The 72,089-nt window shown below is 43.4% G+C and overlaps 1 protein-coding gene, 1 long non-coding RNA gene and 1 pseudogene across 2 annotated transcripts; 2 read left to right on the top strand and 1 right to left on the bottom strand.

The window, feature by feature from the left end:
* Positions 1-4,500: 4,500 nt before the first annotated feature.
* On the bottom strand, positions 4,501-5,212 carry LOC129029981 (E3 ubiquitin-protein ligase XIAP-like; annotated as a pseudogene).
* A 16,876-nt stretch (positions 5,213-22,088) lies between these two features.
* IL1B (interleukin 1 beta) lies at positions 22,089-29,212 on the top strand. The gene is made up of 7 exons (XM_054475577.2): positions 22,089-22,242; positions 22,703-22,764; positions 23,331-23,382; positions 25,370-25,571; positions 26,118-26,279; positions 27,531-27,661; positions 28,384-29,212. Exons 2-7 carry the CDS (start codon positions 22,718-22,720, stop codon positions 28,594-28,596), a joined length of 807 nt encoding a protein of 268 aa, XP_054331552.1. The 5' UTR covers positions 22,089-22,242; positions 22,703-22,717; the 3' UTR covers positions 28,597-29,212.
* Positions 29,213-34,631: 5,419 nt separating this feature from the next.
* On the top strand, positions 34,632-47,356 carry LOC129030334 (uncharacterized). The gene is made up of 3 exons (XR_008500621.1): positions 34,632-34,697; positions 39,215-39,302; positions 47,155-47,356. It is a non-coding gene; the product is annotated as an uncharacterized LOC129030334 (long non-coding RNA).
* The last annotated feature ends 24,733 nt before the right edge of the window (positions 47,357-72,089 follow it).

The raw sequence follows: 72,089 nt of genomic DNA, 5'->3' as shown, positions 1-72,089 counted from the left end.
AATTTTTTTGTATTTTTTAGTAGAGACAGGGTTTCACCATGTTAGCCAGGATGGTCTCCATCTCCTGACCTCATGATCCACCAATCTCGGCCTCCCAAAGTGCTGGGATTACAGGCGTGAGCCACCATGCCCAGCCATGTTTAAATCTTTAATCCATCTTGAGTTAATTTTTGTATAAGTTGTAAGGAAGGGGTCCAGTTTCAGTTTTCAGCATATAGCTAACCAGTTTTCCCAACATCATTTATTAAATAGAGAATTATTTCCCCATTGCTTATTTTTGTTAGGTTTGTCAAAGATCAGATGGGTGTAGATGTGTGGTGTTATATCTGAGGCCTTTGTTCTGTTCTTTTGGTCTATATATCTGTTTTGGTACCAGTACCATGCTGTTTTGGTTACTGCAGCCTTGTAGTATAGTTTGAAGTCAGGTAGCATGATGTCTCCAGCTTTGTTCTTTTTGCTTAGGATTGTCTTGGCTATTAGTTTTTTCTAATTCTGTGAAGAAAGTCAATGGTAGCTTGATAGGGATAGCACTGAATCTATAAATTACTTGGGCAGTATGGCCATTTTCACGATATTGATTCTTCCTATCCATGAGCATGGAATGTTTTTCCATTTGTTTGTTTCCTCTCTTATTTCCTTGAGCAGTGGTTTGCAGTTCTCCCTGAAGAGGTCTTTCACATCCATTGGAAGTTGTATTCCCAGGTATTTTATTCTCTTTGTAGCAATTGTGAATGGGAGTTCACTCATGATTTGGCTCTCTGTTAGTCTATTATTGGTGTATAGGAATGCCTGTGATTTTTGCACATTGATTTTGTATCCTGAGACTTTGCTGAAGTTGCTTATCAGCTTAAGGAGTTTTTGGGCTGAGATGATGGGGTTTTCTAAATACACAATCATGCATCTGCAAACAGAGGCAATTTGACTTCCTCTCTTCCTATTTGAATACCCTTTATTTCTTTCTCTTGCTTGATTGCCCTGGCCAGAACTTCCGATACTATGTTGAATAGGAGTGGTGAGAGAGGACATCCTTGTCTTGTGCCAGTTCTCAAAGGGAATGCTTCCAGCTTTTGCCCATTCAGTATGATATTGGCTGTGGGTTTGTCATAAACAGCTTTAAACATCCCATTCTTAGCCAGTCACTTTATTCTAGCAAAAAATTTATCATACAAGATTCTTTCTTACCTAAAATTATTTCGCCTTAAGCTTTCTTACCAAAAAATACCACTCTATTTCTATAACTTTCCTTACATTTCCCTTATTTCCTTGTTCCTTTTACCTTGTTTTATACATAACTTTTCAATAAACTTTGAAGTAGACAAAAATTATTCATCTTTTTAAAAGGACACTTTCTTTTTTAGAAAGAATGGTTTCCTACAATATGTTTTGCTTGGAAAATACCCAAATAATGAAATACTTATTATTTAATTTAACTTTAGATTCTAAATTATGACGAGTTTGTCTACGAATATTTATCCCATTACATTTACCTAATTATTTTATTTTAACTGTTTATCTAGATTATTTATGAAAACTGTGATAGCCATCACTTAAAGTTAGGAAACTGCCATCACTGAGACAGTGAAAAAGATCTGACCTAGCTGACTCCATTTTGCTTCTAACCTCCAAGCTGTCCTTGTTCATTCCTGGGCATAGGCTGAACTAACTTTGGGAGGAACTTAGTTTATAGTTTAGCTTTGAAACAAAGATGATAACAGTCCTTTTCCAAAACAAACCTCCTTCTTGCCTGGGGACTAGACTGCCTAAAGCCACAAAGCTAGAAGTTATGGTAATTTTACTAAATAATGCAAGATGTAGCTATTTTCATTAAACCAATATTAATGTCTTATTTATCAAAGATTAAACAAGCAAAGATCATTCTGTTTTGGGCTGGGTTTATAGTTTTGTAACCCCTATGCCAAATTTTGACACCTTATAGTATTTGACAGGGATAAGTATAAAATTGCTTGATTAATAAATCCAAACAAAAATGTATGCTGGGAATGATTTTGTTTCAGGGCAGTCATTACTTAATTTTTAAAACTCTTATTTAAATTTGCAATGTTTTAAATGAACATCACTTAAAGTAGTAATCAACAGAGGTTAGGAGAACATAACAATACTCTTTCTCTTAGAAAATACAGCAAAAATATAATTTTTTACAGTTTTGCTCCCAAACTTTTCTCTGTAATAACATGCCTCACTCGCCTTTACAATAGGTTTGTTGTGAGAATCTTGTAATGTAAACCCTGGGCATTCTGTGAAGCATTTTTAAACTTCTAGTTTACACTGACTCTTATTCAAGTGTTTTTAAAAATATGTTTAAAAAACTGGCCAGGTGCGGTGGCTCACACCTGTAATCCTAGCACTTCGGGAGGCCGAGGCAGGCAGATCACAAGGTCAGGAGTTTGAGACCAGCCTAGCCAACATAGTGAAACCTCGTCTCGACTAAAAATACAAAAATTAGCTGGGTGTGGTGGCGTGCACCTATAGTCCCAGCTACTCAGGAGGCTGAGGCAGAAGAATCGCTTGAACCCAGGAGGCAGAGGTTGTGGTGAACTGAGTTTGCACCACTGCACTCCAGCCTGGATGACAGAGCAAGACTCTATCTCAAAAAATATATATATATATTTTAAAAACTATCCTTCTTCTCTTTCCAATATTTTTACAATTTCCAAGAGATTTTAAGGATCTTGAGAGAACATTTATTACAGAAATATCTACTACTATTACTAGTCAAGAAAGCAAACTTAGGTAAAGGAAAGACTTAATATTTTGTCCTATATACATCTTAATCATCCTAATGGTAAAAACTCACATGAAACTTTAAGATACAAGGTGATATGAGAACCTCAACATGGAAAGCTGTCACTATAACTACAAGCAGTATACAAACATGCTTCTACTTTTACCTACATAAGCTGACAGATGTTTAAAATACTAGGTTAACAAAGATCTTTTAGTAAAGTGACTTATGCAAGCTTAAACTAGCAAGGATTAAGGATAAACCCTTACTAATTAATTGGAAGATCTGTGACATATTGTATATTTCATTTTACAAAATCAGAAATAGTTGTTTTGAAACAAGACAAGACATGGTCTACCTGTCAAAAAACCACCACTCAGAAATATTTTTCATCCACAACACAGGAAAAACATAAAACCATTTAAATTTCATATTGGCACCAAAAAGATTAACTGCCCAGCCTTCTTGGATTAGAAAAACTAAAGCTGAGTGTTAAGTAGTTTTGCAGGCATTTGAACATGTCTAAGCTTTTAAATCAGTAAAATGCTTTCTAATAATTTTGATTACAAAAGTAATACATACTTATAAAAATTTAAACAGGGCTGGGCGTGGTGGCTCACACCTGAAATCCCAGCACTTTGGGAGGCCAAGGTGGGTGGATCACTTGAGGTCAGGAATTACAGACCAGCCTGGCCAACATGGTGAAACCCCATCTCTACTGAAAATACAAAAATTAGCCAGGCATGGTGATGGGTGCCTGTAATCCCAGCTACACAGGAGGCATGGGAGGCTGAGGCAGGAGAATCACTTGAACCTGGGAGGCGGAGGTTGCAGTGAGCTGAGTTCACACCACTACACTGTAGCCTAGGCGACAAGAGTGAAACTCCATTTAAAAAGAAAAAACAAAATTTCAAACAGAACAAAATGAAAAAAATACAAAGTGAAAGGCCCCTATAAAAACCCCTCTGGGGCCCATCCCCCCACCCCCTCAAGTGAAACCACATTTAACAATTTGGTGTATATCTTTCCAAACCTTTTGTTCTACACGTATAAAAAATATACATGCTTTGATTTGGCTCAGACTGTACATAGTGTTTTCCCTCTTGCATTTTACACTTAATGTATCTTTGACATCTTTCTATGTCAGTGCATGTTGGCTCGATGATATTCTATCATTAAATACCCTTCCAAAAATGGTAAAATCACTTTAAAAAATCATTCACACAAGTACATATTTACAATTTTAAAAGAAAACAGACAGAATCCCAAAACACAACAACAAACCTCTAAAAATAATCTCTATCTTTCCATCAGCATGGAACAGTTCATTCCTTTTTCACACAAAACGAATTAGGTGATTGGAAAGATTAACTCTAATCTCCACATTTATATACAGAATGTTCTATTTGTTAAGCCTATCTGAAAAGAATAAAAAATTCAGATGATTAATTCACTTACACTTAGAAATTAAGTCAATATACTATGAATACACATTGTGATCAGTTATAATATGATGCTTCTTAGTCTAGGGTTTCAATTAAATAACAGTAAAAAAAAATTGGATAAATAAGACAGCTAATAACTGAAAAATCCAGAAATTCAAAGATTATAGTGCCAACTAAAACACTGCCATTTACATTTTTTTTCCTACTTGGTAGCAAATGCTAATGGAATTCAATCCTGATTACTTAAAGTCAGTTCACATCACACATGCAATCAGGGTAATAAGAACATAACATGCCTACTATAGTGTTAGATTAAGACATAAAATTTTTTTGCTTGAAAGTAGTGACTGCATACCACTTGAGGCATTTGTCAACCACTTCAGCACATTGTTTATGAGTGACTGGATGTCCATAAGGAATAAAAACGACAGCAATATTTCTACCCATACAGATTTTGCAAAGCTTCTCCTCTTGCAGGTGTCTTAACTGCTCTTCAGTACTAATCTCTTTCTGCAACGAAGTCTGACTTGATTCGTCTTGTGTACTGTCTTTCTGAGCCTTCACTGGATCTGCAATCAGAACCTCAAGTGATTTATAGTTGCTCCCAGATGTCTGAATTTTTTCCTCCATTATTTTCTTAATGTCCTTGAAACTGAACCCCATTCATATAGCTTCTTGTACCATAGGATTATGGAAGATGGTATCAATTTTTCTAGTTAGTGATGGTGTTTTTTCAGCAGTTCTTACCAGACACTCCTCAAGTGAATGGGATAAATGAATATTGTTTATATATTTTCGTGTCTTCTGTTCTAAAAGATATTTACACCCTGGATGCCATTTATCATGTTGTTCCCAAGGGTCTTCGTTGGGCTTCCAATCAGTTAGCCCCCCCCCCACAGTGAAAGCACTTTACTTTATCACCTTCACCTAAAGCATAAAATCCAGCTCTTGCAAGCTGCTCCTTGTTAACTGAATATATCCACATCCCAAAAGTAATGATCCATGCTTCATAATCTGCCACAGATGGATGGATGGATTGATGGATGGATGGATTTCTTGGAGGATTTGTTGAATTTGGGAAATTCCACGCCAGGACAGCTGGCCCAAACTGCCCGCGACAATCTGCTCGGTACAAGGGGAGGGTCCTGGAGAGGGTGCAGCCTGAGCCCCAATCTGGAAATGCCAACTTGACTCTGCAGCCGGGCCTTAGCCACTTGGGTCTGGCATCCCTACATTAGTGCCATCCCTCCATTAGTGCCATGCCAGCTCGGGGTGCTGCCAAGGTCCTGCCACTTCCCCAAGCCAGAAGGGGGCGGCAGCAAGAAAAAACGAAGCCCTCGTACCACCCCCCACCCCACCAACCCTCACCCCACTGCACCCCCACTGGTTCTGTAACCCAGAACCTGTTGGCAATTCTTAAGACATTCCAAATAATTTTAAAGCTAGCTTATTTATTAAAGATTTTACCTAAGTTATATAAACCTGAAAAAGCATTTGACTTCTCTTTTCCTTTTTCCTGATAAGGTATTTGATTCAAGTGCTTTTATTGTCTTAAGCCAATTAATTCGCGCTCCTCTATATATTTTCAGTAGTGATAAACTGTGTACACAACACATAAATACAGAGATGTATTAGGCATGCCAATAGAAGTACATCTTATAGATTCATAAAGACTTTTATTTTTTTCCTACCTTAGACTTTCAAGTTCTTGATAACTTGTTTCACTACTTTGGCAGTTGTCAGCTAAATAGCCCTAAATCTGCGTATTAAAGGAAACAACTCTTAGACGAAAATTCAGATAGCAAAATTTACATCTCAATGTACAGAGAGAAAAAGTCTGGTGGTGCTAGAGGGAGATTAGGGATGGATGCCAAATCAACCATAAAATTATAGAAATCTACCATAGGGGCCAGGCGCCGTGGCTCACGCCTGTAATCCCAGCACTTTGGATGGCCGAGGCGGGCGGATCACAAGGTCAGGAGATCGAGACCATCCTGGCTAACACGGTGAAACCCCGTCTCTACTGAAAATAGAAAAAAAAAAAAAAATTAGCCGGGTGTGGTAGCGGGCGCCTGTAGTCCCAGCTACTAGGGAGGCTGAGGCAGGAGAATGGTGTGAACCCAGGAGGCGGAGGTTGCAGTGAGCCTAGATCGTGCCACTGCACTCCAGCCTGGGCGAGCGAGACTCCCTTTCAAAAAAAAATTTAAAAAAAGAAAGAAATCTACCATAGGACTGTATAAGGAGACCAATTTTATTTACATTGTAATACCTAACCTTGTTTTTAGACTCTCCCTTTCTCCCTTAATCACCTAGCCTTGTTTCCACACGAATAATCTCTCCCTTAGCTGAGAAAGCCAGAGGAACTCCATTTCGCTCCTTCATTTACAAGACATCAAGGACTCCTTATCCACCCCCTTCCTCAAGGAGTTAACTTGTGTACGCTGACTCTCAACATATCAAAGAGTCCAATTAACTGATAAGGTACTGAAGCAAGCAATGTACAAAGTACCCAGGATTTCGCTCAAGAGATAACACCATAAAGCCTTGAGTTTGTGTCCGGCAGAGCCCCCATACCTAACATCTTATGATAGATTTAGAGCCCCTGCACCTGAAACTGTTTCCCTGTAACCATTTGTCTTTTTAATTTTTTTGCATGTTTTTACTTCTGTAGAATTGTTGCAGCTGAGCTCCCCTCCCCTTCCTAAACCAAAGCATAAAGGAAAATCAAGCCCCTTCCAAGGGGCCGAGAGAATTTCGAGCGTTAGCCGTCTCTCGGTCGCCGGCTAATAAAGGACTCTTAAATTCGTCTGAAAGTGTGGCGTTTCTCTAACTTGCTCAGGTACAACAACACCGAGACTACCTATCTGTTTTTTTTTTTTTTTGAGACGGAGTCTCACTCTGTCACCAGGCTGTAGTGCAGTGGCGCCATCTCGGCTCACTGCAACCTCCGCCTCCCGGGTTCAAACGATTCTCCTCTTTCCTCAGCCTCCCAAGTGTCTGGGACTACAGGCGCGTGCCACCACACCCAGCTAATTTTTGTATTTTTAGTAGAGACAGGGTTTCACCATGTTGGCCAGGATGGTCTCCATCTCTTGACCTCGTGATCCGCCCACCTCGGCTTCCCAAAGTGCTGGGATTACAGGCGTGAGCCTCTACGACCAGCCAAGACTACCTCTCTTTTAACTGGATCTCTGAGCTCTGGGCAGAGCCCACCCTGAATCCTGGTCTCCAAAAAGGGAAAATTATTAGGAGGCTAGACCATATGATGCTTTTACAGTGCACTTAAAAAAAAGTTTTTTTTTTTAAAGACATTTCTACATGTCTAAACTACAGTCTTCCTTGAAAACCCCTTCTGTTGCAATAGCTAGTCAAAAATACAATAGTCAAAAAAATCAGGTAACACAATACAAATGCAAGCAGTTTAAGAGCTGAAATGAACTTGTCTGTTTACACTTAGGGATTCCATAAGGAAAAATAGAAGTTTCTCCCCAAAAGGGAGCCTGGCACCTTCTCCATTTTCTTTAAGGAACCCCAGGCTATTATAAACTATTTTAGGTCTCTCATGCAGCAGACGGTGCAAGAGAAAGGAGAGACAGCAGAAGTAAATGAAGAAAACAGAATCCAGTCAATAGAGAAGAAAAAAACTTTTGCTCAAAAAAAAGACAAGCTCCTAGGAAAGAAAAAAAAAAAATGAGGGCCATTTAAATACAAACACACATACATACACACGAACACATCTTGGATGTTAGCTTTTAATTAAGCTGACTTTTAACCACTGAGGTCCTTTAAAATAAATCTTTTAAAATCTTGTTACGACATTTCAGCTAGGACAAATTGCTGCTATTTCAGCATCACCAAGTATCAAACCAGAAAAGGCTTGATTTAGGAACCAAACCCAGGCTGTCGTGGTGGGATAAAAGGCAGAACCTTAGCTATGGAACTACAGCATGGGGCGACAGCCACTGCTCTTTCAGTTTGGCCTGGCTAGCAAAAAGGTGGCCTTGTTACGCAAATAAAGCCTGTTTGGTGGTCAAAATCAAACATCTTTTCCTTTTTTTTTTTTTTCTTTTGCTGGCCCTTTTTTCCCCCACCATACCACGTTTGTGTGTGTGGGAGGGTGGGAATTTAGCCACTTCAGAGGCCTCATTCCCCATAATTTGGAACTTTCCTTTGGATTTGATCAAGTCAGATAGAGTAGGTCAAACCCAATGGGAAAAAGACTGAAACAGCAATAAAAACAGAAACAAACAAACAGTTAAGCAAAATAAATGATCACACAACTTATATGATTACTGAGTGCTCTAATGGTAAGGAGAAATTAAGACCAGCTGGTTGTTAAACTTTAGCCAAGACAAAACCCCAATTCAGCTACTTACCTAGGGATGGGTCTCAGGCTGAAGACTGCTCACTACCATTCTAGAAGCAAGAAATAAAACTTGAACTCGTCTTACCTGTGTAGCAGGACAAGCCGCAGACAAAATCCCTCAGACACCAAGTTAAAGAAGGAAGGGCTTTATTGGGTCTGGAGCTTCGGCAAGACTCATGTCTCCAACAACCGAGCTCCCCGAGTGAGCAATTCCTGTCCCTTTTAAGGGCTCACAACTCTAAGACGGTCCACGTGAGAGAGTTGTGATAGATTGAGCAAGCAGTCGGTACGTGACTGGGGGCTGCATGGACCTGTAATTAGAATGGAACAGAACATGACAGGGATCTTCACAGTGCTTTTCTTATGCAAATAACCGATTAGGTCAGGGGTCGATCTTTAACTACCAGGCCCAGGGTGTGTCACTGGGCTGTCTGCTTGTGGATTTCATTTCTGCCTTTTAGTTTTTACTTCTTTCTTTGGAGGCAGAAATTGGGCATAAGACAATATGAGGGGTGGTCTCCTCTCTTACCTGCGGGGAGTGAGCTCAAACTCCTTAAAGGAGTTACCTGCCTTCCATCATCATGGAAGCAGGAAATCTTGCCTTCCTTGTTGGAAGCAAGTAAAACTCAAAACAAACAAACAAAAAAACAGGGAGTTTTACAGCAAAATAAACTTTTGATTTTGACCAAATTTTGGGAGATCAGGAATTCTCTGAAGGAGAAGCTTTCAGACCTCAGCAAATTGTCCTATTGGTTTGAGCCATAAAGTTAGCTCATGCTGGTACCAAACACCAATAGGAGATTTGTTGAAGGTAAGAGGCATCTCCACTTAGAATCCCTTCGTGGTTACCAACATGTGAACCTCGAAAATCTGAGACAGGTCTCAGTTAATTTAGAAAGTTTATTTTGCCATGGTTGAGGACACCCACCCATGACAGAGCATCAGGAGGTCCAGACCACATGTGCTCAAGGTGGTCAGAGCACAGCTTGGTTTTATACATTTTAGGGAGACATGAGATATCAGTGAATACATGTAAGATGTACATTGGTTCCATCCAGAAAGGCAGAACAACTTGAAGCAGGGAGGGAGCTTCCAGGTCACGGGTAGGTGAGAGACAAACAATTGCATTCTTTTGAGTGTCTGATCAGCCTTTCCAAAGGAGGCAATCAGATATGTATTTATCACAGTGAGCAGAGGGGTGACTTTGAATAGAATGGAAGGCAGGTTTGCCCTAAGCAGTTCCCAGCCTGACTTTTCCCTTTAGCTTAGTGATTTGGAGGCCCCAAGATTTATTTTCCTTCTACATCACTGTGGGCAGCAGACTAGGAAAGCTTTGTAGGACTGGTGGGCAGTATGAGAGCCCAGTGGGTGGTGGTGGTCCTGTGCCCATGGTGGCAACCACCTGTGAGGCTGAGTAAACTCATTTCCCAACCTCCTCTAGCAGCCCCAGTGGAGATACAGGGGAAGCAGACTAGCGATACAACACAGCCTGAAGTTTTGTCTGGTGAGTGTAATGGAATAAAAATGGGAAGGGTGCTGAAGAGACCAGAAAGAAAATGGTTGAAGAGATGGGGCACAGATATTAAGCTGGATCAAAAAGGACGGAAAAGCAGAAAGGGCCGATAGAGAGAGGGGATATCTATGGGTTCGCGATCCTGAAAAGGACAAATCGCTGGTGTTTTGAGAAGAGAGAGGGTGAGAAAGCAGGAAGGCTGGAGGCTGTCATCCAAGAGGTGGACATCTGTGAACATGATTCCAAGAGTCACCAGACCATGGGGGTGGCCTAAGGGAGTGCCTCTTCTCACCTCCTACTCTTAATTCCTTGTACTCAAGACAATAAGTTCCCAGAAAAGAAGTACCCATATTTAATTCATCTATGTCTTTCTAGCAGTACTAAAAATATTATATGAAAGGTATCAGACTTTGAGAATGTGTGCTGCTAAATTGTTAAGGATGCTGGAAAACTCAGGACGTCCCTGATCCTGAGCCTGAGTATGAGCCTGTGGTGAGCCCAACGCAGGTCTCCATTTGGACAAAGGCCTCAGGGAACGGATGAGACCTAGGGACAGGGATGCATGCTGGAGCAGCATTCCCCATCCCTACTGCAGCTCAGGCCAGCTGACTGCTTTATGAGTAAACGTTACCAGGGAACACTTTGCAGTCTTAACACACATGCCCACCTGTGACCACTGATCCCTGTTGAGTGACCACTGACATCAGAGATTCGATGGCAGCAATAAAGACAAGGCTATCCTCATTAGGAAGGAAAGGAAGGAGGAGGGAGGAGGGCAAACGAATCTTTCCTGCTTGTCAACCATGTCCATCTTTGTTAGGTGATTTCCCATGTGTGACTTCGTTTATCTTTATAATAACTCTGAGAGTTAGGTCTTGATGTCCACATTTTGAACATGAGGACATCCAGCCAGGAAGTTGAGTAACTTCTGGGGACATAGCTGAGAGGGCAAAGCTACATATAAACCCCTCTTTGTTTTTTCTGGCTTATCCACTGAGTGCCCCCTGCAATCCACCAGCCCATTTGTGAAGTACATACTATAGGTAAGATGACACAGGAGGAGTGGATGTGGGTGATTTTGTCACAGCTCTCCAGGAACTTACACACTGGTGAGGAGGGCCAGGTATGTTCCTGACCAGTCACAGTCAAAGCAACCTCCTACTAATCAAGGAGGCTTGGTACCTAGGGAATGCTATGTTGAAAGGTTCTTTTCTGGGTTTTAAAATGACGCGTCTATTTCCTTATTCCTAAGATTGCTTTTTTTCTGGCTAGAACTTAAAAGAAATTTTCAGTAAAATTTCCCTTCCCTGGCACAAAGTGAGCTTGAAATGAATTCCCGGTGGCCTTGATACTTTAAAATATTGCCTCCTATAAAATCAACCTTTAGAAGAAGGAAGTCAAAGAACATGCTAGATTTCACAGAGGTTAATTCCTTGCTATCCAGTTATCTACAGGACAATGTTGTCAAAGAAAAAATTATTTGGCCAGGCACGGTGGCTCATGCCTGTAATCCCAGCACTTTGGGAGGCTGAGGCGGGTGGATCACCTGAGGTCAGGAGTTCGAGACCATCCTGGCCAACATGGTGAAACCCCATCTCTACTAAAAATACAAAAAAAAATAGCCGGGTATGGTGGTGGGCACCTGTAATCCCAGCTACACGGGAGGCTGAGGCAGGAGAATCACTTGAACCCGGGAGGAGGAAGTTGCAGTGAGCCAGGTTCAAGCCACTGCACCCCAGCTTGGGCAACAGAGCAAGACTTCGTCTCAAAAAAAAAAAAAAAAAAAAAATTCAATATTTTTAAATTCATGGTAAAGAAGATTTTATTCAGAACCAGCACAGAAGATACAGGAAACACTGCAATGGGACTTTGTAGGGGGGGAGAGAGATTGAATACAACTACATATACAGCACGGGCAAGGACATATTCATAGCCAGGAAGCAGAGCAAAGATCAGTGGATGCAAAATTACTAAGAGGAAACATGAAAAATAAGGGAGCTTCTGCCTAAACCCATCTAACAGGATCCTTGCTGAAGACAGGACAGGGTGATTGGACACCGCTTTGGGGATGGTGGAGGATGGGGAATCCAGTGAGATTTCAAGGGTGATCAGATATTGAACATAGAAGGTTCTTGCTGAAAAAGGATTTTACAAGAAAGTGTACAAATATGCCTGGGAGAAGGTTCAGGAGGCCGACTAAAATTTGGTCAAGCAGAGAATATTTGCCAAGGTAAGAGCTAAGTCTTCTGACAAACAATAGATGCTAAGCCAGCAAGGGTGACATGTGCTCAGAGAAAGCACTGAGGGCTTATTTCCTTTTCCCCCAATCTCCACTCAGTCAAGTCTAGTCCCCTTGTCAATGTAGCCATTTGTAAGAATGCAATCAGGCAGGGTCCCATCTCCTAGTGACAGGACTGACTGAAGTTCTGCTGAAGAGAATGGCCTGGGGCTGACACCGAGATTTCAGAGTCCTTGGTTTCGCCAAGAGCACAGTGTAGTGCCATGCCCTCTCTCCATCTGAATGCCCAGTGTGGGCAGGAACAACTGCAGCCAGAAGTCTGGCACTTACGCTGGGGTCTGAGACCTGCCTGATCTGCTAACTAGTCTTGTCCCTTGGCTATAAACTGACGTTGGCAGCTGGCCAGAGAGATGAGCAAGAGATCTCTGACACCTTTAAGTCCCTGTGGAGTAGGATTACGTTGGGGAAGGTCATTCTCTTGACTGAGCAGCAATTTCAGAAGGAAGTCCCATGCAGAAGTGAGAGAAGGCAGGGAATCCTTAGTCAGAGCAAAACAATCTGCAGGATGGGACCCAGGGATGTGATCCTCCCATCCAAAGGCACTGAACTAAATGACTCTAAAATACTTTCCAGGGCTCACATTCTTTGAAGAACGGGGAATAAAACTAAGACAGGAGCCAGCAAGTGAGGACTTAGAAGGAGATGGCTCATTTGATCAGCCTCCACTCAACAATTTTAATCATCCACACTGGCATAGGGACACAATATGAATAAGTTGACAGGGGCGTACTCTGATTAAGGAATGGGCTAGTGCAGAGACCTGTCAGTCAAGAGTGGACAGGAGATAATTTCAAACAGTGAGAACAAAATTAACAGAGTCATGTGCTAAAGGGTGGCTGGAACTACAGAGGAGTTTAAGACTCAAGAGGTCTGGCTGGGCGCGGTGGCTCATGCCTGTAATCCCAGCACTTCGGGAGGCCGAGGCGGGCGGATCACGAGGTGAGGAGATCAAGACCATCCTGGCTAACATGGTGAAACCCCATCTCTACTAAAAATACAAAATATTAGCTGGGCGTGGTGGCGGGCACCTGTAGTCCCAGATACTCAGGAGGCTGAGGCGGGAGAATGGCGTGAACCCGGGAGGCGGAGCTTGCAGTGAGCCAAGATCGCACCACTGCCCTCCAGCCTGGGCGACAGAGCGAGACTCCGTCTCAAAAAAAAAGACTTGAGGGAGTTGTTTATTTTTGTTTTGTTTTTAAGACAGGGTCTTGGTTGGGCGCGGTAGCTCATGCCTGTAGTCCCAGCACTTTGGAAGGCTGAGGTGGAAAGATCTCTTGAGCCCCGGAGTTTGAGGCCACTCTGGGCAACATAGCAAGACACCGTCTCTACAAAAAATGTGCAGGTTGAGGCTGCAGTGAGCAGAGAAACACTGCTGCACTCTAGCCTGGGTGACAGAGCAAGACCCCGTTTCAAAAAAAAAAAAAAAAAAAGACAGGGTCTTGCTGTGTCACACAGGCTGGAGTGCAATGGTGTAATCATGGCTCACTGCAGCCTGGAACTCCTGAGCTCAAGCGATTCTCCTACCTTGGCCTACCAAAGTGCTAGGACTACAGGTGTGAGCCACCACACCTGGCCTCAGGAGAGATCTTAATAATAAAAGGACAAATTGCCTTGCATCCCTTAGGGGCAGGATTGACACATCCAAGGATCAGGCAGAAAGCCTGTGCGGAGTGGGGTGAGCAAAGAGAAAGGCTGAGAGCTGGGAAGAGGGAGATGCAGTGCCAGCTAGGACAGGGCCTTTTGGGCTATGGGAGGCTCTCAGAGGAGACCCCACCTAAACTAACCCATAACATTGAAGTGGGGACCTGTTGAAGTCATGGACTTCTACCTGAAAGCCAGAGAAATGGGAGGAGCCTTTCCTCTGAGGAGGGACTCTAGTCCATAGGCATCTTGCCACCAAAGACCTGGACAGGCCCTGGGAGAAGATGGTGGTAGCCCAGCTGGAGAAAAACCATTTGCCACCGGAACTAGCCCAGGGTGAGCCACCCAGGCACTCAGGGTGCACACCCATGCATGCACACACAGAATCACACTCCTTCCTATTATTCCTCAATTCAGGGGTCTCAACACCCATTTTTTTTGTTTTTGGTGTTTTTTTTTACTTGTTTACATTTTTTTTATTTATTATTTTGTGACAGGGTCCCACTCTGTTGCCCAGGCTGGAGCACAGTGCAGTGGTGCAATCATATTGGATTGCTGCAAAAGTAATTACAGTTTTTGTCACTAAAGGTTTTGCCATTACTTTTAATGACAAAAACCACGATTACTTTTGCACCAACTTAATAGCTCACCACAGCCTCAAAATTCCTGGTCTCAGGGAATCCTCCTGCCTCAGCTTCCTGAATAGCTGGGACTACAGGCACGTGCAATCCTACCTGGCTAATTTTTTTTTAATTTTTTTTGTAAAGATAGAAATTCATTTTGTTGTCCAGGCTGGTTTCAAACTCTTGTCTTTGTGCCTCCCTCTGCCCTGTGCAAGACCTTCTGGATGCCCACTAATGAAGACTTCCAGGGAGAGGAAAGGTAAACATAGGTCCCTGATCAAGGGACCAGGGTTTATCAACCACAAACAGCATGCCCAGATTCCACTGGCAGTCCTAGAGGTCGCACTTGCCCCAAGTGTGTGTGGAAGGCCTCTCCCTAGCAGTTGGTTTATACACCAGCCACAGCACAGCATATTCTGTTAAATTGTGAACATTTGCAAAAACTCCTTGAGGACAACTATCATGTCTTGTGTACTTTTGTTTTGTTTCCCTTCCCCTATGTACACGGGCGCACACGCTCTCATGCGCGCGCACACACACACACACACACCCCTCAAACTGAATGCCTGGTGTGCTGAATGGATGAATGGCTAATGTAAGTCATTCTAAAAGCTACTTTCTTTGGCATACCATCACCTTTGATTTCATCTTTCTGGAACTCCTATGTTCCCAGATGAATTTGGAAAGCCCTCAGGAAACATTTCAAAATTGCTATATGGGAGAAATGGGAGTGTCTCTCTAGAAATTTACCTGCCACAGGTATTTCTGGTAACACACAGCAAAGGTGGCACCACACATTCCTCATTACAGTGTCAATGCCAGTCACCTTCCTGTCCCATAAAACTTTATTAAAGGTGCAGAATTCCCATGGAAGCAGGTGGACACCATTCTGCTTCCAGCCAGCCAGGGGAGCAAGGTGTCCACTGTGCCTTCGTGGCAGGAACTGCGCTTCTCTACTCTCCCACTTTGAGGCCTCTGGGGCTGGCCTGCTGCCTCCTCATTGACAAGGCTGCTTACTGAGCAGTTCATTCTGAGCTGGACATAGTGCTTCTGGTGAGTCTCTACTTCTATTTAACCCAAAGATATTCTTTCCTAAGGAAACGCTTTCCTGTTGGGGGAGGTTAGCTCCAGATGGAAGTCACAAGTGATGGCATGATAGCTCTCATCCGTTTGGTTGGATGATATTCATGGAGCACCACCATGAGCCAGTCATGGAGGTGAGCAGTATATGCCAGCCCTGAATCAGGTGCATTAACAGCAAGGGAGACAAGCAAACAAAGCTGAGGTTTGCTGAGGATGTTCAAGACTCACACAGCACAGAGGAGCATCTACCACCCAGCTTGGGAAAGGACTTGTTATAGAGGGGGTGAAGCATAAGCTGAGTCTTGAAAGACTAGAAATTAGCCAAACTACAAGGAGGAGAAGGAGTTTCCAGTCAGGAAGAACAGGTTATGCAAAAGCACAGAGACTAGAAAGAATATCACATTCAAGGAACTGCAAATAGTCTGGAAAGGTTGATACGTGGTATAGGAGAGGAGGGCAGGGGATTCCAGGTGGGCCCTGCTTGCCACACTCAGGAGCTTGAACTTATCCACAAAGGAGGTGGGGAACCAGTAATGAATGGGTTTTGTGCAAGGGCTTCATGTCACCAGATTTGCTTTTTGGAGACACTTCTGTGGCTGATGTGTGAGGAAGGGATGGATGAAGTTTCCGTGGCAATCAGGAAACCAATTAGCAGATGATTCAAATGGCCTAGGGGAAAACGGAGGAGGACTTGAACTACTATGCAGCAGTAGAAATGGAGAGAAATAACAGATCCCAGGCACTCAGGAAGCACTCAAAATGAGCCCTTCAAAGAACCTATGGTAGGTGATGGATGGATGGAGTGTGAGTCCTGGGGTAGCATTGCCTGGGAAAATACTTTCTGGTTGAGACAGGGAAGTGGGCCAGTAGAAATGGAGGGCTTCTTCTTTTTGCTTTAAATACTTTTATAATATTTGGAACTTTGAAAATGAGCAGATATATTAGCAAAAAGCCTAAAAGGGATATTTTTGAAATCACTGCTAGTTCTAACATATAACTTTCAGCTTGCACACATCATCAATTAACTTTGATAGCACCTTTCTGGAACTATCATCCCAAATAGCAATCCTTGTAAAAACCTATTTTGAAAAACGGGCCTTGTAGGATAGCCTCATAGATGTTTCGTGGTAGATTTTCTAACATTCTAATGTCAGGGAGTGAAAGGAATCCCGGTAGAAGTTGGCAAATTCTGGAATCTCTATTCATGGTATTAAAGTTTTGCCTTCACACAAAAGTTTAACACCTTTACACAATCAGACTTCCTCATTTTATATTGCTCAGTAATTAGAGGAAATCAGGCACCCAGAGCCTGGGTCCTAGACTTGACAAAATGCACCTAACAAATCCTGAGTGGCCTTGCTGAGAACTTCTTCTCCCAGAAGATAGAAAACTCAGTTCCAGCCAACAAGAGGGAAGCAGCTGAAGAAGTGAAATTAACAAAGTCCTGGAAGGAAATGACCAAATCATCTTTGATTGTGTAATAACCAGAGAGTAGAATACAGCAACGACAGACATTTTGGGAGAGAAGCATTTTATCATAGCTTTTAGAAGAGAAGTATTTTTCAGCATCATAAGCACACAATTCCAAGGATAGATACCTTCAAGGGATTGCTTTTGACAGTTATGACAAAGTCTTAAAGAAGAATAAAAGGACAAAGGAAATCCTCCAGCAACAAAGCTGCCACTTGTAGATGAGAAAGTGAACGGGAATAGGGAAGAAACTCAGAAAAGGGAAGAGAGATCACTAAAAACCCTGATTTGGAAAGTCCCAGTACTACCCTGAGAGGAGAAAGAAACAAATTCACACAGCACGTCACCGCCAGAAGAAGAAAGGAGGGAAGACAAGGGAACAGAGAGGATCCCAATCCTAAAAGGACAATGTGGAAACATTTAGGGGACAGAGGTGAATCTGCCAGGCCAATGTAGTTTAGAATGTCACTCAATCACTGAGAATGAGAAAGGAGTCTGCTGATGGGCACCGTGTGGACAGGAGGAGACAGGGGCAATAAACATATGTAACAATTAAAAGTGAGAAATAAAGATCTGGTTTCGGTTCAGTTAACCCATATTTGCGTCGTAGTTCCAGCATTTACTGTTTGTGCGGTCTTAAATAAGTTATTGTCTGAACCTCAGTTTCTGCATAGGTCAAATGTTTCAATATTATCTACTTTAAAGGTTATTATGAAGAGTTAATAAGATAATGAGGGAAAAAAGGTACCTGGCACTTAGTAGGTGCTCAATAAAGGATGGCTTTTTTTTTTTTTTTAAGTATTGCTTCTAAATTTGTATGTAAGAAAAAATGATATAATACAATGGTACAAGACAGGGGCCCGCAGGACAAGTCCAGCCACACCCATTCGTGTATTATCTGACTGCTTTTCTGAAATGATGCAAGGTTGAGTAGTTGTACCTGAAACATTTATTATCTGGCCCTTTACAGAAAATGTTTCCAGACCCCGGATAAGTGGTACCAGAGCCCCCTCTGTTTGTGGTCCCCTCTCTTATACACACTAGGTGTGAGAAAAGACATAGAGTAGGAGAGCCCTGCCATCCATCTTACCCACCCAGGGGCTTTTTCTGATGGATCCAAAGGAAGGACAAGGTCTTATTGGCCTCCCAGAACTGACATAACAACTCCGACATCAGGGAAAAGCCACTGGAGACTACATAGCTCGCCAGCCCCAGCCACCTGCTCATATATCTAAGCCCTCCTTATTCTAGACCAGGGAGGAGAATGGAATGTCCCTTGGACTCTGCATGTCCCCATTCTGAGAACCCGGATCCAAGAGGGAGAAGAAGCCCATTGGAGATGATGCCATAAAGGAAGTGGAAGCGATATGATAAAAATCATAGTGCCCATTCCCAAATAATTCCAGAAGCAGAAGGGAAAGGAGAGAAATATCCACAGAGACAGGTGTGGGTACACACAACATTTTTCATACTTTAAGATCCCAGAGGGACTCATGGAAATGATACAAGAAAATGAGACTCATAAGAATAAATGTTAGGAAGCCAGTGCCAATAATGAGATGGGAAATTGGGGAAAATGGTGGGGGCAGATTGCTTAGTTCTGTTCTAAGCAAAAGGGTGAACAAGGAAGGAACAGCTCACTGCAAAGAACAGATATCACTACATGTACACGATAATATAAGAACTAACCCATGATTATTTTGCTTGTCTTCTTGTTCAAAATGATTGAAGACCAATGAGATGAGAGCAACCTTGATAACTGGCTGGGAAGCCCATGATCAGACACAAGATGGTATCAGGGCACTTGCTGCTTTGAATAAATGTCAGTCTCCTGTCTTGGAAGAATGACCTGCCAGGGTAAAGAGGAACTTGCAGCTGAGAAAGGCCTTAGTGACTCAAGAACTGAATAATTCTCCAAAAGCTGGAGCATCCTGGCATTTCCAGCTTCCCATCTCTGCTTGTTCCACTTCCTTGGGGCTACATCACCATCTACATCATCATCACTCTTCCACTCCCTCCCTTAGTGCCAACTATGTCTATAGCAAGATATTTTCTGCCTATTGGGGATCGGAAGGAAGTGCTGTGGCCTGAGCAGTCTCCTTGGGAAGACAGGATCTGATACATACATTGCACAACCTGTCTATTTGACATAAGAGGTTTCACTTCCTCAGATGGATGGGATGGTAGCAGGTTTGGGTCCAGGTTACAGGGCCAGGATGAGACATGGCAGAACTGTGGAGACTGTTACGTCAGGGGGCATTGCCCCATGGCTCCAAAATTTCCCTCGAGCGAAAGCATCAGGGGCTCATGCAACCTGGATACTAGTGCTGCTTCAACCACACTGTACTATTGGATGAGTCACTTCATCCCTCCTAGCCTTGATTTCTTCGTCTGATGTTCACATTCAAATAGCTATTCATGTCTTCATCTCTGTGGTCCTACCATATCCCACCAGACAATCATTAGGGCTCCTCTCAGCTGGCAGATTCTGAGGTCCTGGATGCTACAATTGGAAGATGGAGAAGTAGAAGCTCAAGGTTTGTGACCTGTATCCCAAGTCCCAGAAGCAGAATGCACTAACTCAGAGCTGATGCTCGGGTCCCTTGCATATCTCCCTTCCTGTCACTGGCTTTGATCCTCCTTTGCTCAGTTTATAATCACATCAACAGACCAAAGACATCTCTGTGTTCTGTCAGGAGAGTTCACAGAGCCACCAACCCTCCAGACCCTGCTGGTTGCCGCATAAAGACTCTGGGGAAGGGTTTGAGGCTGCTGTGATCATGCAATGAATGCATGATTGTACCACTGCACTCCAGCCTGGGGATAAAGCTAGATCCTGTTTAGGAGATAGAAAGAGAGAGAGAGAGAGAGAAGGGAGGGAGAGAGAGAGAAAAAGAGAGAGAGGGAGGGAGAAAGAAAGAGAGAAAGAAAAGAAGAGAAAAGAAAGAAAGAAATAGAGAGAGAGGGAGGGAGGGAGGGAAAGAAAGAGAAAGAAAGAAACAGAAAGAAAGAGAGAGAGAAAGAAGAAAGAAAGAGAAAAAAGAAAGAGAAAAAGAAAGAAAGAGGAAGGAAGGAAGGGAGGAAGGAAGGAGGAAAGAAAGAAAGACAGGCTCTGAGGAAGGTGGCAGTTCCTACAACCGGAGAACCAGTGGTTAATTTGCAAAGTGGATCCTGTGGAGGCAAAACAGAGGAGTCCCCTAGGCCACCCAGACAGGGCCTTTAGCTATCTGCAGGACCAGACACCAAATTTCATGAGGGCTCAGTGTTAGGAATAGATTATTGCTTATCAAATTCACAGGAAACTAACACGTTGAACAGCTTTTAGATTTCCTGTGGAAAATATAACTTACTAAAGATGGAGTTCTTGTGACTGACTCCTGATATCAAGATACCAGGAGCCAAATTAAAAATCAGAAGGCTGCTTGGAGAGCAAGTCCATGAAATGCTCTTTTTCCCCCAGTAGAGCCTATTTCCCTCGTGTCTCAAATACTTGCACGGAGGCTTACTCCCCTGGATAATGCAGAGCGAGCATGATACCTGGCACATACTAATTTGAATAAAAATGCTGTCAAATTCCCATTCACCCATTCAAGTAGCAAACTCTACCACCTGAATGTACATGCCAGGCACTGTGCTAGACTTGGCTCAAAAGATTTCATAGTTTCCTGGAGGAACCAGGAGGAGCAAGGTTTCAACTCAGCGCTATAAGAAGTGTTACAGGCTGGGCACGGTGGCTCACGCCTGTAATCCCAACAATTTGGGAGGTCGAGGCGGGCGGATCACAAGGTCAGGAGATCGAGACCATCCTGGCTAACATGGTGAAACCCTGTCTCTACTAAAAATACAAAAAATTAGCCAGGCATGGCGGCAGGTGCCTGTAGTCCCAGCTGCTGGGGAGGCTGAGGCAGGAGAATGGTGTGAACCCGGGAGGTGGAACTTGCAGGGGGCCGAGATCGTGTCACTGTACTCCAGCCTGGGCAACAGAATGAGACTCCGTCTCAAAAAAAAAAAAAAAGTGTTATGATGCAGACCTGTCAAAGAGGCAAAGGAGGGTGTTCCTAGACTCCAGGCACTGTTCATAACCTGGACTCTCATTCATTCTACAAATGGAGGGCTCCCCTGGGCAGTACCCTGGAGCAGGCACTTTGCTGGTGTCTCGGTTAAAGAGAAACTGATAACTCTTGGTATTACCAAGAGATAGAGTCTCAGATGGATATTCTTACAGAAACAATATTCCACTTTTCAGAGTTCACCAAAAAATCATTTTAGGCAGAGATCATCTGGCATTGATCTGGTTTATCCATGAGATTGGCTAGGGTAACAGCACCTGGTCTTGCAGGGTTGTGTGAGCTTATCTCCAGGGTTGCCCCAACTCCATGAGGAGCCTGAACCCTGTGTACCGTATGTTCTCTGCCCCATCCAAGAAAGGTCAGTTTTCTCTCCAGAGGCTCCTGCAATTGACGGAGAGCTCCTGAGGCAGAGAACAGCACCCAAGGTAGAGACCCACACCCTCAATCCAGACAGGGAGGGCTATTGCCCCTTCATTGTACCCATTTATCCATCTCTAAGTGGGAAGATTCCTAAACTTAAGTACAAAGAAGTGAATGAAGAAAAGTATTTGCATGTATAAATCTGTGTGTCTTCCACTTTGTCCCAGATATCCTAAATTCAAACATTCTTCTAACGTAGGAAAATCCAGTATTTTAATGTGGACATCAACTGCACAACGATTGTCAGAAAAACAATGCGTATTTGCATGGTGATACATTTGCAAAATGTGTCATAGTTTGCTACTCCTTACCCTTCCATGAACCAGAGAATTATTTCAGTTTATTAGTCCCCTCCCCTAGGAAGCTTCCACCAATACTCTTTTCTTTTCCCCTTTCCTTTAACTTGATTGTGAAATCAGGTATTCAACAGAGAAATTTCTCAGCCTCCTACTTCTGCTTTTGAAAGCCATAAAACAGCGAGGGAGAAACTGGCAGACAGCAAACCTCTTCGAGGCACAAGGCACAACAGGCTGCTCTGGGATTCTCTTCAGCCAGTCTTCATTGCTCAAGTATGACTTTAATCTTCCTTACAACTAGATGCTAAGGGAGTCTCTCTGTCTCTCTCCCTCTTTGTGTGTATGCATATGTCTCTCTCTCTTTCTTTCTCTCTCTCTCTCCCCCTCCTTCCCTCTCTGCCTCCCTCTCTCAGCTTTTTGCAAAAATGTCAGGTGTAATATAATGCTTATGACTCGGGAAATATTCTGGGAATGAATACTGCTTATCTAGCAGCTGACACCCTAAAGGTTAGTGTCAAAGCCTCTGCTCCAGCTCTCCTAGCCAATACATTGCTAGTTGGGGTTTGGTTTAGCAAATGCTTTTCTCTAGACCCAAAGGACTTCTCTTTCACACATTCATTCATTCACTCAGAGATCACTTCTTTGCATGACTGCCATGCACTGGATGCTGAGAGAAATCACACATGAATGTAGCCATCATGGGGAAGTCACTCATTTTCTCCTTTTTACACAGGTGTCTGAAGCAGCCATGGCAGAAGTACCTGAACTCGCCAGTGAAATGATGGCTTACTACAGGTCAGTGGGGACACTGAGATCAGTAACATGAGCAGGTCTTCTCTTTCAAGAGTAGAGTGTTATCTGTGCTTGGAGACCAGATTTTTCCCCTAAATTGCCTCTTTCAGTGGCAAACAGGGTGCCAAGTAAATCTGGTTTAAAGACTACTTTCCCATTACAAGTCCCTCCAGTCTTGGGGCCTGGAGGCTATCCAGATGTATTGTTGCAAGGGCTTCCTGCAGAGGCAAATGGGGAAAAAAGATTCCAAGCCCACAATACAAGGAATCCCTTTGCAAAGTGCGGCTTGGAGGGAGAGGGAGAGCTCAGATTTTAGCTGACTCTGCTGGGCTAGAGGTTAGGCCTCAAAATCCAACAGGGAGCACCCAAGGTGCCCACCTGCCAGGCCTAGAATCTGCCTTCTAGACTGTTCTGCACATATCACTGTGAAACTTGCCAGGTGTTTTCAGGCAGCTATGAAAGACAGGCTGTTTGCCATTTCTTATGAACAGTCAAGTCTTGCACACAGGGAAGGAAAAATAAACCTGTTTAGAAGACATAATTGAGACATGTCCCCGTTTTTATTACAGTGGCAACGAGGATGACTTGTTCTTTGAAGTCGATGGCCCTAAACAGATGAAGGTAAGACTATGGGTTTAACTCCCAACCCAAGGAAGGGCTCTAACACAGGGAAAGCTCAAAGAAGAGAGTTCTGGGCCACTTTGATGCCATGGTATTTTGTTTTAGAACAACTTTAACCTCTTCCAATGAGACACAGGCTGCACCACTTGCTGACCTGGCCACTTGGTCATCTTATCACCATAGTCACTCACTAACGTTGGTGGTGGTGGCCACACTTGGTGGTGACAGGGGAGGAGTAGTGATAATGTTTCCTGTTTCATAGTAGGAAGACAACCAAGTCTTCAACACAAATTTGATTCTCCTTTTAGGAGATGGGTTCAGCCTATGCCAATCACTTGAGTTAAACTCTGAAACCAAGAGATGATCTTGAGAACTAACATATGTCTACCCCTTTTGAGTAGAATAGTTTTTTGCTCCCTGGGGTGAAGCTTATAACAACAAGACATAGATGATGTAAACAAAAAGATGAATTGAGACTTGAAAGAAAACCATTCACTTGCTGTTTGACCTTGACAAGTCATTTTACCTGCTTTGGACCTCATCTGAAAAATAAAGGGCTGAGCTGGATGATATCTGAGATGCCAGCATCCTGCAACCTCCAGTTCTGAAATATTTTCAGTTGTAGCTAAGGGCATTTGGGCAGCAAATGGGCATTTTTCAGACTCATCCTTACAGAGAGCCATGTTATATTCCTGCTGTCCCTTCTGTTTTATATGATGCTCAGTAGCCTTCCTAGGTGGCCCAGCCATCAGCCTAGCTAGGTCAGTTGTGCAGGTTGGGAGGCAGCCACTTTTCTCTGGCTTTATTTTATTCCAGTTTGTGACAGCCTCCCCTAGCCTCATAATCCAGTCCTCAGTCTTGTTAAAAACACATTTCTTTAAAAGTTTTAAGACTGGCATAACTCATTGGCTCCAGCTGTGGGAGGAGCCCATTGGCTTGTCTGCCTGGCTTTTGCCCCCATTGCCTCTTCCAGCAGCTTGGCTCTGCTCCAGGCAGGAAATTCTCTCCTGCTCAACTTTCTTTTGTGCACTTAGAGGTCTCTTTAACTGTCTTTCAAGCCTTTGAACCATTATCATGACTTAAGGCAACCTCAGTGAAGCCTTAATACGGAGCTTCTCTGAATAAGAGGAAAGTGGTAACATTTCACAAAAAATACTCTCACAGGATTTGCAGAACGCCTATGAGACAGTGTTATGAAAAAGGAAAAAAAAAAGAACAGTGTAGAAAAACTGAATACTTGCTGAGTGAGCATAGGTGAATGGAAAATGTTATGGTCACCTGCATGAAAAAGCAAATCATAGTGTGACAGCATTAGGGATACAAAACGATATAGAGAAGGTATACATGTATGGTGTAGGTGGGGCATGTACAAAAAAGATGAACAAAGTAGAAATGGGATTTATTCTAAAAGAATAGCCTGTAAGGTGTCAGAAAGCCCACATTCTAGTCTTGAGTCTGCCTCTAACCTGCTGTGTGCCATTAAGTACACCCTTAACCTCCTTGAGCTTCAGAGACGGATAATCTTTTTATTTTATTTTATTTTGTTTTGTTTTGTTTTGTTTTGTTTTGTGAGATGGAGTCTCACTCTGTTGCCCAGGCTGGAGTGCAGTGGTACAATCTTGGCTTACTGCAACCTCCGCCTCCTGAGTTCAAGCGATTCTCCTTCCTCAGTCTCCTGAATAGCTGGGATTACAGGCGTGCCCCATCACACCCAGCTAATTTTTGTATTTTTAGTAGAGAAGGGGTTTCGCCATGTTGGCCAGGCTGGTTTTGAAGTCCTGACCTAAATGATTCATCCACCTCGGCTTCCCAAAGTGCTGGGATTACAAGCATGAGCCACCACGCCTGGCCCAGAGAGGGGTGATCTTTAGAAGCTTGGGATTCTTTCAAGCCCTTTCCTCCTCTCTGAGCTTTCTCCTCTCTAATGTCAAAGCACGGTTCCTGGCAGGACCACCTCACCAGGCTCCCTCCCTTGCTCTCTCCGCAGTGCTCCTTCCAGGACCTGGACCTTTGCCCTCTGGATGGCGGCATCCAGCTACGAATCTCCCACCAGCACTACAGCAAGGGCTTCAAGCAGGCCGTTTCAGTTGTTGTGGCCATGGACAAGCTGAGGAAGATGCTGGTTCCCTGCCCACAGAACTTCCAGGACAATGACCTGAGCACCTTCTTTCCCTTCATCTTTGAAGAAGGTACTTAGCCAAGAGCAGGCAGTAGATCTCCACTTGTGTCTTCTTGGAAGTCATCAAGCCCCAGCCAACTCAATTCCCCCAGAGCCAAAGCCCTTTAAAGGTAGAAGGCCCAGTGGGGAGACAAAACAAAGAAGGCTGGAAACCAAAGCAATCATCTCTTTAGTGGAAACTATTCTTAAAGAAGATCGTGATGGCTACTGACATTTGCAACTCCCTCACTCTTTCTCAGGGGCTTACACTTACATTGTCACCAGAGGTTCGTAACCTCCCTGTGGGCTAGTGTTAGGACCATCACCATTTTACCTAAGCAGCTCTGTTGCTCATCCACAGTAAGCAGTAATAGACCTGAAGCTGGAACCCATGTCTAATAGTGTCAGGTCCAGTGTTCTTAGCCACCCCACTCCCAGCTTCGTCCCTACCGGTGTTGTCATCAGACTTTGACCATATATGCTCAGGTGTCCTCCAAGAAATCAAATTCTGCTGCCTCACCTCACGAGGCCTACCCTTCTGATTTTATACCTAAACAACATGTGCTCCACATTTCAGAACCTATCTTCGACACATGGGATAACGAGGCTTATGTGCACGATGCACCTGTACGATCACTGAACTGCACACTCCGGGACGCACAGCAAAAAAGCTTGGTGATGTCTGGTCCATATGAACTGAAAGCTCTCCACCTCCAGGGACAGGATATGGAGCAACAAGGTAAATGGAAACATCCTGGTTTCCCTGCCTGGCCTCCTGGCAGCTTGCTAATTCTCCATGTTTTAAACAAAGCAGAAAGTTAATTTAAGGCAAATGATCAACACAAGTGAAAAAAAAAAAAAAAACATTAAAAAGGAATATACAAACTTTGGTCCTAGAAATGGCACATTTGATTGTACCGGCCAGTGCATTTGTTAACAGGAGTGTTACCCTGAGAAATTAGACAGCTCAAGCACTCCCAGGACCGTGTCCACCCAAGTCTCTTGGGCATAGTGCAATGTCAATTCTTCCACAATATGGGGTCATTTGATGGACATGGCCTAACTGCCTGTGGGTTCTCTCTTCCTGTTGTTGAGGCTGAAACAAGAGTGCTGGAGCGATAATGTGTCCATCCCCCTCCCCAGTCTTGCCCCCTTGCCCCAACATCCGTCTCACCCAATGCCAGGTGGTTCCTTGTAGGGAAATTTTACTGCCCAGCAGGAACTTTTATCTCTCCGCTGTAACTGGCAAATGTTTCAAGTGCGGTGAGCCCATCATTAGCTGTGGTGATCTACCTGGCATCGTGCCACAGTAGCCAAAGCCTGTGCACAGGAGTGTGGGCAACTAAGGCTGCTGACTTTGAAGGACAGCCTCACTCAGGGAGAAGCTATTTGCTCTCAGCCAGGCCAAGAAAATCCTGTTTCTTTGGAATCGGGTAGTAAGAGTGATCCCAGGGCCTCCAATTGACACTGCTGTGACTGGGGAAGATCAAAATGAGTGTCTCTCTTTGGAGCCACTTTCCCAGCTCAGCCTCTCCTCTCGTAGTTTCTTCCCATGGGCTATTCTCTGTTCCTGAAACAGTTCTGGTGCCTGATTTCTGGCAGAAGTACAGCTTCACCTCTTTCCTTTCCTTCCACATTGATCAAATTGTTCCGCTCCTGTGGATGGGCACATTGCCAGCCAGTGACACAATGGCTTGCTTCCTTCCTTCCTTCCTTCCACATTTAAAATGTAGACCGTCTTTCATTCTCCATTCCTACTGCTATGAGGCTCTGAGAAACCCTCAGGCCTTTGAGGGGAAACCCTAAATCAACGAAATGATCCTGCTATTGTCTGTGAGAAGTCAAGTTATCCTGTCTCTTAGGCCAAGGAACCTCACTGTGGGTTCCCACAGAGGCTACCAAATTACATGTATCCTACTCATGGGGCCCAGGGGTTGGGCTGACCCTGCACTGCTGTGTCCCTAACCACAAGACCCCCTTCTTTCTTCAGTGGTGTTCTCCATGTCCTTTGTACAAGGAGAAGAAAGTAATGACAAAATACCTGTGGCCTTGGGCCTCAAGGAAAAGAATCTGTACCTGTCCTGCGTGTTGAAAGATGATAAGCCCACTCTACAGCTGGAGGTAAGTGAATGCTATGGAATGAAGCCCTTCTCAGCCTCCTGCTACCACTTATTCCCAGACAACCACCTTCTCCCCGCCCCCATCCCCAGGAAAAGCTGGGAACAGGTCTATTTGACAATTTTGCATTAATGTAAATAAATTTAACATAATTTTTAAATGCGTGCAACCTTCAATCCTGCTGCAGAAAATTAAATCATTTTGCTGATGTTATTATGTCCTACCATAGTTACAACCCCAACAGATTATATATTGTTAGGGCTGCTCTCATTTGATAGACACCTTGGGATATAAATGACTTAAAGGGTCCCATTATCACGTCCACTCCACTCCCAAAATCACCACCACTATCACCTCCAGCTTTCTCAGCAAAAGCTTCATTTCCAAGTTGATGTCATTCTAGGACCATAAGGAAAAATACAATAAAAAGCCCCTGGAAACTAGGTACTTCAAGAAGCTCTAGCTTAATTTTCACCCCCCCCAAAAAAAAAAAAAAATTCTCACCTACATTATGCTCCTCAGCATTTGGCACTAAGTTTTAGAAAAGAAGAAGGGCTCTTTTAATAATCACACGGAAAGTTGGGGGCCCAGTTATAACTCAGGAGTCTGGCTCCTGATCATGTGACCTGCTCATCAGTTTCCTCTCTGACCAACTCAAGGAACATCTTTCCCATAGCATCTTTGTCCCTTGCCTCACAAAAATTCTTCTTTCTCTTTTGCTGCAGAGTGTAGATCCCAAAAATTACCCAAAGAAGAAGATGGAAAAGCGATTTGTCTTCAACAAGATAGAAATAAATAACAAGCTGGAATTTGAGTCTGCCCAGTTCCCCAACTGGTACATCAGCACCTCTCAAGCAGAAAACATGCCCGTCTTCCTGGGAGGGACCAAAGGCGGCCAGGATATAACTGACTTCACCATGCAATTTGTGTCTTCCTAAAGAGAGCTGTACCCAGAGGGTCCTGTGCTGAATGTGGACTCAATCCCTAGGGCTGGCAGAAAGGGAACAGAAAGGTTTTTGAGTATGGCTATAGCCTGGACTTTCCTATTGTCTACACCAATGCCCAACTGCCTGCCTTAGGGTAGTGCTAAGAGGATCTCCTGTCCATCAGCCAGGACAGTCAGCTCTCTCCTTTCGGGGCCAATCCTCAGCCTTTTTGTTGAGCCAGGCCTCTCTCACCTCTCCTACTCACTTAAAGCCCGCCTGACAGAAACCACGGCCACATTTAGTTCTAAGAAACCCTCTGTCGTTCGCTCCCACATTCTGATGAGCAACCGCTTCCCTATTTATTTATTTATTTGTTTGTTTGTTTTATTGATTGGTCTAATTTATTCAAGGGGGGCAAGAAGTAGCAGTGTCTGTAAAAGAGCCTAGTTTTTAATAGCTATGGAATCAATTCAATTTGGACTGGTGTGCTCTCTTTAAATCAAGTCCTTTAATTAAAACTGAAAATATATAAGCTCAGATTATTTAAATGGGAATATTTATAAATGAGCAAATATCATACTGTTCAATGGTTCTGAAATAAACTTCACTGAAAAAAAAAAAAAAAAAAGGTCTTTCCTGATCATTGACTTGTCTTGGATTTGACACCGAACAGTAAAGATAAACAGGGCTGTGAGAGTTCTTGGGGGACTAGAATCCCACTCCTCATTGCTGAGTACTGCAAAGTACCTAGAAACATCCTTGGCCACCAAAGACTATCCTCCTCACCCATCCCCTTTATTTCTGTTGTTCTACAAAATGATATTCAGTGCACATCTGGAACAGGATCAGCTGAAGCACTGCAGGGAGTCAGGACTGGTAGTAACAGCTACCAGTGATTTATCTATCAATGCACCAAACATCTGTTGAGCAAGCGCTATGTACTAGGAGCTGGGAGTACAGAGACAAGAAAGGTAACAAGTTCCTCCTCAGATAGGAGAGGCAGATAGGTACAAGCAAAAACAAGGCAACATGACAAGTAGAGTAAGATAAAATACAAAAGGAGTATCCAGGAAGGAGTGAGGAGAGTGACATAAGAATCAAGCCTAAAGGGATAAATAGAAAATTTCCACACATGGGCTGGGCAAGGTGGCTTACGCCTGTAATCCCAGCACTTTGGGTGGCAGAGGCAGAAAGATCGCTTGAGCCCAGGAGTTCAAGACCAGCCTGGGCAACATAGTGAGACCCCCATCTCTACAAAAAATAAATAAATAAAACAATCAGCCAGGCATGCTGGCATGCACCTGTAGTCCTAGCTAGTTGGGAAGCTGACACTGGAGGATTGCTTGAGCCCAGAAGTTCAAGACTGCAGTGAGCTATGATTGCACCATTGCACTCCAGCCTGGGTGACAGAGTGAGACCCTATCTCTAAAAAATTGTTCCCAGATAGAAAAGAAAGGCCCTCAGGTAGAGGAACCAGCGTGAACAAGGGCATGGGGGTATAAGAATGAATGATGGAAAAAGTACATTTTCAGAACTGCGGGAATCACCAGAAGTAAAGTCAAAGCACAAAACAAGCCAGAGGAAAAGTAGTTGTAACTCACATCCCAGATAAAGAGATAACTTGCTTCACATGTAAAGAACTGCCTCAAAACATTTGAAAAAAAAAACAAAAATCCAGCAAAACAAGAGGCAAGGGATCTTAACAGTCTGTTCACAGAAAAGAAAATACTATTTGATCTTGGGCAGAGTAAAACAATGCTTAACATTGTAATAAGAAAGTCAAATTAAAAGCACTTTGAGATACTAGTATTTTCCCATCAGATTGACAAAAATCAAAAGTTTAACAACAGACCTTATTGGTCAAACTGTCGGGAAATCCCCACTGTTAAATATTACATGTGGGACTATAAATTAATATGACCCTTATAGAACAAAATTTGCTAACTATGAAAATCACAAGTGCACTTCTCCTTTGATCCAGCAATTTCACTCCTGGAGATTTATCCTACAGATGGACATAACCCATGTGAAATGAAAAATGATCAAAATTATTAATTGCACATCATTTGTAATATGAAAAATTGGAAGTAACCCAAGTGTCTATCAACAAGAGACTGGCTAAATGAAGTAAAGGACATAGAATACTAGGCAGCTATAGAAAAGAATGAGAAAGCACTCTGGTATTGTTTGGTTCTGTGTCCCAGCCCAAATCTCACGTCAAATTGTAATCCCCGATGTTGGAGGTGGAGCCTGGTGTGGGGTGATTGGATCATGGGGGTGGAGTTCTTATGAATGGTTTAGCATTATCCCTTTGGTGCTGTTCTCGTGATAGAGTTCTCACAAGATCTGGTTGTTTAAAAGTATGTGGCATCCTTTCTCTCTCTCTCTCTCTCTCAGTCCTGCTCCTGCCATATAAGACACCCACTCCCGCTTTGCCTTCTGCATGAGTAAAAGCTTCCTAAGGCCTCCCCAGAAGCCGATGCTGCCATGCTTCCTGTTGAACAGCCTGCGAAGCTGTGAGCCAATTAAACCTCTTTTCTTTATAAATTACCCAGTCTCAGGTATTTCCTTATAGCAATGCAAGGACTGACTAATACATGCTGTCTGCACAAATATGAAATCCTCTCCAAGACATGCTGATAGCTGAAAAACAAGATACAGACCGTATTTATGATATGCTAACTCTGATGTAACAAAAGGGAGGGGAAGAAGGGCAATACATTCCACTGTGCTTGTATTTGATTTTTTTTAGTTCTGGGAGATACATAAGAAATGAATAAAGTAGTTGTCAGAGGCTGAGGAATAAGATATATAGGGACAGGTGTGGGAGCAAGACACTTTTATGAACACATTTTATACAGTTTGGGTTTTTTGTTTTTTTTGTTTTTTTTGTTTTTGTTTTGGAGACAAGGTCTCGCTGTTACCTAGGCTGGAGAGTAGTGATACAGTCATGGCTCACTGCAGCATTAAACTCCCAGGCTCAAGCAATCCTCCTACCTTAGCCTCCTGGGTAGCTGGGACTACAAGCATATGGCACTATATTTATCCACTCTAACACTGCTATAAAGAATGACCTGAGACTGGGTAATTTATGAAGAAAAGAGGTCTAACTGATTCACAGTTCTACAGGCTGTATAGGAAGCATAGCTGGGAGGCTTCAGGAAACTTACAATCATGGCGGAAGGCAAAGGGGAAACACACACATCTTACTATGTTGGAGCAGGAGAGTGAGAGAGTGAAGAGGGAGGTGCTACACACTTTCAAACAACCAGGTCTTGTGAGAACTCACTCACTATCATGAGAACAGCAAGGGAGAACCCACCCCCATGATCCAATCACCTCCCACCAGGACCCTCCCTCAACATTGAGGATTAAAATTCAACATGAGGTTTGAGTTGGGTCACAGAGCCAAACCATATCAGCCCAGCTAATTTTTGTTTTTAAATTTTTGTAGATACAGGGTCTCACTATGTTACCCAGGCTGGTCTTGAACTCCTGGGCTCAAGTGATCCTCCCGCCTCGGCCTCCTAAATTGCTAGGATTACAGGCATGAGCAGCCATGCCTGGCCTACAGTTTGATTTTTGAATCATGTAAATATATTATTCAGAAATAAAATAATAATTTTTAAATATTTTATCCCAAAAAAAGTATCTGACTTCTTGTGGAAGGACAACTGTTGAGTTGAGGGAGCTGCCAGTCCTCAGCAGCTCACTCTCAATATCCTCCCCTTCTTTGAAGTTCTCCAAGCTAGGGCAGAGGCTGGCAAAGCCCCTCTCCTAGCTCTGTCTGCTTCATAACTGCAGTGCAAAGGATGACACGGCTGTTGGAGCAGACACCCAAGTGGCAACCATTCTGTAAGATGGAACAGAGCTGGTGGCAGGAAAGCAGGTGGTCTGGGAAGAAAGCAGAGGTGCCTGTGAGCTTGAGCTGTCATTTGACCCCCTATCCTTGATTTAGTGATACAATTCTGCCAGCCCTCTCAGATACAAAAGGGAAGACATGCCAGGAAGAATGAAACTGTGAAGGCATCTCACCTTATGAGGAAGCCAGATTCCAAATCATCTTTGTATGGGTAAGTGGGTATGGCCATTTTGGAGAGAAAATTGGTAGTGTCTAGTTTTTTGGGTTTTTTAAACATGTTCTTTGGCTCAGCAATTCCACTATTTGCCACCTTCCCTAAAGAAATTTATGGACATCTACTAATTCGTTGTTTATAAATACTTAATGAAATCAACTAGAAACAACCTACATATCTGTTGATAGAGGCAAGGTTAAATAAACAATGGTAAGTTAAAAAAAAAAGGAGATGGTACTGAAATAGAAAGATAGCCAAGCAAATCATTGAGAGAAAAAGGCAAATTGTGGAACAAGAACAGAGTGATAACATTTATGTAAAACAAAACACTGCACATCCGCAATGCAAAACCATGTGCTTCTAATGGTATGTAGAGGTAGAGAGGTCTGGAAGGGCATTTGCAAGACTGATAATAGTGGTTACTTGGAGTAGAATAGGGCAGAGGAGCGAGTCATCAAGAGGAACTTTAGCTTTATTTATGACATTTGAATTTTTACCAAAAAAAATTTGGTAAATGTGTTTAACAAATTTTGTTTTATTAGATTTTTGTTCTTATTTTTTCTAGTGTTTTGAGGGATCTCTTTAGATGTTAAGCAAATATATTTGTGAATGACTTATATCATTTTTTAAACCCCCTGCATTAAAATGTTCAAAAGCCTTGGTTCCAATTCCTGGATCTGAGCCAAAGATTAAAATTGACCCTCCAGACCAGAATTGACCTTTCTATTACAGGTTTAGAGCCAAGTTCTCTCCCTGGGTAACAACTCCCTATTTCTCTGTACTATGTGCCCTTGGCCTGGACAAGGGAAATGGTCTACCACTAAATGGAAAGGGTTCGATAATTTGAGTGGAGAAAGCTGAGAATCCTCCCCACACCCAACCAAGCACACAAATACAACTGGAAGAAGGCAGTCTTTCTGAAGGGCTGTGAAGTCAACTTGTCTGCACCTGCAGCAGGTAACACACCACACCTCCACAGCTGCTACCAGCTTTCCAGGAGAGCCTGTGTACCTGGAGAGGAGGAGGCAAGTGCTTCTGAACTTGACTTGATGTCTTAGATTCTGCAATGCGTAGTCTGTAGGGACAGGCTGTGGCTTATCCTATAGGCTTGGGTTGGAGTCAGCAAGCATCTGGACTGGCAGAAAATAAAAGATGCAAAGGTGGAGGAAAGCATACGTGGTCTGGAAGACAGACTTGGGGGGTGGGTGGCTGCTACAACACCCTGGTTAGAGGTAGAGGGGTAAGTCAGTGTGTCTTCTGCACAGACCTCTTCCCTACCTCATTCTTCATTTCCCATACAGCCTTGCTGAGTTATTCACAAACATCTGATTCAACTGGAAGCTGGGTTGAGGATGACCTAAAGGACCAGTGTGATGCCTGCCCAGGGGTGTGGGCCCATAGTCAGAGTCCAGAGCCTCCTCTCAGCTTTTAGCACATCTCACTCACATCCTGGGTCCTTAATTAGCAATATGGAAGCAAGCCAAGTGATAAGATGTTGTCCCTGGGAAGTCCAGAAGCACTCCTTTTCTCATTTGTATAAGCATAATGATTTGCTTACATAAATAATCACGAAAATTCAAATCCCTCTCAGAAATCAGGTCATAAAACCATGAAATGCAGCATGTGGGTGAGAATCACAGGGAAAGGTAGGTCTTGCAGGGGAAAGGATGGCAGGGAGGAAGAAAGCAGGGTGCCAGGGGCCCTGGGCTACTGTCCAAGTCAGGTGGCTCACCGTCTCTGAGAACATTTCACTTTCTGGTAAATGGGGCAGTTGGAGATAGAAGGGTTAGATGAATGCCAAGAGTGAGCACAGCTGAGGTCAGTGCTGTACCTGCAGTCCAGGCTGGAGTAGAAATCCTGGGCCCATCTTACCTCTGACCTCATTTCCTCCTCTGTAATAATGTGGGGGTGGGGGAAAGTTCTGGTCATCAGCTCTAGCATTCCATGGTTCATTTCCTCATCAGTGATGGAAAATCACCAAGCAAGAGAACAGGATGGAGAATAACCAGACGGGAGCAATCGGAGGTGCTATTTCAGGTGAGGTGGCCAGGGAAGGCCCTCTGAAAGGGTGGCTTGAGCAGGTGGCTGAATGTACAGAAGCTGCCAATCATGCAAAGATCTGGGGTACAGCATGCCAAGCAGAGGAAATGCGAGTGCAAAGGCCCCGAGATTGGATGTGGGCTTAGTACAAATGTGGCATGGCAAGAAGGCCGGTGTGGCTGAAGCAGCATAAGCAATGGGTGGAGGGGCTGAGAGGACAGAGGGGCAGGAAAGAGCCAGGCCTGGGTAGGAGATGTGTCAACTTGATATATGATGCAAAGCCCTTGGAGGTTCCCAAACACAAAAGGGATGATCTAATATATGGTTTTAAAAATGCCATTCTTGCTGTGAAACATTGACCCTGGGGGAAGGAGGAGTAGAAATGTCAAAAGTGGAAGCAGACCAATCAGGAGGCCAGGGCAATGGTCTGTGCAGGAGAGACTGACATCTTAGACTCGGGCAATAGGAGAGAAGGTGGTGAGGATTATATTCTGGGCATAAAGGCAACAGAACTAGCTGATGGCGTCAACGTAGGAGATGAGGGAAAGAAAGAAATCAAGGGGCATTCATAGGTTTGAGGGTTGAGTAACTGGGGATATTTCACAGAAATGGAGAAGTCTGGGGAAGGGGCAAGTATTGTGGGGGCCGGGGTCAAAAGTTCTGTATTTTGGCCAAGTTAATTAATATTTGAGATACCTCTTAGGTGTCCAAGTGAAGATGTCAAATAGGCAATTGAATACAAAATCTGAATCTTAGCCCAGGCAGGTCTCACACCTGTAATCCCAGCACTTTGGGAGGCTGAGGCGAGAGGATCACTTGAGGCCAGGAGTTTGTGATCAGCCTGGGCAATAGAGCAAGACCCTGTCTCTACAAAAAAAAAAAAAAAGTCATCCAGGCATGGTGGCACATGCCTGTAGTCCCAGCTACTCAGGAAGCTGAGGCAGGAGGATCACTTGAGCCCATGGTTCAAGGCTGCAGTGAGCTATAATCACATCACTCAATACTACACTCCAGCCTGGATGACAGAGAGAGACTTCATTTGTTAAAATAAAATTTAAAAAAATTAATTAAAAATAAATCCAAATCTTTCCTGAGATTCATATTCAGGAGTAACTGTCATGTAGAAGGCATATAATGCCATGGGTCACATGAAACCATCTAATGAATGCCACTGGAAAAGAGAGAATAGCTAAAAACTGAGCACTGGGCACACCAGCACAGTGAGGTTGGAAGGAAGAAATGGAGCTAACAAAGGAGACAAAAGAGGAGTAGCCAGTGAGAAGAGAGAAACATCTGGAGAGAAGAGAGAGCAACAAAAGGTGGGTGAAGGAGAATGTGGTCCACCAGGCCCAACAATGCTGAGCAGTTGAGTAAGTGAGGACCTGGCCATTGAATTTGGCAAGAAAAGGGATGTCAGCGGCCCTAAAACAAAAGTGAAGAAGAGCTTGAGGACGGAAGCCTGACAGGAGTGAACTAAGGAGAGAATGAAAGGCGGAGACATGGAGCCAAGGAGCACTGAGACTCCCTTGAGTAGTTTTGCTGTAAAATAAAAGTGGGTGCAGAGACAGGGCAGGGGGACAGAGAAATGCAGGGGTAGCTGGAGGGAGCCATAGAATCAAAAGAGGGTTTTTATGTTTAAGATAGTAGTTGTCATATAGCACATTAGTAAGTTCATATGAATCACAGTGTAGGTGACAGAGATCACTAATGCAGGAGTCAAATCCTTGCAGAGCCCCCAGAGGAGGTGATGAAGGGAGGTGATGGACATCATTCAGATGCAAGTAGGTTAGCAATTCCTGGGGTAGAAATAGGAGGTAACTCCTTTCTGATTGCTCCTGTTTTCTGAATGAGATAGCACATAAAGTCCACTCAGCCATGTTAGCTGTTGAAGTCCTTGTGGCTGTCACGCCTATACAGACTGGGCTCTCCTCTCCAGCTCTTCCTCTTAGACTAAGCTGAGCTGCACTAGCCGCTGCCACATCCTCTTGGGGCCATCCTCTGCCACACTCCACATATTGCTGTGGTTTGCTTACAACCCCTGGAAGGTCCTACTGGCTGCTCCTAGAAGAGTCTGGGTGGCATCTTTCCCTTACTCGTTATCACATGGTGCTGTAAGCAGTGGCCACACACTTTAGCTGGTGGGATGGGCCATCACAGGCAGTAAATGCGTAAGACTGCTCAGATTTTAAAGCACCCATGAATCAGTAGAATGAGTTTAGAATTGTAGTCATCAACACACATTTAAAAAAAAAAAAAAAACAGGCACTAAAAAAATTAGTTGAGTAGGATAAAGCAATAAAAGATATTAACTACAAACCAGATAGGAGGTGCAAAATTGTACCTACATAAATCAGGTGGAAAAAGTTGAAAGCAGATAAGATAAAATAGGTAAGCATGACATTTAAAAGGTATTCATAGGACTTGGTTACAAAACCAACTCACAACTAAAAAGTCTTAGGGCCTCTCGCTGACTTAGGAGCCTGATCCCAACTCTGAGAATGACTCAGTGTGTTACCCTGTGGCTAGTGTAGACCAATGATCTTGTCTCAGAGTCACTAGCCAACAGCCCAAATCAAGTACTTGAAACTTTGACTCAGAAACCTCAGTGTCAGAATCTTTGACCTAGGAACCACCTGTAGTGGTTAATCTGCAGTTTGCACCCCTTAGTTCAGGGCTTTACAACACCAGGGGCGGGGGCGGGGGAAGGCATAGAGCTGATGACCTAAAGGAAACCCATTGCAGCAACCCTTTTGCGTTAAGTTTTTACAAATAAGTGTTGTTTTAGAATCCTCCAGGTAATGCCTTTGTTATTTAATGTGTCTGAGACAATTCTGCACATTAAAGAATATAAAATATTACCTTGTAATTCCAATTTGAAATGTGTAATTGACATTAGACTTCTATTTTAATTTGAAATGTCTAAAACAATGTGGTTAAGTTTGTAAAAGATGTATGAATTTTGAGTCTGATTTACTACATTTTCTTTAATTTTCTTTTTTTGGAGTTTTAGGGATTGCTTAGATGGCTAGAAAGATTTTATTCATCAGATTTTTAAGTCTGCCTTGGCAGGCACTTGCAGTGTTTGAAAGAATCAGATATATCAAATTTGTAGTTTAAAATATTTAAGGGAACTCAATTAACTATGCTAGAAAAGAGAGTTAAGTATTTAGGAGGATTTAATATGGTGTTAAAGTTGTCAAAATCAAAATGGAGACATTAATGTTAAGAAAACCCTGATAAATGGAGCCAGGGAAGGCCATGAAAAAAGAGTTCTCATGCTTGTATCCCTGATCATGAAAAAGACTCTGCAAAAAACAAAACCCTGCACAAAGGCCATTGCAACCTTACACAGAAAATACTGCTTTAAAAGGAGTGCCCAGCAACTGCCTGTCCAACCTCAGACTGGCAATATCTTTGTTATTGATCTTAGTAGCCCAGCATAACTATTTCAAAACAGTGATGTAATGCTCATTTTTTTTCTTTTGAAAACCTTTGTCTTCCTGTAAAAACCTTTGTCTTCCTGTAAAAACCTTTGTCTTCTTTACTTACCCTGAATATGCACAGAGTTTACTATGGAGTGCATATTCCTATTGCAATGCTCTATTCCCAAACAAACATCATTTTCTTTTAGAGAGCCTCTCTCTGTTTGTGATTTAGGTTGGTGATGTAAAGCAATGGCATAACTGAGCATTAATTCAAATAAAAGTGGCTTTTCTCTTTGTTATATTAAAAAGAGGCCTTACAAATAGAATAGTAAGATTTGTAAGTTGAACTTAAAGCATTAAGAAAATTTAGGGGCTAGGCATGGTGGCTCACACCTGTAATCCCAGCACTTTGGGAGGCCAAGACAGGAGGATCACTTGAGCCCAGGAGTTCAAGACCAGTCTGGTCAACACAGACCTCATCTTTACTAAAAATTAAAAAATTAGGCCAGGTGCAGTGGCTCATGCCTGTAATCCCAGCACTTTAGGAGGCCGAGGCGGGAGGATCACTTGAGGTCAGGAGTTTGTGACCAGCCTGATCAACATGATGAAACCCCATCTCTACTAAAAATACAAAAAAATTAGCTGGGTGTGGTGGTGGGCGCCTGCAATCCCAGCTACTCGGGAGGCTTAAGGCAGGAGAATCACTTGAACCTGGGAGGCAGAGATAGCAGTGAGCTGAGATAGTCTCACTGCACTCCAGCCTGGGCGACTCAGCAAGACTCTACCTCAAAAAAAAAAAAAAAAAATTAGTCAGGTGTGATAGCACACAACTGTGGTCCCAGCTACTCGGGAGGCTGAGGTGGGAGGATCATCTGAGCCCAGGAGGTCAAGGCTGCAGGGAGCCGAGATTGTACTACTGCATTCCAGCAGGGGCTACAAAGTGAGACCCTGTCTCAAAAAAAGAAAAAGAAAAAGAAAATTATGTTTTTAAATTTATAATTATAATAAATTTAATTATATAAATTTAAGCTCAAGTAACTGTAAATATTCTTTCTGTGCATATAAGTTATTCTTGTATTAACCCCACAGGAGCTGGCTATTCTTCAAGTCAGAAGGCCTGAGAGAGGAGCTGCCCAGGTGGTCTTCATGGGGCTGTGCGGCCAGCCAACCCCAACAGGTTGACAATCCTTGTGTACTTCATCTTTGTTGGTTCCGCTGTATCCCTGATGATGAGCAACTGCGATGCCCATTTCAGCACTGAGTTCCAGTCAGGAAAACATCCACCCACCCACCACACGCTCACACTTACACACACACATTCACACACGCACACATGTTCTGGCTCCGAAAAAAGAAAAAAAAGCAATTTAAAATGATTCTGATCCTTTGCTTATTTCCACAAACTCCACGAAAATTGTACATTGTCCAAGCAACATTTCTTAATATTCTCTTTTTCTCTCACATCCATTTTCCCTACTGCTTTCCACCTTTCTCTTCCAAACTCCCTGTTAAAATTCCTGCCCCAGGGAACTTCTATTCAATTTTGTGGAATGGAGGCTGCTCTGATTTAAATTAAAAAATAAAAATAAAAAAATCCCTACTCCATGTCCCAGATCCCTGGTTTTGTTGTTGTTGTTGTTGTTGTTGTTTTTTCCTGAGACAGGGTCTTGTGTCTTCCATGCTGGAGTGCGGTGGCATGATCATGGCTCACTGCAGCCTCAACCTCCTGGGCTCAAGTAATTCTCTTGCCTCAGCCTCCCCAGTAGCTGGGAGTACAGGTATGTGCTACCATGCCTGACTAATTTTTTTCTTTTTATTTTGTAGAGACAGGGTCTTGCCAGGTTGCCCAGGCTGGTCTAGAACCCCTGGGCTTAAGTGATCCTCCTGCCTCGGCTTCCCAAAGTGATGGGATTACAAGTGTGAGGCACTGCACCCAGGCTGTATCCCTGCATTTTTACGGATTTAGCATCACAAAAGTCTAAACAATTAGACTGACTAAGGCAGAACTGCCCTTATGAGAGCAGACATAAGAGGGAAAAGGCTAAAACACTGTGTTAAAAATTATCCAAATGTGAGGAAAACGCAAAAAGAGTAGGTGTGCCTTTTTAGTGTCTAAGCTGCCTGCCCAAGGGGCATCTGATGCTCTCAGGCAGGAGTACACAAATTTTTTTTGTAAAAGATCAGATAGTAAATCTTTTCAGCATGAAGAGCATGAGGTCTCTGTCACAAATACTCAGCCACCATTACAACATGAAAGCAGCCAACAGACAACACATGACAAATGAGTGTGGCTGTGTTCCAGTAAATCTTGATTACAAAAACAGGCAAGAGGCCAGAGCTGACTCATGGGCCATAGTTTGCTGACCCCTTCTGTAAAGGAAAGTATTTTTGTTTGATTTGCTATTTACCATTGATTGAACACAAGGCTCTGTAGAGTTACTTGTTAACTTGCAGAAGATTGATAAGTGGCAAGTAATGTTTATTCACCAGAATATAAAATTATTTCTGTTCAGTAGAAAAGATAAACCCAACTGTTATATTATTGCCCTGTTTTGTATGTAACTTTGCTTCATTTTTTTTAACAAATTAACATTATTGCCCTAATTTGTATATAACTATGCTTCTTTTAAAAATATATATTTTTTAAATAAATTTGAGACAGGGTCTCACTAGGTTTCCCAGACTGGTCTTGAACTCCTGGCCTCAAGTGACCCTCCCACCTTAGCCTACTGCATAGCTGGGATTACAGGCACAAACCACTGCATGCAGCTAACTTTGCTTCTCATTCCACCACTTTTTATTCCACTGATTATATGTATATGTATATCTGCATCATCTCTCTCTCTCTCTCTCTCTCTATATATATATATATATGGAAATATATATCTCAGTCTCTCCTATCCTCCTTTAATCAGTTTTGCTATCCTGTCAATTCCTCCAACGAGTGTGATGTTGTGAAATATATATTTGTTCTTCATTTCCTGTTTCCTGACATACAGCTTTTAAAAACCCTTGGAATCTCTGGAATAATAAGAGTGTCTTTTGCATGCTAATAGATGACTGCTGGCTGGCAGCCCCAATGTAGTAGCTTCATGATGGGGCTTGTCACAGGAAAGACCAAGGCAGGATTGGAGACTTGAGACTGTTAGCCCCACTCCCCAACCAGTGGGGGAGTGAAGGGACTGAAGGTTGTGTCAGTCACTAACGGCCAATGGTTTGGTCAATCATGTGTACGTAATAAAGCCACTCTTAAAAACCCAAAAAGGACAGGGTTTGGAAGGGCTCCCAGATAGCTGGACACATGAAGGTTCCTGGAGGGTGGTGCCCCAGAGGGGCATGGAAGCTCCACGCCCCTTCTCACATGCCTCGCTCTGCGCATCTCTTCATCTGGTGTTCATCTGTATCCTTTGTAATCTCTTAGAATAAACTGGTAAACCTAAGTGTTTCCCTGAGTTCTGTGAGCTGCTCTAACAGATTCACAGAACCCGAGGGAGGTGAACCCAGATTTATAGGCCAACAGTCAGAAGCATAGGTGACAACCTACCACCTGTAACTGGCACCTGAAGTGGGAGGCAGTCCTGTGAGACTGAGCCCTCAACCTGTGGGATCCAACGCTAACTCCAGGTAGATAGTGTTGGAGTGAATTAGGACACCCAGCTGGTGTCGGCTGCTGGAGGACTGGTGGTAGGAGAAATCCCCAAGCATTTTGGTGACTAGAGGTCACAGAAGAACTCAGTGTTGAGGTGTTGTGACAGTATGGTAGGGAAAACTGCATTTGGTTTTTTTCCTTTTACAATCAGTTAAATTTTTAACACAAGTCTACTGTGTATTAGTAAAAGGGTTACATTTTTTAACGTCTTGACAGTTACACTTTGACAACTTCCATATCAATCACTTTTTTTTCCTGTCCCTTTGGAACCAAAATCACTTGGGTTACCCTCAACCAGGCTGCAGCCTATTCCCCAGGCCTTGAAAGCTTTGAGGCCCTTCCATCAGCCCTAATCCCTCTGAATACCAGGCCTCCTGGAGTTAAAAAATAGACTTGAGGCCAGGCCTGGTGGCTCACACCTGTAATCCCAGCACTTTGGGAGGCAGAGGCGGGCAGATCACGAGGTTAGGAGTTCGATACCAGCCTGGCCAACATGGTGAAACCCCGTCTCTACTAAAAATACAAAAAAAAATTAGCCGGGCGTGATGGCACACGCCTGTAGTGCCAGCTACTCAGGAGGCTGAGGCAGCAGAATTACCTAAACCTGGGAGGTGGAGGTTGAAATGAGTCAAGATCGTGCCACTGCACTCCAGCCTGGGCGACAGAGTGAGACTCCATCTCAGGGGAATTAAAAAAAAAAAAAAAAATAGACTTGAACAATGAGGCTCCACTGGATGGATTTAGGGGAATTACAGGATACAGGACCTGCCGGTGCAATGCCACACTCCACCTGTCCAGACTTGGACCTCACTGAGGGAGGTCTGTGGGGACAGGGAGAGGCCCTCTGCCTCCACCCCCTCCTCTACTCCCCAAACCCTGAGTCATGCTGAATGTAGTAAACCTGGAACAGAAGGGTTCAATTTGGCAATTGGTATCTGAAGGACTCCAGGTGCTTCTCCCTTGATTCAAAATTTTACTTATAAAAAATAAGTATAAGAAAATTCTACTTAAAAGAAATAATCAGGGAGGTACAACAAATTGCACTTTTTTTTTTTTTTTTGAGATGGAGTCTCACTGTTGCCCACGCTGGAGTGCAGTAGTGTGATCTCAGCTCACTGCAACCTCTGCCTCCTAGGTTCAAGTGATTTTCCTGCCTCAGCCTCCCGAGTAGCTGCAATTACAGGCACATGCCAACACACCTGGCTAATTTTTGTATTTTTGGTAGAGACGGGGTTTCACCACGTTAGCCAGGATGATCTTGAACTCCTGACCTCTGGTGACCCACCTGCCTCAGCCTCCCAAAGTGTTGAGATTACAGGCATGAGCCACTAAGCCCAGCCATTGTACATATTTTGTGGGTATTTACTAAAACATTATTCAAAATAGTAAAAAAAAAAAAAGTTGAAATAAACTGGGGACTGGTTAAATAATTTTGGGTACAACCACATGATGGAATACTATACAGCCATTAAAAATTACATTGAGGCCAGGTATGGTGGCTCATGCTTATAATCTTAGCACTTTGGGAGGCTAAAGTGGGAGGATTGCTTGGACCCAGGAGCTCAAGACCAGCTTGGGCAATGTGGCAAAACCCTGTCTCTAAAAAAAAATAACAAAAAACATTAAAAAGCTGGGTGTGGAAGCACACACCTCTAGTCCCAGCTACTCAGAGGGCTGAGGTGGGAGAATCACTTGAGCCGGGGAGGTCAAGGCTGCCGTGACCCAAGATCAGGTCATTGCACTCCAGCCTGGGCAACAAAGCAAGACCCTGTCTCAAAAAAAAAAAATACATTGAAGAATATCTTACGGTATGGATAAATATTCATTTTACAGTGATAGATGCAAATAAAAGCAAATTACAAAATATACAGTTTAATTCCAACTTTGATACTACATATGTATATATGAATATATGCATATATTATGTATGTATATATAAATATAACAATATATGTTCTATATATGGATATTATATATTTACACATACATACACACATATATAATATCTTCTCTAGAGAGCAGAAAGAGATTAGACAGATAATGAAGATAGGATACAATTCCAGTCCAGCTCAACCTAGGGGACTTCTTTTAAAGCCTCAGGAGAGAGAAGTTGGGACTAGAAAGCAAGGCAGCTATTTGTAAGCATCTTTGTGTTTCATGCTATTGGGGTGGGAAACAACAGCACAACTCTTGAAAGCCCCTTTCCACTCACCCCACAAACTACAGAGCAGCTTTAGGACCTTCAGAGTTCAAGAAGGCCATTTGCAGAGTAGAAGAGTAAAAACACGCATGAACTTGACCCTGAGCTCATGGACTCTGCCATGAGGGAAATTCCTAAAACAGCAGGAGAGGCCCTGGAGGAAGGCAGAGGCCCTGCATCAGCAAGTCCAGGCAAAAGCCTGCATTCCATAGATGTTCATCTCTCTGGCTGGTGAGGTCTAAAGACGTTTGGTCTCAATATTAAGTCTCGTGAGAGAGGTCACAAACCCAGTCCCTTGGCCACAAAAGGAAATAAATTCTGGCTTGAGAGGTTAGGGAGGAACAGGGCAAGGGGAGGTTCAAGAAAGTTTTCGTGGATGAGATGATATTTAAGCAAGGCCCGAGAAAATGAGAATTTCAACCAATAGCCATATGGTAGGTCAGAAAGCAAAGGTAAGGAGGGGTCAAGTGCAAGGGGCAACATCAGATATGACCAGGGTGTCGTGGGGCATGGCTGATGGAGAAGATTAGACTGGAGTTTGGGAATGCCACAGTATCAAGGTTGGATTTAATCCTATGGGTGATAAAGCCAACTGGTCAACCCCCAACCCACTTGCAATATGGCTCCAAAATAGCAGGTGTTTGATAAAATGACTACTTTTACTCTACTATTCCCTCCCTCTTAAGAAGAAAAAGAAAGTGGAGGCTCAGAGAAAGGCAGTGGCTTGTCCCAATCACACTATGATTTGGCCACAAAACAAGAACGAAACGTCACACCCAAAAATGCCGCCTCCACCTCCCTTCCTTGCTTTCCTCCCTGCTGGACTACAGACTATCTCAAGAGTGACGTACACCATCAGTGCTTCAGCTTTCCCCCGAAACAATGCCAAAATATTAGCCATATGTCACTGTAGTAAGAGCCCTGAACCGGGAATCCCAGCTTTGACGCAGACATGCTGATTGACTCTGTGACCATTCCCTTCACTTCTCCACTCTATTTTTCCCCACCTGTAAAGTGAGGTCCTTTCCAGTTATAAAAACAGATGATGCTATTGTCCTGTTTTGTATCTAATCTTGCTGTGTTATTAAAAAAATAGGGCTCTGTACATTCATCTTGGCCAATTCCCTTCTTATCTCTACTTCCCACAGCCCCTTTTCCTAGAGAAAACCAGCATTGTTCTTCTGGATCCGTCTCTTAAGAAAGCGCTTTGCCTCCCTGGTTATTTAGGTGATAAGAAGTGTCCTAGATGACAGCCCTGGAATGGGCTGGAGGCAACAAAAAAGCAAGTGAAATAGACAGTTACAGTGACAACAATAATAACAACCAACACCGCTCACTAAAGAGAAAGAAATAAAAAAGAAAATTAAAATCTCCCACAATGCCCACACAGTCATTGAATAGCTGCATGTGTACAGCACTTGGTTACTTTTACATACTTCATATTTTAGCCTACAGAGCAGCTCACGGGGGTGGATTTAATTTTTAGTCCAGCTCCTGGCACAGTGCCCGGCACAAGTTTAATAAATGTTCTGTGAATAAATGACCCTATTTTTAGATGAGGAAATCGAGGCTCAAGGAGAACAAGCAATGTAATGTCCCCCTCCTGTTCAGCCATCTGCCTTTCACGCCACTGAATGCAGTAGTCCTCAGTGCCCTGAACTTGACCCTCTTCTGCTTTTCGGACTGGTCCTTCGAATCCCTCTGTGACTCACCACACCACCTCTCCTGCGTATGACGTCTACATTTTAAAACAAACCATGTGGAAATAACACATTAGTCTGCTTGCCCCCCCAACCCCCGCAAAAAAAAAGGCCTCTTTATAACAGAAACTTCTCAGGCTGGTAGGGGAATTTTGTTCCCCCATTTATGGTAGAAAGGCCCTAACCTTGGACCTCACACCATAGCTATTCACATGGGGGAATGATGAATAACATGGGAAGCAGCATGTAACTCTCCTGGGCCCCAGTACAGACGAGTTACTCCCAGGCCGTCCTTTAACCATCAACCCCCATCCACAGAAAATGAGCTTTGGAATGTCTGCCCCAAATTGGGTTAGGGCTCCCCAGAACCATGGACATTCCTCATGTACTCCTTGGAAGTGGTAGGTCGGGTTTAGCACACAGTCTATAGAACATCTACACACATGGCAGTCATCTCTATCTATTGTGACAAATGGCTGGAACTCAAGCATACAATATACCCAATGGTTCTTCTTTTTTGACAGTGACATCAGGAACATTTGCATCTTCCATCCCAGGGAAAGGTAAAGAGAGACAAGCCTTTAAACACAAAATTAGTGGAGGCTCAGGTCTGAAAAATGAATTATTTCACTCATAGCTATTTTATTTTTCCTGCCAATAAAAATACTTAGAGACTGAGTTGGCAAATGAGAGCCTGAGACACGTGCGGGGAAATTCTGGTTCTGCTGCTGCTGCTGCTACTGCTACTGCTACTGGTACTGCTACTGCTACTGCTACTGCGACTGCTACTGACTAATCACTCTGAATTCACTTTGTCTCCACCAGAACTCTGCCCCTACTTCCTTGGGAATTCCCCAGCACAGGAAGTTTGCAATTGCTTGATACCTTGCTGTTTCTAAGACCGGAAATGGAATATTTGTGGAACTTCCTTTGCCAGAGGAAATGGTGACCTTTAAACTTTCATTGAAAGAGAAGGAAGTGGGTGCGATACTACGGTTCCCTCTGTCAGTACTGTCTAGTAAGGCTAAGAATCATCCTTGGAGTGACCTCAGCAGAGTCCCTGAGAGACAGCTAGGCAGTGGCTCTACGGGTGTCCTGGGCCTAAGCCCCGTCTGCCCTCCTCCCAACCCACCTTCCACTCTCAAGAGGCCTTGGATTCTATTTTCTAAGACCAGGAATGAAAAAGACTCAAGAAGAACCTCACAGTCCCTACCTGAGCCTGCTTCCGAAGCCTGTCCTAGGGCTGTCCCTCCAACCCCCAGCTCATCAGCCTTGTGGCCTCCCTGTGTGTGGAAGGCACTTTCTTCCTGGCCACAAAAAACAGGTCCTCCCTGGACTTCAGGGTGCTCCTCATCAGCTGATGCCATCCAGGTTCACTCCTCCCAAAGTTCTCTTCCTGGCTCCAGGCCCTGGAATCCCCGTATTCAGCAACTCATATTTGACTCCCTTCCTCTTTCTCCTCCCTTCTCTTCCCTGCCAGGAAGGCCCATTCCTGAGTGATGCCAGACATATCCCCATTGACCTCCACACCATCCTGCATTGAGTGGGAGCATCTCTTTTATCTCTGCAAGGCCTCTCCATTACCCACAGGCTGGCAAGCTCTCCTCCTGAGAAGTTTCCTAAAGCAGATGCTTCATAGAAGCAGGAAAGGAGAAAAGGAAGAAGAAAGGGAGGGGAAGCTACTTTTTACTGAATGCCACATGTAAACAATATATTGGGTCATCTGAACTTACTGAAGTACAAACCAGAAATGGCATTATTTTTTTCCAGTAACTGCCTTCAAACATGCTCTGTCAGACCCCCCTGACATCTCAGGTCACTGCAGAACTTTCTGTTAAATAACTTGCATATATGAACAGTCTCAGAAGCCAAAAAAAAAAATAACAGCTATGCACTCTTGCACCTAATTCTGTACTTTTCCCCAAACGCCATTAAAATATTATAACATTAAAGGGGTATTTAAATTCACAAATCCACAAGGATGGGGAAAACAAATGAGAAGACAGCAAGAGTGAGGGAGAAGGGGATACATTTCTTTGATCAATCAGGCAATTCCCTGGCATTCACATCACCGAGTTCATATTTGCAGTAGCAATTCAAGAGTTCAGAGCCTCACACAGGAGTATCTTTAAGAAAAAAAGAAAAAATTTTTTTGAAGGCTGGAAAGCAGTTGGGCAAATGGTAGCTGATCCTAAGGACCAATCGACATCTAGTACCTTTGGGAGTGGGATCACAGGGATGGTAAAATAAAAAAAAAGATTGCATGAAAGCTGGTTAAGAAATAGAAACACTTGGGCTGAGCACGGTGGCTCACACTTGTAATTCCAGCACTTAGGGAGGCCGAAGTGGGCAGATCACGAGGTCAGGAGATCGAGACCATCCTGGCTAACATGGTGAAACCCCATCTCTACTAAAAATACAAAAAAAATTAGCCAGGCATGGTGGCGGGTGCCTGTAGTCCCAGCTACTCGGGAGGCTGAGGCAGGAGAATTGCCTGAACTCGGGAGGTGGAGCTTGCAGTGAGCCGAGATCGCACCACTGCACTCCAGCCTGGGCAACAGACAGAGCGAGACTCCATCTCAAAAAAAAAAAAAAAAAAAGAAAAAAGAAAGAAAGAAATAGAAACACTCCCCCACTCCCCCAAAAAAATACATTCTGTATGTTTCCATTTATATAAAACTCTAGAAAATGTAAACTAGGCCAGGAGTCATGACTCATGCCTGTAATCCCAACAATTTGGGAGGCCAAGGAGGGAGGACTGCTCGAGGCGAGGAGTTGGAGACCAGCCTGAGAAACATAACAAGACTCCATTTCTATTTAAAAAAATTTTTAAGCCAGTTGTGGTGGTGTACCCCTGTAGTCCCAGCTACTCAGGAGGCTGAAGTGGGAGGACCACTTGAAACTAGGAGTTCAAGGCTGCAATGAGCTATGATTGCACCACTGCACTCCATCCTGGACAACAGAGTGAGACCTTGTCTCAAAAAAAAAAAAAAAAAAAAAACCCACAAAATGTAAACTAATTTATAGTGACAGAAAACAGATGGTTGTTTGCTTGGCAACGAAGGAAGGGAGGAGAATGAATTACGAAGAAGCTTGAGGTAACTTAGGAGGTATATTAGTCCCTTTTCACACTGCTATAAAGAGCTACCTGAGACTGGGTAATTTATGAAGAAAAGAGATTTAACTGACTCACAGTTCTGCAAGCTGTACAGGAGGCATGGTTAGGGAGGACTCAGGAAATACATCATGGCAGAAGGGCAAAGAGGAGGCAAGCGCATCTTCACATGGCAGCAGGAAAGAGTGAGTGAAGGGGAGCTCATGAGAACTCATTCACTATCTCAACAACAGCAAGGGGGAAGTGCACCCCCACAATTCAATCATCTCCCACAAAGCCCCTCCCCCAGCATTGGGGATTACAATTCAACATGAGATTTAGGTGGGGACACAGAGCTAAACTGTATCAGGAGGTGATAAATATATTCACTATCTTGATTGTGGTGATGTTTTCACAGGGTTATATCAAAGTATAAGTTGCACAATTTAAATATGTGCTCTGTTTATCGTATGTCTATTTTACATCAATAAAGCTGTTCCTTAAAAATTTTTTTTGAAACAAGGTTTTGCTCTGTCACCCAGGCTGGGGTATAGTGGTGTAATCACAGCTCACTGCAGCCTTGACCTCCTGGGCTCAATAAAGCTATTCTTTTAAAATGCTGGCAGAGCTGTGAGAAAATTCTCATTTGTTGCTAGTTGATTCAGTCTTTTTGGAGAACAGCATGACAATTATTTAACTTCTGAATAATCATAAAATGATAATAATGGGGGAAAAATAAATGGTTAGATTTTCAGGTCATCTTTCCCATATGAGCAGAAGACAGAGAATTAAGGTAGGAGATTACTAAAAACAAGATGATCATTGAAAGGATTCAGCATGATGTTGAAAATTTCAGCCCTTCTCCCTCACATTACATAAAAAATGCTGCTAGCCAGGCCTTTATCCTCCAGGCAGGAGATCAAAAGAGCCTTTCCCAGGGACTCAGGCCTATACTAATAGTAGGGGTCCCAAACCCATTGGCCTTGCCAGGACATCAAGCAATGACACTCACAGCTAATAAGCCTCACCCATGTATTCAGAGTTTCCAATCAGCTTTCCAGTTGCCCACTCTCAAAAATCTAGTATTACTAAACATCTGCAGAAAGTTTCTAGCAAGATAGAGATCAAAATAAAACAACCCAAAAAAGCAGAAAGGGGAAAAAAGCCTTGGTAAAGAGAAGAAAACTTTTAAAAAATGTCAGATGCAGTGGCTCCCACCTGTAATCCCAACACTTTGGGAGGCTGAGGCAGGAGGATTGCTTGAGCCCAGGAGTTCAAGACCATACTGGGCAACATAGCAAGACCTCGTCTTTATTAACAATTAAAAAATTAGTGGCCGGGCGCAGTGGCTCACGCCTGTAATCCCAGCACTTTGGGAGGCCAAGGTGGGCAGATCACAAGGTCAGGAGTTCAAGACCAGCCTGGCCAACATGGTGAAACCCCATCTCTACAAAAATACAAAAATTAGCTAGGCATGGTGGTGTGTTCCTGTAATGCCAGCTACTCAGGAGGCTGAGGCAGGAGAATTGCTTGAACCAGGACCCAGGAGGCAGAGGTTGCTGTGAGCCCAGATTGCACCACTGCACTCCAGACCGGGCTACAGAGTGAGACTCCACCTCAAAAAAAAAAAAATTAGCTGGGTATGGTGACACATGCCTGTGGTCCCAGCTACTTGGGAGGCTGAAGCAGGAGGATAGCTTGAGCTCAGAGATCAAGGCTGCAGTGATCCATGATCACACCACTGCACTCCAGCCTGAGTGACAGAGTAAGACACTGTTTTGAAAATAAAAATAAATAAAAATTTAAAAACTAACTATTATTAATATCTCCAGAGTAATAAGATAGTAGAACTGTCAATTGAAGACAAAATACTATGGGGGAAAATGCGAGGAAGAGAGAGGTGTATTCAAAGTAAAAAATATATAGTAAAAGAAATGAAATTCAATAAAAGAGTTGGGAGATAAGGTTAAGCAGGTCTCTCAGAAAGTAAAGCAAAAGGATAAAGACTTAGAAAATGAAGTAAAGTCAGTAGGAATATTAGAGGACAGATCTAAGAGACTCGGGGCTGAAAACAGACCAGAGAAAGACACAAGAAAAAGGAAGTAATTAATAAAGTTTGTAGAACTTGAAGAACACATGTTTTTGCAGATTAAATGGCCCACTGAGTGTCTAACATAATGAATGAAGAAAGACCTACATCATGAAATTTCAGAACACTGGAGATAAAGAGGCAATCCTATAACATTCCAGACAGAAAACAACAATCACATGGAAAAAATCAGGCATTTGAATGGTGTCAGACTTCTCAGCAGCAATATTGGAAGCCAGAAGAAAATGGAGCAATGTCTTATAAATCAGAAAGGAAAATTAATTAGAATTCTATACCCAGCTGAACTATCTACCAAATGTCGGGATAGGATAAATATATTGTCAGATACGCAAGTTTCTAAAGAAAAATTTTCTCCCTACACATCTTTTCCCAAGAGGCCACTGAAGGGAATGAAGCAAAAAAAAAAAATACTCAAGAAACAAGAAGAAAGATCCAAGACTGGAATGAGGTGAAGGCAATCCTGATGGTGAAGGGAGATCTCAGGATGAACGCAGGCACAGCAACAAGGAGCCACCAGTCCAACTTGGAGCAGGTCAGAGAGCGCTAGGAATTTTTTTTTCCTAAGATAAAAAGAAATTGCCTAATACATCTGAATGTCTTAAGAGGAGATTTAAATAATTCGTGAAAAGTTTAAAGTGAAATTAATGATAATCAGAGGTGGATTTACTGTAAAGTTAATCAAATTTAAATTTCAGAACACTTAATCTGCAAGAGTTCTTTCCAAGACCCTATACCTAATTTTGTGTTTACAATTTTATATTGTTTTCTTAAAGAAGACCACCAATATAAACTATATCCAGCCTTCATGATAAGTACATAGGAAATTATGCAAATAAGGGGAAAAAAAAACAAAGAAAAATACCTAGCTTACTAATGGTTCAGTTCTGAATTGCACATATTCATAATAATACAAGCACTGATTACTAGTCTAAGAAAATGAAGATATAATTGCATTAGGAAGATCAGGAGGTAGGAAATGTGGATGTGTGTGGTATAGACTAGGGCAGGACAAAGAACCTAAATCCTCATTTTCCAAAGATAATTGTTAATACATAAAACTCAAAATTCAAGAAGTAACAGTAAAAGCAGTCATTAAGAAACAAGTACTAAACACCAGATAGGAAGCGAGAGATGGGGGAAGAGGGCAAGAATCTGATTATTTTTTGCAACAAATTTTGTAAAACCATTTGACTGTTTACATGAAGAACTTGGATCTTTTTTAAAAAACACAAAATAATAATACTATTATTTTTTAACTGGATTTTTGAAAAAGAAGATAAAAGTCTCATTTTAGTAATTAAAACTCATTCCAGGTTAGTCCACTCAAAACTAATATTCAAAAATTAAAACTTTGGGAGGCTAAGGCAGGCAGATCACCTGAGGTTGGGAGTTCGAGACCAGCCTGACCAACATGGAGAAACCCCGTCTCTACTAAAAATACAAAATTAGCTGGGCATTGCACATGCCTGTAATCCCAGCTACTCGGGAGGCTGAGGCAGGAGAATCGCTTGAACCCAGGAGGCAGAGGTTGCAGTGAGCTGAGATCACACCATTGTACTCCAGCCTGGGCAACAAAAGTGAAACTCCGTCTCAAAAAAAAAAAAAAAAAATTAAAACCTCTGGAAGTTGAGTTTGCAGATGTTCATTATGCTCATTTTTAACTTGTATGTTTGGAAAATGTCATGATGAGAATTGAGGTTGGGGGATGAGAAAAAAAGAAAAACATCAACCCCACAGCCCATTCAATTTTCAGCCCGACCCACAGCTCTGGGGAAGGGCAGCAGGACATCCTTCACTCTTTCTTCACCTCTTTCCCCTCCTTCTGGCTCTTCCACCTCTAAGTTGGAGCCCAAGAAGAGGCACTGGGAAATGGAAAAGTCTTTTGTACGTGGTACTTGCCGGGGAAGCTGCCATAAAGACCTGGCCCCACTGTGGGGAGGGAATGCCCAGGGGAGGCCTCGTGCCCATGCTAGGATACACTCGTTCAGACGTGTCAGGTGGTCTGACAGGGCAAGCAGCAGGAAGTCATGTATGAGTATGAACTGATCCGTATGCAAGGGCGGGGAGAACACGCAGAGGAATGGGACGTGAGAAAACAGCACAGTACGTTTCTTTAGCAGGTGTCTCTACTCAGCCACAGGAGGTCACAGAGAAAGAGGCTTGGAGGCGTTATTTTCACTGTGAGATGTGAGTGTAAAAAAGTGCCCAAGACACAGTGAGTACCAGGGAGATGCCCTCTTTCCTACCCGAATGCAGAATGGCCACAGGCCTTAAAACACACACATGGGTCCTCAGAGGAGAGACAGGCCTCCAGAGTGGACGCCCGCATTCTCCCCTGGTCAGCGGCAGCAGGGTGAGTGCTGGGCCCTCATGAAGCTTCACAGGCAATAAGCTCTCAGCAACAACAGGAACAGTGCCTGGGGGACTGTAGCTGCAAGACCGATTTTCATGTAAGATGGCCTCTGAGGACTCCGAGATACACCAGGCTGAGACTAGCAGGCAGCTCCGAGTTCTTGGTCAGAAGGGAACAGGAACTAGGGAAATTGGAATTACTGTTACTATAATTCTTTTACATCTGCACAATCATGAGGTCCAAAGAGTCTCTCTTATTTTTTTTTTAAAGACAGGGTCTCACTCTGTCACCCAGTCTAGAGTGCACTGGTGTGATCATGGTTCAGTACAGTCTTCACCTCTCAGGCTCAAGTGACCCTCCTGCCTCAGCCTCTCAAGTGGCTGGGACAGCAGTTGCATGCTACCAGGCCCGGCTTTTTTTTTTTTTTTTTTTTTTCGGTAGAGACTGGGTCTCTCTATACTGCCCAGGCTAGTCTCGAACTCCCGGGCTCAAGTGATCCTCTGGCCTCAGCCTCCCAAAGTGTTGGGATTACAGGCATGAGACACTGCACCCAGCCAGTATAGTCTTTTAACAGCTTTATTGAGGTATGGCTAATATTGAAAAAACTACACAAATGTAAAATATGCAATTTGATAATTTTGACAAATGTATACACCAGTGAAACTATCACTACAGTCAAAATAATGAACATATCCATCACTCCCAATTTCCTCACGCCCTTTGGTAACCCCTCTCTCCCAACTGCCTGTCCCCTAACATCAGACAACTACTGATGCATTCTGTCTCCATAGGCTCATTTACATTTTCTAGAATTTTACATAAATAAAATGATACAGTATATACTCCTTCATGTATGGCTTCTTTCAGCCCAATTATGTAAAGATTCATGCTTATGGCTGTGCGTATCCTTAGCCCATCTCTTTGTCTTGCTGAGTAGGATACCATTGCATAGACAGACCACAGCTTGCTCATCCATTCTCTCTTGACAACGTTGAATTGTCTCAGTTTTCAGCAATGACAAATAAGGTTGCTATGTACATTCCTGTATAGACATTTGTAAAAATACAGGCTCTCATTTCTCTTGGGTAAAGACCTAGCAGTGGAAGGGCTGAGTCATATGGCAAATATATGTCTAACTTTTTCAAAAACCGTCAAACTGTTACCCAAAGGGATTGTACCATTTTACATCCCCACCAGCAGTGTATGAAAGTTCCCGTTCTTCCACATCCTCACCAATATTTGGTGTGGTCAGTCTTTTTAATTTTGGACATGCTAATAAGTGCAAAAGGAGGCCCAGAGTGTCTGAAGTAACATTTGTATCCTTTTTGGCATCCAAAACAGGTGTCAAGCATAGAGAAAATACTTGTTCTTTGAATGGTCTGTCATTTACAAGTGGAATTCATTACAAACCGGTAGTTCTACTGGGTTAAACTATGCCTTACTGTCAACAGGCACATACACATACAGAGAGACAGGAAGGCACAGAGACAAGGCAGAGCATTGATAAGAAGGTGACCTGGGCTCTAGCTCTGGCCTATCACCTAGTAAAATATTAGTTAAGTAGCCATGAGTAACTCACTTAACTTACCACAGGCTCCATTTTCTTATCTGTAAAATAGGAACATTGAAACAGCTAATCTCCAAGGTTTGTCGATAATCAGAATTACAAAGATCAGTGACATTTCTATGAGAGAAACATATTTCCAAGTATTTGATGGAGTACATCAGACACAAAGGAAAGGAAACTGAATATTTTTGAGTTTTTTTTTTTGTACCAAGAAATTCACATTTTGTTAAATTTTCAGAACTACCTCCTGAGGAAAGTGTAGCTGCACCCATTTAGAATGATAGAAAACATCAATCTGTCTGACTCTTGCTACAACGAGAAATGAAACAACTGGATCCCTATAGATGCAGAGACCTGGGCCCCACAAATGTGAATTCTGTTCCCCTACCGAATAGAGTTACAGTTCCATAATACAGTACTCCCTCACTTTTCCACGGTTTCACATTCCACAGTTTCAGTTACCCACAGTCAACTGCAATCCAAAAATATTAATGAAAAATTCCAAAAATAAACAATTCAGAAGTTTTAAATTGTGCTCCATTCTGAGTAGTGTGATAAAATCTTGTGCCACCATCCCACCTGTCCAGCTTATCATTAGTCATTGACATCATCTGCTCCTGACATCCAACCATTGACATCATCATGACTTTATGATCCAGGATCACCGAAGCAGATGACCCTCCTTCTGACATATCATCAGGCCAATATCAGCCTAAACACTGCATCACTATGCCCACATCAGTCACCTCACTTCATCTCATCAAGGAGGCAATGGATCAACTCACATCATCACAAGAAGAAGAGTGGGTATAGAACAATAAGATAATTTTGGGGCAGGCATGGTGGCTCACGCTCGTAATCCCAATACTTTGGGAGGCCAAGGCAGGAGGATTGTTTGGGCCCAGGCATTCAAAACCAGCCTGAGAAACATAGTGAGACCTCCTCTCTCTGCAAAAAAAAAATAAACAAAATTATCCAGATATAGTGGTGCATGCCTGTGGTCCCAGCTACTCAGGAGGCTAAAGTGGGAGGATCACTTTGTCCCAGGAGGTCGAGGCAGCAGTAAGCTGCGATCACGCCACTGCACTCCAGCCTGGGCAATAAAGTGAGACCCTGTCTCAAAAAAAGGTAATTTTGAGAAAGAGACCACATTCATACAACTTTTATTATAGTATATTGTTAGAATTGTTCTATTTCATTACTTATTGTTGTTAATTTCTTTCTTTGCCTAATTTTTTTTTTTTTTGAGTCAGAGTTTTGCTCTTGTTGCCCAGGCTGTAGTGCAATGACACGATCTCAGCTCACCGCAAATTCCGCCTCCCGGGTTCAAGCAATTCTCCTGCCTCAGCCTCCCGAGTAGCTGGGATTACAGGCGCCTGCCACCATGCCTGGCTAATTTTGTATTTTTAGTAGAGACGGGGTTTCTCCATGTTGGTCAGGCTGGTCTCGAACTCCTGACCTCAGGTGAGGCCTCAGCCTCCTAAAGTGCTGGGATTACAGGCTTGAGCCACTGCGCCCGGCCTCTTTGCCTAATTTATAAATTAAACATTGTCATAGGCATGTATTAATTTATAGGAAAATCATAGACATATAGAGTTGGGTACTATCCACAGTTTCAGGCATTCACTGAGGGGCTTGGAACATGCCTTCCTCAGATGAGGGGGAACTACTGCCATCTCCTCAATCATTCTTGATTCAATCCTCAACACAAATGGTTTGGCCAGGTCTTGCCTCTGGAGACAAAATTGCCAAGGATTTAGAGGGGAAAAAATGTGGTTCACTGGGAAAGTCACCTCTGCTCCACTGGACAGCAACTTAAAACCCAGACCATGACAAGTAGAAAGGCCACCCCCTACTCTCCTTCACACCTGGAGTATTCAGGAGTCAATCATATTTCAGGACCACCAGGAGCAAACTGGGAAAAACTGAGCTGCCTTGAGGAAAGCAATCAGCTCCACAAGGGGCTTAAGAAACAAGCTCTGGGAGGAGCGGTTGGAGAAGACTTGGGGACACATAAGAAATGCCATCAAATTTCTAAGGGCTCCCTCATGGTGTCAGACCTGTGCATCTTCAAGGGCATAAACATATGGGATAAGCAGATGAGATTCACAGAGGACATCAAAATATTGGCTCCCCAGAAGGGAGAACATTCTAGTAACAGAGCTGTCCAGCTGCAGAGTGGACTGCTTCACAAAGCAACAGGTGCCCTGCCTCTTGAATCACCATCTTTATAGGAATGCAGTAGAAGGGACTTAACTCCTGCCCTGAGGAAAAGGTTAGGCTAGGGAAACAGCTCCAAAATTTTTTAAAAGGAAGCAACATAGGCATCTACTGAGAGTTTTCTAAAGCCTTTGTTTAATGAAACTAAAGAGCTGGGACAGGAAATGCCAAATTAAATTAATAGAGCCTTGCTTTAAGACAATGCAAGTGGATGGTAATGAAGGAATGAGTCCTAGGCCCTGGATCAACCGTATTAAGCAATGCTGAGCATAGAGCCAATTCTGTTCACTAGATTTGCTTAGGAAGGGCCAGACGAGAAGGACTTTTCTAAAGGTGCATACTACCAAAAAGCTGCCAAGGCATCCAATGGAGCCCAGAGAGAATATGCTAACAATAAAAAGTTGAACACCCTCAATAAAAAAGGGTAAAAGTAATTAACAGAAAATTACTGAAAGCTTTTTTGAAACCAAAAGTAGTCAGCATTGGTAAAAGTCTACAAAAGTGGACACTTTTATATAATGTTGGCAGGAGGGTAAAAAGACATAACCTTTTTGGAGGACAATTTGGCAATAGAGTACCAAAAACCTTACAATTGAAGAGAACTTTGGCCTGAGTGCAGTGGCTCACACCTGTAATGCCAACACTTTGGAAGGCCAAGGTGGGGGGATTGCTTGAGCCCAAAAGTTCGAGACCAGCCTGGGGTAACACAGTAAGACCTTGTCTCTATGAAAAATAAGAAAATTTAGCTGGGCATGGTGGCATGTGCCTGTGGTCCCAACTACTCGAGAGACTGAGGCAGGAGGATCACTTGAGCCTGGGAGGTCAAGGCTGCTGTAAGCCATGTTCATGCGACTGTTCTCCAGTCTGAGTGACAGAATGAGACCCTGTCTCACCAAAAAAAAAAAAGAGAGAGAAAGAGAGAAAGAAAAGAAAGAAAGAAGGAAGGAAGGAAGGAAAGAAAGAAAGAAAGGAAGGAAGGGAGAGAAAGAAGGAAGGAAAGAAAGAAGGAAGGAAGGAAGGAAGGGAGGAAAGAAAGAAGGAAGGAAGGAAGGAAGGAAAGAAAGAAAGAAAGCAAGCAGGAAAGGAAGAAAGGAAGGAAGGAGGAAAGAAAGAAAAGAAAGAAAAAGGGAAAGGGAAAGGGAAAAGAAAAGAAAAGGACAAAGAAAAGACCTTTGAACCCTGAATTTCACTTTTAGAGATTCATCTTAAGGAAATTCATTCCAAAGAAATTTATCCCCAGGATTATCTAAATATTTGCCTTTATTTTCTTCTAGTAATTTTATGATTTAACTTTCTTATGTTTAAGCCTTTAATTTATTTGGAATTTATTTTGGTCTGAGAAAGGTATGACCTTTTTTTCTTTTACTTTAATAAAAATGTATTACGATTATTATTTTAGAGACAGGGTCTTGCTCTGTCACCCAGGCTAGAGTGCAGTGGTGTGATCATAGCTCACTGCATCCTTGAACTCCTGGCCTCAAGTGATTCTCCCTCATCAACCTAGGAGTAGCTGGGACCACAGGCATGTACCACCATGCCCAACTAATTTTTTTTATTTTTTGTAGAGACAGAGTCTTGCTTGTTGCCCAGTCTTGCAATGTTGTCTCAAACTCCTGGGCTCAAGCGATCCTGTCGCCTCGGCCTCCCAAAGCACTGGGATTACAGGCGTGAGCCACTGCGCTCAGCTGCCCTTTTATTTTTTAATTTTTCAAATGCTTTGTTGGTTCCAAAATAGCACTTACTAACCCACGCTTTCCCCCTCTGGTTTTAAATACTAGAAGTTTGGCTTTGAAATACAACCCACTGCCTTATTAGGCTACATTCAAGGAAATCTGAGACCAAGAGTCTGAAGGCCCAGTTTCCTTCCTCAAACCCAGGAGGTGGTAAATGTGTCACTTCCACTCTTTCTATCTATTTCTAAGAACTCCTTCTTTCCAAACTCTGACATGCCCCTGGCTCAGGTCTATAGAAATTCCCAGGGTCCACAGACAAAGCAGAAATCACTTATGGGGAAATCTGGGGAATACTTATCTATTCAGTTAAGCCTGCCCCATATGGTGACTCAGACTGTCTAAAGCCCAAAGCATCATTTTCCACCCCAAACCATTTCCTCCTCCAGACTTCTCTATTTCTGCGGTCCAGAGTCAAGATCTTGATATTACCCTAGAGTCCCCCTTCTGCTCTCCTGCACACCCAGATGGCCCTCCCTCCCCAGATCCATTCTCCCACCCTCCCTCCCATCAGTTTGGTGGGCCCATCACCGCTTCCCCTGGCCCAGGCTCTCCTTTCGTGTGCTTGGAGCAGCAGACTGATCTCCCAGCCTTCACTCACTTCATGTGGTAATCTGTTGTGTTCATCACTGTCAGAATCTTCTGCGTCCCCTCACTACTCTGCTGAAAACACTCTAGTGGTTCCTCATTGCTCATTAATGAAAGTCTAGCTATTAAATGTAGAAGGCCCAGCACAACTTGCCCCTACGCCACCTACCTCTCTAATCTTTTCTCCTTACTCTGACAGACTCTCTGTCTGTCATTTATATATTCTTTTATTGCTCTCTTCTACTTTTAGTATGAACTGGATTTACGGATTTTTTTAACATTGCTTTCAAGTATGGAATAAAGAATTTTATTTATTTATTTATTTATTTATTTATTTGAGACTGGGTCTCACTCTGTTGCCCAGGCCAGAATGCAATGGTGCAATCATATCTCACCATAACCTCGAATTCCTAGGCTCAAGCCATCCTCCTGCCTCAGCCTCCTAAGTAGCTATGACTACAGGTGTGCATCACCACATCTGGCTAATGGAATAAAATATTACAATGCCTAATCTTAATTTTCAAAATTTTAAATTACATTGTACCTAATGCCTGTGCATTTACTTTTTTCAGTGGGTCAACAGCCCTCACTTTGGCAAAGGTCCCAGGCCCAAGGTAAGGCCTTGCTTTTTCCAAACTCATCTTTTGAGAGACATAAGTGCCTGTAAGTTGTACACATTAGGTTCTAGGAATTTTTCATCGAAGACTTTATCAGACTATTTTCCTCTAAGTTGAGAAAGAGCTGGGGGCAGAATACAGCACTGAATGACTGAAGAGAAGGCACTGAAATCAGGCCAGAGGTTGCTGGAAAGAGCAATGAGGAACACCAGCAGCAATGAGGAGCTAGTGATGATTTTGGCTTCACAGGGAGGTGTGTACCACACCGATTTTATCTCTACGTGGATGAACCACAGCTGTCGGCTCCCTTGTCTCCAGGACATCACACTCTCCACATTCCCTCCCATCTTCCGGCTTCTGCTTCCCAGGGGCCCTCATTTGCCCCATCCTGGGTGAACACTGGTCGGTCAACTGCTGGGCGTGCCTTCCCGCTCTGCACACCCTCCCTGGCCACCCCACCCACTCTCACCGCTCACACTGCAGAGGAGCCGCATCTCTAGCTCCAGCCCATCTGCCTCTTCTGAGCTCTAAATTCATGCAGGTGACTCCTGCCGGTGTTGCCTCACAGGCCTATCATACTTCAAAGAATTTTCCCCTCAGAACACCGTGTCCTGGCTGCTCCCTCCAGAAGATGCGTCTCTCAAGCACATCCCCGCGGCTCTCACCTGGATGACTGCATTCGCCTTCTCCCACATTTGCCCCCTCCTTTGGAATTTATATAGATTGTTTTAAAACACAAATCCGATGTGCTTGCTCTCCTGCTTAAAACACCTCAAAACTGCCTTCAGGATAAACCACTGCCCTTAACATGTTCACAGGTTGCCCATGGCCTGGTCCTGCCCATCTCTTCAGCCTCATCTCATGCCCCTTGCTCCTTGCTCTCTGGGCTTCTGCCTCCCTGGCCCTCCTTTAGGTTCTCTAACACACCATAGTCCTTCTAGTGTTGGGGCCTCTGCACATGCTGTTCCCATTGCCTGAGACATGAATTCCTCTCCCTATCTCTACCTGCACCTTCATCTGATTAATCCCTACCCTTCCTACTCATGATGTTGCTTTCTCAGGGACTCTCTCTGACTTTTTAAACTAATCAGGGTCTCCCCAGTATATATCTTCATAGCACCTTGCATTACTCCTTTCTTAATGACCACCTGCTATAGACTGAATGTTTGTGTTCCTCCAAAATTCATATGTTAAAACCTAGTCCCAAATGTGATAATATTTGGAGGAAGGCTCTTTGGGATGCAGAGCTCTCATGAATGGGATTAGTAGCCTTATAAAAGAGACCCCTGAGGGCTCCCTTGTTCCCTCCACCGTGTAAGGATGCAACAAGAAGGTATGGTCTATGATTCAAAAAGCAGACCCTTGCCAGGTACCCAATATGCTGGCACTTCAACTTCCCAGCCTCCAGAACTGTGAGAAATAAATTTCTATTGTTCATAAGCCACCGAGTCTATGGTATTTTGTTATCGAAGCACAAACAGACTGATGTGCCACCCAACCATGATTATGTGTAATTTATGGTTTCTCTGCTAGTAGGGATGCACCATGGGGTTAGGAACCATGCTTTTCTTATTTCCCACATAGTCCTTAGCTCTAAGCATGTTCCTGAATCAAAGATCCCCACCTTTTATGAATGAAAGAGTCAGTGAATGAATTAATGAAAGAACTGATAACCCTCAATAATTATTCCAGCCTTTTATACTTACTATTGACAAGCTTGCATTCTACTCCAAATTTATTGGGCTTTAACTCTATTTTTGGCCAGCCACATTTAAATCTACGCTTTCCATCCTATGGCAAGGAACGACCTGGACTAGTAGGGCCAAGAAAGGTCTAAATTCCATGGGTGGGAGAGAGAGACTAAATCTGAAAGGAAGAATAGATTGAGCAAAGGTGTAGAGATTGGGGAAGGCTGGACATTTGGAGAGAAGGAAAAGGAAACTGACACTAAACCGAACAGTCTCACAAACACAGTCTCATTTCATCCTTCCAAAACCCTGTGAAGTAAGAATTACTATCCCAGGGCTAGGCGCAGTGGCCCACGCCTGTAATCCCAGCACTTTGGGAGGCCAAGGTGGGTGGATCACCTGAGGTCAGGAGTTCAAGACCAACCTGATCAACACGGTGAAACCCCACCTTTACTAAAAATACAAAATTAGCTGGGCATGGTGGTGCACGCCTGTAATCCCAGCTACTTGGGAGGCTGAGGCAGGAGAATCACTTGAATCTGGGAAATGGAGGTTGCAGTGAGCCGAGATCGCGCCATTGTACTCCAGTCTGGGTGACAGGCAGACTCTGTCTCAAAAAAAAAAACAAACAAACAAGAATTACTATCCCAGTTTTGCAGATGATGCAATGGAAGCTCTAAAAAACTAAGTAGGAGAAACAGGCATGAAATATATGTCTTATGCTTTTCCTCATCCTATTTCTTCAGCCTGGAATGTCCGTTCTCCCTCCACTATGCAAATCTAACTCTTCAAGCTAACACATAGCAACTTCTGAGAAGCCGTCCCTGTGTTCACTCTGTTAGCCTCACTTGCTCCCTCCCCATCCCTCTGCTTCCTCTCTGTTATAACACTTCTTTATTCTGCTGGCATCACAGTCATCTCCACCTGTCTTCCTCACAAGTTAAAAGCTTGTTAAGGGCAAGTGGTGTTCTTTGCCACCTCTTTCCCCAGGGCTTCTAACACAATGCCTCATGCATGACGGAGTTGTGAAACAGGTTACCAAGCTGGCTCCAGGCAGGTTTGCATGGAACTGTGCTCTACAGGAATACCTGCTCCCCGCAGGCCCTGGGTCTTCCTCCTGAGTCCAGGCTCAGACTCTCTCATCCTGCTCGTTCTCTCTTGGGGAGCCACAGTACCTTTGAGCAACTTTGCATGGGATAGAATGGCCTATTAGGGGCAGCACAAAGACCCCATGGAGGGAAGAGTACAGAAAGGGAAAACGATAATCATATTTTTTTAGATGTGCATTTTCTTAACAAAATGCTCTAATACTTGTCCAGACTTTCAAACTCAAAAACCTAAGCATCCTTTTCTTGAAGTTCATCAAAGGCCGCAATGGTCCTTCAGGTATGTCAAGCTTTCTAGAAAATAAAGCTAAGTCATAATCACTTAACACACATGGCTAAATGGCCATTTCCTTCTAATTTATCAGCAACTGTTATATATTTCTATACTAGAAAAAATTTATATTTATACTCAGAGTGATAAGTTAAATTTGCCATCGAAGTAAAGCAGAAAGAGCGTAGCATGTATGTATATGTAACTCAAATGTGCATGAGACAAAGATCTATTGAGGAGAATGTGTCTAGCATGGGTCCTGAGCAACCAAACACAATCTATCAAGAGCATAGAGGTGCCATGAAGCAAAACATGGTCATGTTCAGAGTTGTCATGAAATACTGAATGAACAGGGCTGGAAGAACCCCGGTAGTTAGCCAGTCCAATCTCCTCCTTTCATAGATAAGGAAAGCCCAGAGACGTGGGAATTGCCAGAGGTCACATAGCTCATTAGGATCAGAGCCAGGATGAGGATCCAAGTCTCTTGCGACTCCAGCCACATTGTATGCCACACCTGCCACTCCCAGTCTGAGGCCACAATTGCCCTAACCAGGGTCCCTTCCTGCCCTGCAGCCAGGAGTTCACACCAAAAGGAGGAAGGAGAGAACTGCGCACTGGCATAGGATTTCACTGTTGACTATTTGCAATGGATCAAAAGCCTTGTATCAGATTGAATGCTTACATTTATGTTTATGAAAAATGCTTTGAAAAACTGTAAAGCACCATATAAATGCTAGATTAGTAATATATTTATTACATGATTTGTATCTGGGATATTAACTCAACAGTACCAACTTTATTATTGGCCATTTTATTTTCACAGCTAATTTATATTTAATCTGGAATCCACATTTGGCCAACATGAAAGCATCTGATTAGTTTCTGGGTTTATCTTATTGGAAAGTTCATCTCCCAGAAGGTAGAGAATATGACAGAGGAATGCTAATCTAGGCATATTTCTGTCCAAGAAGAAAATGATTTGTGAAAGAGGAATTTGAGATAAAGGTTATACTACAGTAACAAATAAATTCCAAAATCTCAGTGACTTACTACATCTAATACAGGTCGTTCTATTCTCATGCATTTGCAACCACACCTAATTCATTTGTAGCACATTCTCTAGAACACGTGACTTCCAAAGTTGCTGCATCAGGGCAAGTTTATGTGACACAGGCATACACTGGCCCTTGATTGCATCAGCCAAGACACGTAACACCTCATCTATCACTTCCTCTCACAGTTCACTGGCCAGAAAAAAACACATGTCCCCAGTCTATAGTGCAAGGGAGACCAGGAAATGAAGACAGACATTAATCGAGTAATCTCTCAAATGAGCAGGTATTTGGTGAGCACTGCCTACCACATGTATGTTCTCTAGATTTCAGGAAAGCAAATATCAAAAAAAGTTTTTAGTGTCCTAATTGTCTAAAAACAAATCCATATATGCCTTGAAAAAAAGAAAGACTGAAAGAAAAGACAATGGAGTCATAACAATGATAATCTCTAGTTATTAAATTGCGGATTTTCTTTTCTTCTTTATATTTTTATATTTCCTCAGCAAAATTTAATGAACATGTTTTAGAATCTGAAAAAAGTAATACAAGCTATTCCTGGAAGTTGAAAAACAAGCTCAGACCAGAGATAACCTTGACTCCACTAAAGAAAATGACTCAAAAGCAAAGGGAATTTCTTAAAAATGCACTTTTGATGAGATAACCAGAATTAGTAAGAAGAAAAGTGAAAGACGGGCACAGACATGACTGCCACGCCGGAAGCTCTCTGAGGAACTCTGATTTTTAAAGGGCATCCATGAAGAGGGAAAGAAGGACAGGTCTCCAAAAAAGAAGAGAAAGAGGAAGCAGTCCTGTTCATCACTGTATTAGTCCACACTTGTGTTGCCATAAATAAATACCTAAGGCTGAGTAATTTACAAGGAGAAGAAGTTTATTTTGGCTTATGGTTTTGCAGGCTATACAAAAAGTATGACACGACCATCTGTGTCTGGTGAGGGCCTCAGGAAGTTTCCAATCATGGCAGAAGGCAAAGAGGGCCAGGCATGTCACATGGTGAGGGCAGGAGCAAGACAGTGAGGGAGGAGGTACCACACACTTCTAAACAACCAGGTCTTGTGAGAACTCAGTCCCTATGGAGAGGACAGCACCGAGCTATTCATGAGGGATCTGTCCCCATGATCCAAACATTTCCCAGCAGGCCTCACTTCAACACTGGGGATTACATTTCAATGTGAGATTTGGAGGGGGCAAACATCCAAACCATATTATTCCACTGTTGGTCCCCCAAATCTCATGTGCTTCTCGTATTGCAAAACAAAATCGTGCCTTCCCAATAATCTCCCCAACTTTTAACTCATTCCAGCCCCAACCCAAAAGTCCCAAAGTCCAAAGTCTCATCTGAGATTCGTCAAGTTCCTTCCACCTATGAGGCTGTAAAGTCAAAAACAAATTATTTACTTCCAAGATTCAAAAGTGATACAGGCATTGTGTAAACATTCCCATTCCAGAAGGGAGAAATTGGTCAAAATGTTACTAGAAACGGGTCCCAATCCAGACCCAAGAGAGGGCTCTGGACCTCGTACAAGAAAGAATTCCAGATGAGTCCATACAGTAAAGTAAAAGCAATTTTATTAAGAAAGTAATGGAATAAAGAATGGCTACTCCATAGGCATAACAGCAGCTTGGGCTGCTGAATTAAGGATACTTAATAGTTATTTCTTAATTATATGTTAAACAAGTGGTGGATTATTCACAAGCTTTCTGGGAACTAGGTAGGCAATTCCCAGAGCTGAGGGTTCCTCCCCTTGTTAGTCCATATAGGGTACCTTTTAGACGTTGCCATGCCATCTGTAAACTGTCATGGTGCTGAGACAGGCACAGGCATGACTGTTTGGGTCATGGTGGGAGTGTCTTTTGGCATGCTAATACATTATAATTAGCATATAATGAGCAGTGAGGACAACCAGAGGTCACTCTCATCGCCAGCAGTTCTCACACTGCTGTAAAGAACTGCCCAACACTGGTAATTTATAAAGAAAAAGGGTTTAATTGACTCACAGTTCTGCATAGCTGGGAAGCCTCAGGAAACTTACAGTCATGGCAGAAAGGAAAGCAAGTACCTTCTTCGTAAAGCTGCAGGAGAGAGTGTGAGCATGTGTGTAGAAGGAACTTCCAAACACTTCCAAAACCATTAGATCTTATGAGAACTCACTCAGTATCACCAGAACAGCATGGGGGAAATTGCCTCCATAATCCAATCACCTCCAACCAGGTCCTCCCCTCAACATGTGGGGATTATGGGAATTATAATTTGAGCTGAGATTTGGGTGGGGACACAGAGCAAACCATATCACCATTCTGGCTTTGTGGGTTTTGACTGGCCTCTTTACTGCAACTTATTTTATCGGCAAGGTCTTCGCTACCTGTATCTTGTGCCGACCTCCTATCTCCTCCTGTGACTTAGAATTCCTAACCTCCTAGGAATGCAGCTCAGTAGGTCTCAGCCTTATTTTACCCAGCCCCTATTCAAGATGGAATTGTTCTGGTTCAAACACCTCTGACAAAAAAAAAAAAAAAAAAAAAAAAAAAAAAAAAGCAACAGGTCCCACACAAGTCTGAAATTGAGCAGGAAAGACATTAAGCCTTAAAGCTGCAACATAATCTTTGATTCCATGTCCTGCAAGCTGGTTCAAGGGGTAGGCTCCCAAGGACTTAGACAGCCCTGCCTCTGTGGGCTTCCCTGGGAGTAGCCCATGTGGCTGATCTCATGGGCTGGAGTTGAGTGCCTGCAGCTTTTCCAGGCTCAGGGTGCCAGCTGCCAGCGCATCTACCATTCTGGGGTCTGGAGGGCAGCAGCCCCATTCCCACAGCATCACCAGGCAGTGCCCCAGTGGGGACCGTGTGTGAGGACTCCAACCCCACATTTTCCTTTGGCATTGCCCTAGTAGAGGTTCTCTGCAAAGGCTCTGCCCCTGTATCATGCTTCTGTCTGGGAACCTAGGGTTTCTGACACATCCTCTGAAATCTAGGTGGAAGTGCCCAAGCTCCCTCAATCTTGCATTCTGTGCACCTGCAGGCTTAACACCACATGGAAACCACCAAGGCTTATGGCTTGTGCCCTCCGGAGCAGTGGTCCAAGCTGTATCTCGGCCCGTTTGAGCCAAGGCTGGAGCCAGAGCAGAGTGGCCAGGATGCGGGCAGCAGTGTCCCAAAGCTATGCATAGCAATGTGGCCCTGGCCTGGCCCATAAAACCTCTGGGCCTAGTGCACCAAACCTCTGCACCTGTGATGGGAGGGGCTGCTTCATAGATCGCCGAAATGCCCTCAAGGCCTTTTTCCCATTGTCTTGAATATTAGCACTTGGCTCCCTTTTAGTCGTGCTAATCTCTCTAGCAATGATTGCTCTGCAGCCTACTTGGATTCTTTCTCTGCCACAAGGCCAGGCTGCAAATTTTCCAAATTTTTAGACTCTACTTCCATTTTAAATATAGGTTCCAACTTTAAGTCACTTCTTTACCCCTGAGCATAGGCTGTTAGAAGCAGACAGGCCATATCCTGGCTTAGAAATTTCTAAGCAGGCCAGGTGGAGTGGCTCATGGCTGTAATCCCAGCACTTTGGGAGGCCGAGGTGGGTGGATCACGAGGTCAGGAGACTGAGACAATCCTGGCTAACACGGTGAAACCCCGTCTCTACTAAAATACTAAAAAATTAGCTGGGCGTGGTGGCAGACGCCTGTAGTCCCAGCTACTCGTGAGGCTGAGGCAGGAGAATGGCATGAACCCAGGAGGCAGAGCTTGAAGTGAGCCAAGATCGCGCCACTGCGCTCCAGCCTGGGCAACACAGCGGAACTCCAGCTCAAAAAAAAAAAAAAAAAGAAAGAAAGAAAGAAATTTCTAGGCAACACTTTGTTGCTTAGAGGTTTCTTCTACTAGATACCCTAAGTCATCACTCTTACATTCAAACTTCCACAGATCCCCAGGACATGAACACAATGCACCCAATTTCTTTGCTGAGTCATAGCAAGAGTGACCTTTGCCCCGGTTCCCAATAAATTCCCCATTTCCATCTGAGACTTTGTCACCCTGGACTTCATTGTCCGTATCACTATCAGCATTTTGGTCACAACCATTTAGCCAATCTCTAAGAAGTTCCAAACTTTCCCTCATCTTCTTATTTTCTTCTGAGCCCTTTAAATTCTTCCAATCTTTGCCCGTTACCCAGTTCCAAAGTTGACTCCACATTTTTAGATATCTTTATAGCTATGCCCCATTCTTCAGTACCAATTTTCTGTATTAAGCCATTCTTTTTTTTTTTTTTTTTTTCTTTTTTTTGAGACGGAGTCTCACTCTGTCGCCCAGGCTGGAGTGCAGTGGCGCAATCTTGGCTCACTGCAAGCTCCGCTTCCCGGGTTCATGCCATTCTCCTGCCTCAGCCTCCCGAGTAGCTGGGACTACAGGTGCCCGCCACCACGCCCAACTAATTTTTTCTATTTTTAGTAGAGATGGGGTTTCACCATGTTAGCCAGTGGTCTCAATCTCCTGACCTCATGATCCACCCGCCTCAGCCTCCCACAGTGCTGGGATTACAGGTGTGAGTCACAATGCCCGGCCTGTATTAAGCCATTCTTATGTTGCTATAAAGAAATATCTGAGGCTGGGTAATTTATATGGAAATGAAATTTATTTTGGCTCACAGTTCTGCAGGCTGTACAAGCATGGCACCCACATCTGCTCAGCTTTTGGCGAGGCCTTAGGAAACTTCCAATCATGGCAGAGAGCGAAGGGGAGCAGGGATGTCACATGTCGAAAGCAGTAACAAGAGAGCAAAGGGGGAGTGCCACACACTTTTAAACAACCATATCTCAGGAGAACTCATTCACTATTGACAGGACAGTACCAAGCTATTCATGAGGGATCTGCCCCCATGATCCAAACACCTCCCACCAGGCCCTACTTCCAACACTGGGGATTACATTTCAACATGAGATTTGGAGGGAACAAATACCCAGACTACATCAATCACCCATCTCCAGAGAAAAGGAAAAGGGAATTTAGAAACAAAAACAAAAACACATCCATCAGAGAACAGATGAGCTAAGGTGAAGAGGTAATTGCAGCTAAATAGAAATTTGCTGACTGAACATGAAGCTGTCCCTTCCTGCTATGGACTTCAGATTTTAGCCCACTAGAATTGCTCCATATCCTCCAAGCCATGGCCATCCCTTGACTCTCTGGGCTCCCAAGCACTTGCTGCCTTCATCACACAGTTTGAGTTAAGGCAGAAAGACTGGTTTCCATGTATACTTTGTGGAATCTTTCTCATTTCTCTATATAATCTCTGTCCTTTGTCTACTACTTTAAAATCTAGAAATTGTTTACAAACACAAAGGTGATCCTTTAAAAGCTCAAAGCTGATTGTGTCACCAATATATACCACTGTTAATGGCTTCCCATTAAACTTTGAGTAAAGACTTTAAGGAGCCTACATAAGGCCATGACTATCTGGCTCTTATTTTCCTCCTCATCCCAATCTCACCAACTCACCCTCCACTCCTATACCCCTCACTCCTTCCCCCTCCTCTCTCTGAGCTCCAGACTCCCAATTACCTACTTCCACCCTTTTTGACCCCCAGGGACTTATCTCAGCCTGGAACTTTCCCTCTTTGCTCTCCAATGAACTGTCCACTCCCAGTCTAAGACATGTGCTTATGTCACACGCCCTTACCATGCTTATCTCAGTTTGTAATTATCTACTCATTTAGAAAAGTATTGATGAAGGTCTTCACTGTTAGCTTTCAGGATAGCAGGAATCACAGCTGATTTTACTTACCTAACAGGGTTTCATTCTTTGTAACTTTTTTTTTTTTTTTGAGATGGAGACTCACTCTTGCCCAGGCTGGAGTGCAATGGCACGATCTCGGCTCACTGCAACCTCCACCTCCTGGATTCAAGTGATTCTCCTGCTTCAGCCTCCCGAGTAGCTGGGATTACAGGTGCCTGTCACCACGCCCAGCTAATTTTTTGTATTTTTCGTAAAGACAGGGTTTCATCATGTTGGCCAGGCTGGTCTCGAACTCTGACCTCAGGCGATTCACCCACCTCAGCCTCCCAAAGTGCTGGGATTACAGGCATGAGCCATGGCACCCAGCCACTCCTTTTTTACTTATGGGTGAGAAGCCATTAGAGATTATTTCTTCTTTTTTTTTCTCTCTTTACTGATGCACCAGGGTCACTAAGTAGTAGGATACTTTGAACTAGAATTCAAGAAATTGAGTTTTAATTTTACCTCCCACTCTCATATGAATTCTCCATGTGACCTCGGGCCATACTTCCCCTGTACCCTGTTTCCTCTTTTATAAAAGTAAGAGTTTAAATAGATGGTCTCCGACATGCATCCTTCTCTAACATATTCTGGGACCTTCAATAAACTAAGATAAAGCAGAATAATTAAAACTTAATTTAAAAGAACACAGGAAAGGAAGCAGCTACATTAAGGAAAAGAGACATCCTCACGGTTGAAGAAGTGTATGCCCTGGTGTCTGGACCCATTTAGGAAACTTGGTAACCTTGCAATCTTGGGCAGATTGCTTAATTTCTCAAGACCTTGACTTCCTCTTCTGTAAGATGTGATAAGAACATCTACCTCACAGGTTTCATGAGAGGATTAAGTGAGATAATGTATTATAATCCCTTGAACATGGTAGGCTGTTATGTTAAGTCCTTTCCTCCTTCTCTGTAGCTATCATGGAATTTAAAAACACATTATAACTAGAGCATGAGTTGCGACTAAAGACTCAATTGTCTCTGCATGTGTTGGCTCATGCATGCTTTATTCCTCTGAAGAGCTTTTATACCACGTGAAAGGAAATAATTGCAGTTCCCTGAAAATTCACAGGAAAAAGTTATGTTTTTCTCTTCATTCAAGTGATTCTGTTAGACTCAACCACATGCAACAATTTTAAAGTTGCTTCCAAATATGTTTACAAATATTTCCTGTCTTCATGGAACAATGGCAAGACCATGACTCAAGTTCACATCCAGATTCCACCACTAACCATGTACCCAATTACTTCAGTCACCTTCATTCAGGTCTTATATATCACAGAATAAAATCAGATTTCATCACAGGAGGTGAAGAGAGGGAGAGGAAATATTTCAATCCCTTCTCCCCAACCCCCGTTTTTTTTTTTTGTTGTTTTTTTTTTGTAACAAGGATCCTAGAGTTACTGAATGATAGCACGTTTGAGGGGGAAAGACCCTAAGGATGATCTTTATAAGCCATCACTTGATGTTGGTGGTGATAAGAGACTCGAGTATCTTCATGCAGTGGAAAGAGAAGATTGGACTCGGAATCAGAAGCTTGAGTTCAAGCACTGGTTTCACCAGTCTTGTGATCTAGGGTTGGTCACTTAACCTCTTCAAGGGTCCTCAGCTATGAAAGAGGATAGTATCAGCTAATTCTTGTAGGTGCAGTGAGGAGGCAGTGAGACAGTGCAGGTAAACTATAAAACAATTGTCACATGAAAGGCATCACAGTGATTCTTTGGACCCACAAGCTCCAATCTTATAAAACATATCCAGTTACCCACCAACATAGATCATCTCACCTTGCATATCTGATTTTGTGGATCATGGGGAAAAACTGCTGATTCCTAGCAAAACCCATGGCATAGGATAAGTGCACAATAATTTTTTTTTCCTAAATGATTTAGATGACAGTGACTCATTAACGGTTTTTTGAGGCCTCCTCAGAGTCGAGAGGTGGGTGCCTGAAGCCACCCAAAGTCCCTGTCGCAGGATGGCTCCCAACGCACACACCACAGGCCTGCCCAGTATGTTCCACTATCTACGCAGTAGAGCCCTGCCCAGTACGTTCCACTATCTACCCAGTAGAGCCCTGCCCAGTACGTTCCACTATCCCTTCCCTAGAAGAGGTGACCATTGTTCACAGTCCCAGAAAAGCAGGCTCCCCAAAACAATGCAAGGACCCACCTCTCTCTGAACTTCACCCACCCTAGTTTTCCTTTAAAAATCAATTTACAAGAAGATCATGTGAAG

The sequence above is a fragment of the Pongo pygmaeus genome, chromosome 12 (assembly GCF_028885625.2).
Source record: "Pongo pygmaeus isolate AG05252 chromosome 12, NHGRI_mPonPyg2-v2.0_pri, whole genome shotgun sequence".
NCBI lineage: Eukaryota > Metazoa > Chordata > Mammalia > Primates > Hominidae > Pongo > Pongo pygmaeus.
The sequence above is the reverse complement of the archived record's forward strand: the minus strand, read 5'-3'. Positions and strand labels throughout refer to the sequence as shown.

Coding starts and splice junctions, on each gene's coding strand:
- IL1B (XM_054475577.2), top strand. CDS start 22,718: ATGGCAGAAGTACCTGAACTCGCCAGTGAAATGATGGCTTACTACAG. Junction 26,280..27,530: donor ACAGGATATGGAGCAACAAG/GTAAATGGAAAC, acceptor TTCTTTCTTCAG/TGGTGTTCTCCATGTCCTTT. Junction 27,662..28,383: donor AGCCCACTCTACAGCTGGAG/GTAAGTGAATGC, acceptor CTTTTGCTGCAG/AGTGTAGATCCCAAAAATTA.